Source organism: Coregonus clupeaformis, chromosome 25, assembly GCF_020615455.1.
Source record: "Coregonus clupeaformis isolate EN_2021a chromosome 25, ASM2061545v1, whole genome shotgun sequence".
Lineage (NCBI taxonomy): Eukaryota > Metazoa > Chordata > Actinopteri > Salmoniformes > Salmonidae > Coregonus > Coregonus clupeaformis.
Window position 1 is genome coordinate 28,778,508 of NC_059216.1, and position 72,089 is coordinate 28,850,596.

Here is a 72,089-nt window from a genome sequence, read left to right on the forward strand (position 1 = left end):
TGATATTGGCCCTTAAATGATGTGTCAGACCAGCCTGGGCTAACGGTCGCTAGATCGCAGCCAAAAGCATCAAATCGGATTACAATCTAAAGGGGACAAGACAACTTCCCTGTATAGGCCTACTTGCCTTTAGGCTCTTCTTCGGTTTTCCCTTTTTCTTACTACTTTTGACCTTCCTTGTTTGCTGCTGGGTGCCACTGAATACACTTGAACTCTTCAATTAACCCATTTCAATAATCACCAATAAAGTCTCAAGGTCTGTATGGTGATCTACATGTTTGACCATTAACTTTCCACTTCACAGTACAAATTAATTTATTCTCATTCAACCCACTACCCTTTCCAGAGCACCTTGTCTAAAGCACTCAGACCCTTCAATTTGCGTCAGTGAACCCTATCTGACTGTGTGTGTGCGCGTGCGTGTGTGTGTGTGTGTGTGTGTGTGCGCGTGTGTGTGCGTGTGTGTGTGTGCCTAGGGTCAGGCTTCAACCACCAGGTGCCCATGTTAAATATGACATGTTTATTAAACAATAATAAACATCAAAGGAACAGGAAGATCAAAAGGCTAATGTGACATGCCGTGTCTACATAGAAAACAACCCAATGTGATCCTACACTCCATGCCTTGTCACTAAATAAAGCAATAGAGGGGTATAGGGCACTGCAGGGGCTGTATTAACCACGACATTTGGTCAACAACCACTAAAGCCTCAGGGCAGAAAGCGGTTTTTTTCCCTCTGTTGTTGATTTGACCAAAACACTTCTGCCCTTTCTTCTCATATTAAAGACGTAAACCTGTGAGACAGGTGGCGAGACAAACAATAAACAACATGGCTTGGAAATAGTCTGTCTGGAAAAATATTATATTGTGTAGCTATGTCAAGCTACATAGAAACAGCACTTGGACTACTAGCACTTTGACATTATAATACTTTTTAACATCCTAGTCAAAATACACAGGCCGACAAGCCAGTAATATTGGCTAAACATGAATTGTATGTGTAGTGCTGGTTAAAATATGTTTAACTGGCTATCAAAGGGAGAGAACATTCAAAATGTGCAGTATGTTACATTTATGACATGCATACATACTGATCATGAGACTGAGAAACCAGAACTACTAATTCAGTCAAAACACACCTCTCTCTTTCTCCTCTTCCCCTCTCTCTATCCCCCCTCCTCCATTCCCTCTCTCGCTCCTCTTCCTCTCTTTCTTGCCCCCCCACTCTCTCTCTCTCTCTCTCTCTCTCTCTCTCTCCTCACCCTCCTTCCCTCTCGCTCTCTCTCTCTGTCTCTCTCTCCCTCGCCCTCCTTCCCTCATGCTCTCTCTCCCTCCCTCTCTGTCCCTCACTCCCTCTCGCTCTCTCCCTCTATCTCTCTGTTTCCCTCTCTCTCTCTCTCTCTCTCTCTCTCTCTCTCTCTCTCTCTCTCTCTCTCTCTCTCTCTCTCTCTCTCTCTCTCTCTCTCTGTCTCCCTCTCCCTCGCCCTTCTTCCCTCTCTTCCTCTCCCTCCCTCTCTCTCTCCCCCAATGCTTATCTAGTTATCCAGTCTAAACCTGACCTTGGTGGGGATGTGACCGAACTCCATGCATCATTCATAGGAAAGGTGAGATTCATGAGCCATCCATCAGCTGCATGAATGAATCATGAACATAACAGTGTCCAATTATGTTATGAATGACACGTCTCAATCCCCAAGGCTAGATTAAAAACAAGCCTATTTCCCCTTTTCATTGGCAAATTGCAACCCTACTATATATAGTATGTTGTCCATACTGAAACCATATTTGAGTCGGGAGGATGGAATGGGATGCTGGGATAGAATGCTGGCATATTGTCTGGCTCTCACCTTTAAAGGTGCAATATAAAGAAATTGCTCTTCCATTTCCTGGTTGCTAAAATTCTAATAGTTTGCCTAATTTCAGTTTATGTGACAAAACACAATGTACAGAATCCTTGTACCATCTAAACCGCTGTGAAATATATTTTCAATAACCGAAAATATTGTATTTGCAAATAGTCCGGGCAGCCATTTGATTAGCTGTTCAGGAGTCTTATGGCTTGGGGGTAAAAGCTGTTAAGAAGCCTTTTGGACCTAGACTTGGCGCTCCGGTACTGCTTGCCGTGCTGTAGCGAGAGAACAGTCTATGACTAGGGTAGCTGGAGTCTTTGACAATTTCTAGGGCCTTCCTCTGACACCGCCTGGTATAGAGGTTCTGGTCAGAGGCCGAGCAGTTGCCATATCAGGCAGCGATGCAACCAGTCAGGATGCTCTCGATGGTGCAGCTGTATAACGTTTTGAGAATCTGAGGACCCATGCCAAATCTTTTCAGTCTTCTGAGAGGGAACAGGCTTTGTCGTGCCCTCTTCACGACTGTCTTGGTGTGTTTGGACCATGATAGTTTGTTGGTACACCAAGGAACTTGACACTCTCAACCTGCTCCACTACAGCCCCGTCGATGAGAATGGGGGCGTGCTCGGTCCTTATTTCCTGTAGTCCACAATCATCTCCTTTGTCTTGATCACGTTGAGGGAGAGGCATCACACAGACAGGTCTCTGACCTCCTGTCTCATCGTTGTCGGTGATCAGGCCTACCACTGTTGTGTCGTCGGCAAACTTAATGATAGTGTTGGAGTCATGCCTGGCCATGCAGTCATGGGTGAACAGGGAGTACAGGAGGGGACTGAGCACACACCCCTGAGGGGCCCCCGTGTTGAGGATCTGCGTGGCAGATGTGTTGTTACCTACCCTTACCACCTTGGGGTGGCCCATCAGGAAGTCCAGGATCCAGTTGCAGAGGGAAGTGTTTAGTCCCAGGGTCCTTAGCTTAGTGTTGAGTGGTAAAGGGCAGTGTGGAGTGTAATAGAGATTGCATCATCTGTGGATCTGTTGGGGCGGTATGCAAATTCGAGTGTGTCTAGGGTTTCTGGGATAATGGGATAATGGTGTTGATGTGAGACATGACCAGCCTTTCAAAGCACTTCATGGCTACAGACGTGAGTTCTATGGGTCGGTAGTCATTTAGGCAAGTTACCTTAGTGTTCTTGGGCACAGGGACTATGGTGGTCTGCTTGAAACATGTTGGTATTACAGACTCAGTCAGGGACAGGTTGAAATGTCAGTGAAGACACTTGCCAGTTGGTCAGCGCATGCTCGGAGTACTCGTCCTGGTAATCCATCTGGCCCTGCAGCCTTGTGAATGTTGACCTGTTTAAAGGTCTTAATAACATCGGCTACGGAGAGCGTGATCACACAGTCGTCCGGAACAGCTGATGCTCTCATGCATGCTTCAGTGTTGCTTGCCTCAAAGCGAGCATAGAAGTGATTTAGCTCGTCTGGTAGGCTCGTGTCACTGGGCACCTCGCGGCTGTGCTTCCCTTTGTAGTCTGTAATAGTTTGCAAGCCCTGCCACATCCGACGAGCGTCGGAGCCGGTGTAGTACGATTAAATCTTAGTCCTGTGTTGATGCTTTGCCTGTTTGATGGTTCGTCAGAGGGCATAGCGGGATTTTTTATAAGCGTCCGGGCTAGAGTCCCACTCTTTAAAAGTGGCAGCTCTACCCTTTAGCTCAGTGCAGATGTTGCCTGTAATCCCTGGCTTCTGGATGGGGTATGTACGTACGGTCACTGTGGGGACGACGTCATCGATGCTCTTATTGATGAAGCCAGTGACTGATGTGGCGTACTCCTCAATGCCATCGGCAGAATCCTGAAACATATTCCAGTCTATGCTAGCAAAACAGTCCTGTAGCTTAGCATCTGCGTCATCTGACCACTTCTTTATTGACCGAGTCACTGGTTCTTCCTGATTTAGTTTTTGCTTGTAAGCAGGAATCATTCTAATGGAATGTGAAGAGTTTTTCACATTCCATTCATCATTAATGTTTAGAGATTCACATTATATTCAGTATTAGTGCATGCAGTGAGGCTACGCTCATCTATATATTCATATAAGCCATTTCTAAGTGCCAAACAGTATAGGGGGGGAAAAGGTGTTTGTGTCAATGTTGAAAGTATATTGGGATTTCTACTTTCCCCTTAGAGCAGGACAGGTGTCTTTAGAGGTGTGAAACAGGACAGGAGGTATGAGAGGAGAGGTTACCAAACGTTTGGGTAGGAAGATGGAGTGAGCGGGCGGAGGGGGGGAACGATGTGAATGATCTCTTTAATAGAGCTGGGAGAGAGATTTCTCAAAAGATGAAGAGATGGAATTCTCCACCAGACATTGATAACTGCAATATGTGTGTGAGAGTCTATGCTCCCAAGTGCCTAAGAGGGAAGAGGAAATCACATCCATACTTCCATTTCATCCATCTTTAGGCTTCTGTGTGATTTCATAATACGCCCCCCACCCCCCGTCCTGTCACCCGTCCCCTCCGTCCCGTCCCGTCCCGTCCTGTCCTCTAGGTAATATGGCCACCCTGGAGGCTGCTGAAACCACACCTTGTGTCTCTGAGGCCTTCGTAGTTAGAAAAAGGAGAACATCTCATTTTCAGGTGGAAGTCTGTATAGCGGGATTATCAACCAAGATAGTATTTTGTTCATTCTGGAACTAAAGGAATGGTTCTTGTTCATACTGGAATAAAATAATGGGTTCTTTATTCTCACTCTCTTTCCTTCTCTCATTATTTCTGGTGTCAAGGAGCCATGTGATGGAGACAAAGACCTTTTGTTTTTGACAAATTATCAATAGCTGTGCCAACAGTATGATCCAGCACTTGGATTAAAATGAGATTTAACCATTTGGCTATCAGATCATTTGTACAGTGAATACTCTACAAAACATTTACCACTATTATTTCCTTTTTCTCTACATAAAAAGTTAAAGGTAAGACTTTACTTTTGAAAAGTATTCTTTACTGTGATAGTCTGAATCAATATTCCAGTCGTAATGCCCTTCAGTTAGGCAGAATGCTTGAAAGGGTTTTTGGGGAGGGGGCTATCCATCATAGATAAGGAAAACTGAACGCTTGTGCTCAGCTTGGGCTGAAGAGGATTCATTGAGCAGCTCTGTCCAACTGTGACAGTTCATTGACTGGCAAAATGGAATGGGACAGGATGTGAATGCAGGATTAAAACCAAGCGCTTCCTGCTCGTGTTACCTCGGAAGAATCCAAGCATAGTGTGCCCGAAGCACCGCCGCAACGCATTATATTCTAGCAGAAGCGAACTCCTTTGTAGGCGACTCTTTTGTCCGTGCGCACGCCTGCGGTTGGCTGGGCCTCCGTGGGGAACTTGTGAAGGCTCTCATATCTCTTCCATGGGGAAACTCGTTTAAACCTGTCTGAAGGCTCTCATATATTGGTTCACTTATGGCCTAAAATAAATGTGTTCATATGGGCAGGATATTGTATACCATAAATAAATAAAAATGTGGTGCATTTGTTGCGTTCCTTTTAGACAGAATACATAAAACAGGGTTGGGCAAATAACTTGAAAAAACTACTAATACATTAAGTAATACATTAAAAACATGCACATATAAAGACATGTTATTTCAACCTTGTAATAATGGCTGTGCGGTTGCAGAAGTGTTGGGCGTAAAGGGAGCTCATACAGCTTTATAAAGTATTATCCATCTCCTCTCCATTGGAAAGCCATTTCCACACCACCACAGGGTTGACTACTAAGCCTTCAGCCCTAAAATTGCAGTGTCCCCTCTGGGATGAAAACTAATTCTGCAGGTCCCATGCACACACGCACGGTTGCACACACACACACACACACACACACACAAACACGCACAAACACACAGTGATCTAACTAAAACGTACATTACGAAGGCTGACATAGTTAATAGACCGTCAGGGACAAACAAGCTTCCATAGCTGTGAAAATTCGATCGGTTCTGTGTGTATACTATAGGTTCACGTGTTATTTTTGTCATCGATATCTGTATGAAGGAAATAGTACATTAAGGCCCCTAGGATGTAAAGGGATATGTGGGAGCTAGACACCACTGTAAATGCGCCCTTGCAAATGTGAAAATGATTACATTTTCCACTCAGATTTATTCAATTAATTTTTTTTACCTTCATTTAGCCAAGGAGTCATGCTGAGAACACGGTCTCTTTTGCAGATGAGCCCTGCATGAACACATCAATAAACAACAATTACACTATACATAAAAAGCAAACACAAAATATGAAAAGCAAAACACAATCATTTGAAACAAACACATTCTTCAGTAAAAAGGCCCTCTAACATCCACTCCATCAACTTCAATGAGTTTTTTTGAGATGAGGCGCAAAATAACTAAAAGCCGATTTACCTAACTCTGTGGAGAGTCAAGGTATCTCCAGGGTTAGCCATCCCTGAGTCCGGGTCTGGTAACTATGTCTGAAGGTTTGATTTCACATTGAATTTGCATTAGTTGACAACTCTACCAAATGTAAGTCAAAACTAGACGTTGAACTGACGTCTGTGCCCAGTTGGATATCTCATTACCATGAGAGAGAGAGAATGTAACATTGCGCTTCGGCAATTTGTATCAATACTTCATCCAATTAAAGCAAATTGAAATTGAAAAGGAAAAATTGAGAAAGAGAGAGAGAGAGAGAGAGAGAGAGAGAGAGAGAGAGAGAGAGAGAGAGAGAGAGAGAGAGAGAGAGAGAGAGAGAGAGAGAGAGAGAGAGAGAGAGAGAGAGAGAGAGAGAGAGCATCTAAAGAGTAATGAGAATAATCATTTTAACTGAATTTGTCCCGGCCTTAAAGGGGAAGTTCACTCAAAAACACTTATGGGCCCATTATAACACTTGCCTGGTCGTTTGTCAGTACCCCAGACAGTTTTCAGGTCCATTGCTTGAGTATTTAGATGAAGTTACTAAGCTGATTCTACCCCCTCCTTCCCCATAGAAACGCCATGCAACGTCAATGTCCATCAAAAATACCTCCCAAACCCACTGCTCTGGCCTCCCATGACCGCAATAGTCATTGTAATGACTTTCTCTGCACAATTTTTCAGCTGACTTATTTCAGTAGGCACATTTTTACCAATATATTTTGTTACCATGAGAGAAAGAGAATGTAAAGTTGTGCGTTGGAAATATGTATCAATACTTCATCCAATTAAAGCATATTGAAATTGAAAATTGAGAGAGAGAGAGAGAGAGAGAGAGAGAATGTAGCATTTACATTTTTAGTCATTTAGCAGACGCTCTTATCCAGAGCGACTTACAGTTAGTGAGTGCATACATTTTTCATACTGGCCCCCCGTGGGAATCGAATCCACAACCCTGGCGTTGCAAGCGCCATGCTCTACCAACTGAGCTACACGGGGCCTGAAGCATTGTGCTTTGGCAAATGTATCAATACGTCATGCTATTAAAGCAAATTGAAACCCCATGCAACGTCAATGTCATCATAAATACCTCCCAAACACACCGCTCTGGCCTCCCATGACCACAATAGTTATTGTAATGACATTCTCTGCACAATTTTTCAGCTGACTTATTTCAGTAGGCACATTTTTACCAATGTATTTTGTTATTTTCATATTGAAATCCAGGAAGTAGATTAATGCACCAGAGTCAGGACCTAGGTCGGTACATCCGATGTGGGCGTGGTTGAAGGATGTAAACAATACTTTTCTGTTCTTACTCCCTCACAGCATTTGCTGCCTTCGTCAAATTTAATTAGAGTAAAGAATGTCAGATCGAGAAGGAAGAGGAAATTGGAGACCTGCCTTATTTTCAGAATGGTACTGTTGTGCCATATCGGTTTGAGCCGGAGTATACTGAGGCTGAGTTGTTCCATTTGCGGGCTGACTGCCATTAAACCCCTACAACTTATCCAGAACGCTGCAGCCCGTCTGGTGTTCAACCTTCCCAAGTTCACTCATGTCACCCCGCTCCTCCGCACACTCCACTGGCTTCCAGTTGAAGCTCACATCTACTACAAAACCATGGTGCTTGCCTACAGAGCTGTGAGGGGACAGCACCCCTCCTTACCTTCAGGCTCTGATCAGACCCTATACCCAAACGAGGGCACAACGTTCATCCACCTCTGGCCTGCTAGCCCCCCTACCTCTACGGAAGCACAGTTCCCGCTCAGCCCAGTCAAAACTATTCGCTGCTCTGGCACCCCAATGGTGGAACAAGCTCCCCCATGATGCCAGGACAGCGTGGTCACTGACCACCTTCCGGAGACATTTGAAACCCTACCTCTTTAAGGAATACCTGGAATAGTATAAGAGTAATCCTTCTAAAAAATAACATTTACATTAGTATTCAGACCCTTTACTCAGTACTTTGTTGAAGCACCTTTGGCAGCGATTACAGCCTCGAGTCTTATTGGGTATGACGCTACATGCTTTGCACACCTGTAATTGGGGAGTTTCTCCCATTCTTCTCTGCAGATCCTCTCAAGCTCTGTCAGGTTGGATGGGGAGCGTCGCTGCACAGCTATCTTCAGGTCTCTCCAGAGATGTTCGATCAGGTTCAAGTCCGGTCTCTGGCTGTGCCACTCAAGAACATTCAGAGACTTCTCCCGAAGCCACTCATGCGTTGTCTTGGCTGTGTGCTTAGGGTCGTTGTCCTGTTGGAAGGTGAACCTTCGCCTCTGTCTGAGGTCCTGAGCGCTCTTTCATCAAGGATCTCTCTGTACTTTGCTCCTTTCATCTTTCCCTCATTCCTGACTAATCTCCCAGTCCCTGCCGCTGAAAAACATCCCCACCACATGTGTTGTGGAAAATGTTTTTGTTGCATCAAGATTACTTTATTAGAGTTTCAACAAAGCCGAGGCCAGTCTGCAGAATGGCCCACCCCCTTACGCACTCCCTCCATCTTCTATAGTCGCCTCTTCAGTTTTCCCGCTCTTTTATTGCTCCGCCCACTTCCTTTGTCTCGCACACACACTCATGTTTAGTTTAACCATGACAAGGCCCTAAATCCTTGAAACATACACAAACCCCACACACACAGTGAAATGACCCAATTCAATTCCTGGCCCAGTAACAAAGAAATCTAAATCTATACTCTTGATTAACCCAGTTATACCCCATAGTCCATTAAACTCTACAGTTCATTAATAATAATTCACCACACATGATGCTGCCACCACCATGCTTCACCATAGGGATGGTGCCAGATTTCCTCCAGACGTGACGCTTGGCATTCAAGCCAAAGACTTCAATCTTGGTTTCATCAGACCAGAGAATCTTGTTTCTCATGGTCTGAGAGTCCTTTAGGTGCCTTTTGTCAAACTCCAAGCAGGCTGTCATGTGCTTTTTACTGAGGAGTGGCTTCCGTCTCCACCATAAAGGCCTGATTGGTGGAGTGCTGCAGAGATAGATGGTTGTCCTTCTGGAAGGGTCTCCCATCTCCACAGAGAACTCTGGAGCTCTATCAAAGTGACCATCGGGTTCTAGGTCACCTCCCTGACTAAGGCCCTTCTCCTGCGATTGCTCAGTTTGGCAGGGCGGCCAGCTCTAAGAGGAGTCTTGGTGGTTCCAAACGTCTTCCATTTAAGAATGATGGAGGCCATTGTGTTCTTGGGGACCTTCAATGCTGCAGAAATGTTTTGGTACCCTTCCCTAGATCTGTGCCTCGACACAATCCTGTCTTGGAGCTCTACGGACAATTCCTTCGACCTCATGGTTTGGTTTTTGCTCTGACATGCACTGTCAGCTGTGGGACCTTATATACATAGGTGTGTGCCTTTCCAAATCATGTCCAATCAATTGAATTTACCACAGGTGGACTACAATTAAGTTGTAGAAACATCTGAAGGATGATCAATGGACATTTCGAGTCTCAAAGCAAAGGGTCTGAATACTTATGTAAATAAGGTATTTCTGTTTTTTATTTTTAATAAATTTGCAAACAATTCTAAAAATGTGTTTTCACTTTGTCAATATGAGGTATAATGTGTAGATTAATGAGGAAATGTTTTTATTTAATCCATTGTAGAATAATGCTGTAACAGATCAAAATGTGGAAAAGGGGAAGGGGTCTGAAAACTTTCAGAATGCACTGTATACAAGACCAAGAGAGCCATCAATAGTATTGTGGCAGGTATCCTTTTGGTTAGAGTTTTGGGCCAGAAACCAAAAGGTTGCTGGTTCAACTCCCCAAGCCGACAAGATGAAAAATCTGTCTATGTGCCCATGAGGCAAGGCACTTAATCCTAACTGCTCATGTTAGTTGCTCTGGATAAGCATGTCTGCTAAATTACCTAAATGTAAATGTATTGTGCCATTATCGATATGGCTTATAAATGAATATGCTTAATGACCCCTGAGCCTGTTATATTTTATGTTGTATAGGCCTAGGCCAATTTATTTTCTTGATTGTTGTGTATAACATTGTCATGTATTTATTTTCTGTCTCTCTAGACAGTACAGACTGGCCTCTTATCCGATCACCTTGGAGTGGAAGCTGATGGGAGAACTTCTAGGTCGAGACCAACGATGGGTACTCCCAGCCTCTGTGGTGGCAGCAATTACATCTAACTACCCTGACCCCAACAGCAGCTACATTGGATTCCAGGAAGTTGAGGAGGCTCATAGCGTCTTATACGGATAACATATTCAAGAAATAACATTGTAGTTCAAATTATTTTTTATCAACAATTGAATGTTATTATAAAACATATAAAACAACAATTTCACAGTTACTATGTCATTTACACTGTCACTCAGCATTAGTTAGACCAGTGATTTACAAAGATGTTCATGGAGAGCAACCATCATGTAGGTTTTCACTCCAACAGGTGAGCTTGATTAGGGTTGGGTTGAAAACCTATAGGACGGTAGCTCTCTTGGTACAAGGTTTGAGAACCGTGGGGTTATCTAAAACACAGAGAAGATCCCAATTGCATTAGGTCTGGACTTTGCATCCTCTCTCCTTCTCAAAACATATTGGATGAGAAAGCCAGCTCTGGCATTCTCATCCAATGTGTTTTGAGAAGGAGACGAGGAGAGAGGACACAAGGATTATGCAATTGAGATCTTCCCACATAATCCTACTCATTACTCGATGTGCTGGCTCACGCCTGGGAGGCAGCCCGGTTCCAAAACTTCACCCGGTGCAAAACACCGAACGGGTGTTCCCATTCAAGACAATGACGCCAAAATGGGTGGACTGCCAGACATTGCAAGTGTACCCATAGTAGCAAAGCAGTAAGTAAAAGCATAAAGTAAAAGCAGGAAGTGTACCCATCAATCTGTGCTGTGATTTGTTGAATCAACTCAACTGACATTACAAAAAATACATTCCATTGCATGAGCCACATCAGTTAGCATCATTTGAATGAATATTCTACATTACCATGGAAATTATTGCATCACGCATGGCAAGCGGTACCGATGCGCCAAGTCTGGAACCAACAGGACACTGAACAGCTTCTACCCCCAAGTCATAAGACTGCTAAATAGTTAACAAAATAGCTACCTGGACTATCTGCATTGACCCTTTTTGCACCAACTTTTTTGACTCATCACGTATGCTGCTGTTACTGTTTATTATCAGTCACTTTATTCCTAGTTATACGGTGCTATGAAAAAGTATTTGCCCCCTTTCTGATTTTCTATTTTTTGACATATTTTTTATACTGAATGTTATCAGATCTTCAACCAAAACCTAATATTAGATAAAGGGAACCTGAGTTTACAAAAAAAGGTTGTATTTAATTAACAAAGTTATTCAACACCCAATTCCACTGTGTGAAAAAGCAATTGCCCCCTTACACTCAATAACTGGTTGTGCCACCTTTAGCTGCAATGACTGCAACCAAATGCATCCTATAGTTGTTGATCGGTCTCTCACATCACTGTGGAGGAATTTTGGCCCACTACTGCATGCAGAACTGCTTTAACTCAGAGACATATGTTGGGTTTTTTCAAGCATGAACTGCTCGTTTCAAGTCCTGCCACAACATCTCAATTGGAATTAGGTCTGGACTTTGACTAGGTCATTCCAAAACTTCAAATTTGTTGCTTTTTAACCATTTTCATGTAGACTTGATTGTGTGTTTTGGATCATTGTCTTGCTGCATGACCCAGCTGCGCTTCAGCTCACAGACGGATGGCCTGACATTCTTCTGTAGAATTCTCTGATACAGAGCAGAATTTATGGTTCCTTCTATTAAGGCAAGCCGTCCAGGTCCTGAGGCAGTAAAGCATCCCCAAACCATCACACTACCACCACAATGCTTGACCGTTGGTATAAGGTTCTTACTGTGGAATGCAGTGTTTGGTTTTCGCCAGGCATAATGGGATCCATGTCATCCAAAAAGTTATACTTTTGACTCATCTGTCCATAGAACATTCTTCCAAGTCTTGATGATCATCCAGGTGCAAACTTGAGTCAACTTTTTGGACGAGATGCCTCCTTGGTTGGTTTTTCAACCGGCGATTTTGGGAGGTAGGTCTGGTGTGTCAACTTTGAAGTCTGGGTCTTTGTATATGATCCGTTTATCTTCCCGCCGCTTGACAGCCTGCTGGACCAATCAGGTTCTAAAGTTGAACGTCTTCTATTCAGACACTCTTCTCTACCCAGTCCTTGGCCTGTTTGGAATAGTCCACACAGCTTCTCGGATCTCCTGAAAGATGTGTAATAGAATAACAAAACAAAAAATTGAAATTATTCCTTGCATCCTCATAAAAATGTTTTGGAGGAGGCATGAGTGGGGGAACATTGGGTCCCCTCTTTGAAAAGGGTGTGAAAAGGATACAAAGATAGAAGATGTGAGAAATTGAAGAAAGATAAAATCTGAGACAGTATGGTTAATTGTCCTATCCTAATGTCTGTTCCACTACCCCTCTCCTTCTTCCAATCCCTCCCAGGCAGGTATAAACAGAAAGATTGATTGGTGATGTTGGCTGGTATAAAACAGAGAGTCAGTCATTACATGTCAATTCAGAGCATGAGCTGATATTATAAATGTTTTAATTTAAATAATGTAAAGGTTGGGCTAGTTTGTTGTCATAACAACTCATGCACCAGCTAGGGCCAGAGCCATATATTTATGTATATGGCTCTGGCTAGGGCTGTCTCCTACTCATGGACCTTAACTAGGGCAAGTCATTTTATGCAATCAATAGCACTACAGGAAACTGTGATGCCTAGTAGAAAATAATATACTATTTCTTATCAGTAATGTTATAATGAAAAAGAGAATTGCATCACAAAGCAAAATAAACAAAACAGTCAGTAGGATATGATAACGTTATCATTACAGCTAAGCTAAAAACACCACAAACTTGTTCAGGGAATGGCAAACAAATAACGTTATAAATTACTTTGTAGTGACTAGCTAGCAACGTACCTTGAATGGTTGGAGCTTCCCGTACATGGTGGAAAGACGGTGGGAACAGACCCAGTTTCAACCGGTCCCCATTGTAGTCAGTGGCATGGGAGACCTTTGCGCTAGCACGAAGTAGGTCTTTGTTTTTTATACTTTTTACATTAAATAACACATTTATTTGGCAATTCAATGCCGAGACACCAATCGTTGTTTATGTAACAATAAATACACATTGTTTTTAATGCATTTTAGGTCATTTCAGAAATTCAGCATTTTGATATAAAAATACAGACATCTAAATACACAAACAATGGACCTAAAAACTATCTGGGCTACTGACAAACAGCCAGGCAAGTGTTATAAAGTGCCCAGAAGTGTTTTGGGGTGAACTTCCCCTTTAACTATTCAAGCTGTAAAAGGCCGAGTGAAAATCTCAACCAATGTCTTCACTTTAGCCATCCCTTCCTTCCCTTTCTACACCATGGAAGGCATCAGGTGCATTTTCACCACTGATACAGTTTAATTCCAGTGGTTTGATTTGATTAGATTTTTTTGACCATTTACAACACAATAAGTTGTACTGTTTCCGTTGTGGTCCTCTGTGATGTGACTGACTCAACACAGGAGGACAGGTAGGCTCTGATACATCATTGCTCAGTGAGAAGAGAGAACCCTCCCTCCTTCCTAGCTTTTGTGTTGTCTGTCATTGGTATGCAGAGTTTGTGTGTGTCTGTTTTTCCATTTAGTTTCCTCTCAGTCTGAAACACCCTGTTCTTAATCACTATGTTTTGGTTTTGGGGAAAGCATGTCCGTGGCAATTTGAAACTTTTTGAACTTCAACTTCTATCTCTCAGATACTGTAAGATGATAAGGAAAATGAACATCCACACACTTTCTTTATTTTATGAAAGTCCTCCTGAGTCTGACTAGCAATTAGTGGGTTCTCCGGTGTTACTAATTAATGGTTGGCTTCATAATTTTGTACAAAAAGAAAATTATACAATTTTGGAGGTACGTTAACTGGTTCCATAACCATCCAACCAATTAGACTGATTGATACAAAATAGGAAGGTCCCATTGGGTCGTGCATCTTTTATTGTTCCTCATCTTCATCTCCCTCTTCCCCTACTCCCTTCTCCTCCCCTCCCGCTCCACACAGCAGAGCAATTTAAGTGATTGAAAGGGAGAAGAGGGGGGGGACAGAGTGCTGCACCTCTTCTTCTGGCAATGAGCACTTAATCAGGGAAATGTTAAAGGGGAGTGTTTGATGTGAGAACAAAAAGACCTGACTTTGTTCTTGATACTTTTATGTTTCCCAAAAATGTTCCTACGGTGAAGAAGGCAGGCAAAACCTTCCCTAATATAACAATACTGTTGAGGAATCTCTTCTCCACTTCCTCTCTCTTTCTTATTTATCAATCACTTTATTATGCTTCATTGTCTGACTTATTATATCTGGGATGGATGGGCTGTGCTCTCCACCCACTCCCTCTGTTTTTGCTGATTGAAGGACTAGGCCTAGTGTGAGCCCAGCTACTGCAATCGTCTGTTCAGAGTCAGACATAACATTGTGTACAGCCTGTCTGTCCTTCTCAACTGTTACAGCCTCTAGGGGGTTATAGCTAAAAGCAGCAGACAAATATCTGCAATGTGACACTAAGGACAAGTATTCCATGAGTCACTAAGGACGAAGCTAGTCTATTTGATGAGTTGTCCCTAAAGAAGGGAATGGGCAATGGCCGCTCTCAGGTATTTGCAGTTGGAAAAAGGAACGTTGATTATTTTCAGGACAAACATTTAGCTCTGCAGTCCATCTCACAAAAAAACACAGAGTGCAATTTAGACTATGCTGTCTATTTGAATAACAAATAATGAATATAAATGCCTCCTCCAATTAGAAACACCCCTGAATATGTAATTGATGATTTATTGACTAGCAGACCAACATCATTTATCCTTTGCCACAAAATAAATGAAATATTCTGCAGGAAGGGATGTTCGATAGGCGAGCGGTTCACAGAAGAAGAAAAACCATTTGTTATCCAGTCGTGGAAGATGCATGAGGCCAGACATTCCTACACATGGTAAACACTTGACTGTCATTATGACACTCATCATGATTTGTGTCCCCTTGAATAGGTTTTCATATAATTATCAATTAGATGTCTATCATGTACGTCCTGCCACCGTGAGATATTATTTCCAGCAAATAAATGGGACAGTGGGTTAACTGGCTGACACTCCTTTTGATACTCAGCTATGCTGCGAGTGCAGTGTGTCTGCGTGTATAAAGAGCCTTAAGATAAATCTGGCCATGCGTTTGGGAGTGAGTGTTCATTTATCAGTGCCTGGCAGTTCCCAGGTGCATGGAGTCGGGCGACGCTGCTTTGACTGGCGTGGGCCAGGTGCAGGCATGCAGCGACTCACTCACTCAATCCTCTTCACAAATCAGAAAACACATCTTACTCTTTGTCAAAAAGGCGGCGACCTGTCTGGCTGTCTCGCTGTCTGAATACAGAGCTACAGAGGGACGTGACAAGTTTCCAGTCTAATCTAGGGATATATCTTTAATACTGAGGAAGAAGCAGCCATCTGGACAGAAAGAGAATTTCCAATCATTTGATATTTCCCAGTATTATAATCCATGGAAATTGTTTTTAGTGTACGGTGTACATATTAGGACGCTCTTAGTAGGAGTTGGGTCAGCAGGAGTTGTGTCATTAGGAGTTGTGTCATCTGAACTTGTGTCAGTTATAGTTGAGTCAGCAGGAGTTTTTTTTTGTATTATTATTTTGTATAGTCATTTAAAATATGAGCATGATTCTAGAATATTAGAATAATAACATGTACATCAATCAATCAATCAATGAATCTATCTACAGTTGAAGTCGGAAGTTTACATACACTTAGGTTGGAGTCATTAAAATTCATTTTTCAACCAATCCACAAATGTCTTGATAACAAACTATAGTTTTGGCAAGTCGGTTAGGATATCTACTTTGTGCATGACACAAGTAATTTTTCCAACAATTGTTTACAGACAGATTATTTCACTTATAATTCATTGTATCACAATTCCAGTGGGTCAGAAGTTTACATACACTAAGTTGACTGTGCCTTTAAACAGCTTGCAAAATTCCAGAAAATGATGTCATGGCTTTAGAAGCTTCTGACATCATTTGAGTCAATTGGAGGTGTACCTGTGGATGTATTTCAAGGCCTACCTTCAAACTCAGTGCCTCTTTGCTTGACATCATGGGAAAATCAAAAGAAATCAGCCAAGAAAAATCATTGTAGACCTCCACAAGTCTGGTTCATCCTTGGGAGCAATTTCCAAACGCCTGAAGGTACCATGTTCATCTGTACAAACAATAGTACGCAAGTATAAACACCATGGGACCACGCAGCCATCATACCGCTCAGGAAGGAGACGCATTCTGTCTCCTAGAGATGAACGTACTTTGGTGCGAAAAGTGCAAATCAATCCCAGAACAACAGCAAAGGAACTTGTGAAGATGCAGGAGGAAACGGTTACAAAAGTATCTATATCCACAGTAAAACAAGTCCTATATCGGCATAACCTGAAAGGCCGCTCAGCATGGAAGAAGCCACTGCTCCAAAACCGCCATAAAAAAGCCAGACTACGGTTTGCAACTGCACATGGGGACAAAGATCATACTTTTTGAAGAAATGTACTCTGGTCTATTGAAAAAAAAATAGAACTGTTTGACCATATTGACAATCGTTATGTTTGGAGGAAAAAGGGGGTGGCTTGCAAGCCGAAGAACACCATCCCAACCGTGAAGCACGGCGGTGGCAGCATCATGGTGTGGGGGTGCTTTGCTGCAGGAGGGACTGGTGCACTTCACAAAATAGATGGCATCATGAGCAAGGAAAATTATGTGGATATATTGAAGCAACATCTCAAGACATCAGTCAGGAAGTTAAAGCTTGGTCGCAAATGGGTCTTCCAAATGGACAATGACCCCAAGCATACTTCCAAAGTTGTGGCAAAATGGCTTAAGGACAACAAAGTCAAGGTATTGGAGTGGCCATCACAAAGCCCTGACCTCAATCCTATAGAACATTTGTGGGCAGAACTGAAAAAGTGTGTGCGAGCAAGGAGGCCTACAAACCTGACTCAGTTACACCAGCTCTGTCAGGAGGAATGTGCCAAAATTCACCCAACTTATTGTGGGAAGCTTATGGAAGGCTACCCGAAACGTTTGACCCAAGTTAAACAATTTAAAGGTCATGTTACCAAATACTGTGTGTATGTAAACTTCTGACCCACTGGGAATGTGATGAAAGAAATAAAAGCTCAAATAAATCACTCTCTCTGCTATTATTCTGACATTTCACATTCTTAAAATAAAGTGGTGATCCTAACTGACCTAAGACAGGGAATTTTTATTAGGATTAAATGTCAGGAATTGTGAAAAACTGAGTTTAAATGTATTTGGCTAAGGTGTATGTAAACTTCTGACTTCAACTGTATCTTCAGCAGGGCCACGTTCTGTAGCCAAACGTTGTCGAACATTGCAGCTAGATCATACGAATAGAGCCAACATGATTCCATATTCTACATGTCACAAAGGGGTGTTTGTTCTTCATAGCATATTCGAGATCAGAGAACCACTGGTTCGAGCCCAGTATCGGGACAGGGACAGTACTGGTAGTAGCTCATTGACACAGAGGTTACATGTACAGTGAGGAAAAAAAGTATTTGATCCCCTGCTTATTTTGTACGTTTGCCCACTGACAAAGACATGATCAGTCTATAATTTTAATGGTAGTTTTATTTGAACAGTGAGAGACAGAATAATAACAAAAAAATCCAGAAAAACGCATGTCAAAAATGTTATAAATTGATTTGCATTTTAATGAGGGAAATACGTATTTGACACCTCTGCAAAACATGACTTAGTACTTGGTGGCAAAACCTTTGTTGGCAATCACAGAGGTCAGACGTTTCTTGTAGTTGGCCACCAGGTTTGCTTACATCTCAGGAGGGATTTTGTCCCACTCCACTTTGCAGATCTTCTCCAAGTCATTAAGGTTTCGAGCCTGACGTTTGGCAACTCGAACCTTCAGCTCCCTCCACAGATTTTCTATGGGATTAAGGTCTGGAGACTGGCTAGGCCACTCCAGGACCTTAATGTGCTTCTTCTTGAGCCATTTGACGGTACATGGCCCCATCCATTGTCCCTTTGATGCGGTGAAGTTGTCCTGTCCCCTTAGCAGAAAAACACCCCCAAGGCAGCATTCCTCATAGGCAGCATTCCTCCTCCTCCTCCAAACACGGCGAGTTGAGTTGATGCCAAATAGCTCGATTTTGGTATCATCTGACCACAACACTTTCACCCAGTTCTCCTCTGAATCATTCAGATGTTCATTGGCAAACTTCAGACGGGCCTGTATATGTGCTTTCTTGAGCAGGGGGACCTTGCGGGCGCTGCAGGATTTCAGTCCTTCACGGCGTAGTGTGCTACCAATTGTTTTCTTGGTGACTATGGTCCCAGCTGCCTTGAGATCATTGACAAGATCCTCCTGTGTAGTTCTGGGCTGATTCCTCACCGTTCTCATGATCATTGCAACTCCACGAGGTGAGATCTTGCATGGAGCCCCAGGCCGAGGGAGATTGACAGTTATTTTGTGTTTCTTCCATTTGCGAATAATCGCACCAACTGTTGTCACCTTCTCACCAAGCTGCTTGGCGATGGTCTTGTAGCCCATTCCAGCCTTGTGTAGGTTTACAATCTTGTCCCTGACATCCTTGGAGAGCTCTTTGGTCTTGGCCATGGTGGAGAGTTTGGAATCTGATTGATTGATTGATTGCTTCTGTGGACAGGTGTCTTTTATACAGGTAACAAACTGAGATTAGGAGCACTCCCTTTAAGAGTGTGCTCCTAATCTCAGCTTGTTACCTGTATAAAAGACACCTGGGAGCCAGAAATCTTTCTGATTGAGAGGGGGTCAAATACTTATTTCCCTCATTAAAATGCAAATCAATTTATAACATTTTTGACATGCGTTTTTCTGGATATTGTTAGTTGTTATTCTGTCTCTCACTGTTCAAATAAACCTGCCATTAAAATTATAGACTGATCATTTCTTTGTCAGTGGGCAAACGTACAAAATCAGCAGGGGATCAAATACTTTTTTCCCTCACTGTATATATATATACAGTACCAGTCAAAAGTTTGGACACACCTACTCATTCAAGGGTTTTTCTTTATTTTTACTATTTCCTACATTGTAGAATAATAATGAAGACATCAAAACTATGAAACAACACATACGGAATCATGTAGTAACAAAAAAGTGTTAAACAAATATGTTTTATATTTGAGATTCTTCAAATAGCCATCATTTGCCTTGAAGACAGCTTTGCACACTCTTGGCATTCTCTCAACCAGCTTGATGAGGTAGTCACCTGGAATGCATTTAAATTAACAGGTGTGCCTAGTTAAAGTTAATTTGTGGAATTTATTTAATGCGTTTGAACCAATCAGTTGTGTTGTGACAAGGTAGGTGGGGTATACAGAAGATAGCCCTATTTGGTAAAAGACCAAGTCCATATTATGGCAAGAACAGCTCAAATAAGCAAAGCGAAACCACAGTCCATCATTACTTTAAGACATGAAGGTCAGTCAATACGGAACATTTCAAGAACGTTGAACATTTCGTCAAGTGCAGTTGCAAAAACAATCAAGCGCTATGATGAAACCGGCTCTCATGAGGACCGCCTGTCACGACTTCCTCCGAAGCTGCCTCCCCTCCTTGTTCGGGCAGGCTTCGGCGTTCGTCGTCACCGGCCTTCTAGCCACTGCCGCTCCACATCTCATCATTCCATTTGTCTTGTCTTGTCAATTACACACACCTGGTTCATATTCCCCTCATTAGTACATGTATAAGTGTTCCCTCTGCCCCCTTGTCCTTCTGGGTGATTGTTTCATGTGAGATGAATGTAGCTCGGTGGAGCTACCTGTACTTTGTATTGCCGGGGTATATTTTCCCTGTGTGCCTGTATTTGTTCCAGTGCGCCTGTTTTGCGCACTGGACTGTTGACGCTATCCAGCGTAACTGTGTACTACGGAATAATTTACCCTCCTGCGCCTGACTCCTACAAATCACACTCTCACACCGCCACAGATAATGGAAGACCCAGAGTTACCTCTGCTGCAGATGATATGTTCATTAGAACCAGCCTCCAAAATTGCAACCCAAATAAATGCTTCACAGAGTTCAAGTCACAGACACATCTCAACATCAACTGTTCAGATGGGAATCAGGCCTTCATGGTCGAATTGCTGCAAAGAAACCACTACTAAAGGACACCAATAAGAAGAAGAGACCTGCTTGGGCCAAGAAACACGAGCAATGGACATTAGACCGGTGGAAATGTGTCCTTTGGTCTGGAGTCCAAATTGAGGATTTTTGGTTCCAACTGCCGTGTCTTTGTGAGACGCGGTGTGGGTGAACGGATGATCTCCGTATGTGTATTTCCCACCGTAAAGCATGGAGGAGGAGGTGTTATGGTGTGGGGGTGCTTTGCTGGCGTTGTGTGGGCGAGCGGTTTGCTGATGTCAACGTTGTGAACAGAGTGCCTCATGGTGGCGGTGGGGCTATGGTATGGGTAGGCATAAGCTACGGACAATGAACACAATTGCATTTTATCTATGGCAATTTGAATGTACAGAAAAACTGTGACGAGATTCTGAGGCCCATTGTTAGGCCCATTTTTTTAAAGGTATCTTTGACCAACAGATTGATATCTGTCATGTGAAATCCATAGATTAAGGCCTAATGAATTTATTTCAATTGACTGATTTCCTCATATGAACTGTAACAGTAAAATCTTTGAAATTGTTGCATATTTTTGTTCAGTATATGAATGACAACATTTGCATGAATTAATCATTACACAAATATGAATACACAAAAAAAACACATAGACACACACCTGCTCTTGTGTTTGTTCAACACTGCCTGGGTGGTGGTCAGGCAGCTGTGGACCTCAACCACTGTCACGGAGGTTCTCTGCAACGTCAAAGACGTTGCTGAGGTGCGTGAGGAAGTCGTGCATGAAGCAGCTGGTCCATACCACAGCCACATATTTTGCTGTACTGTGGAAGCTGTGAGCCTTACTCTGCTGCACCGGATTATCCCCCTCAGCATCTGGTGACTGAATCTTAAACAAACAAACAAATATACAAACAAATAATTACTATGACTGTACAAAAGGCTGTGAAGTATTTGTAGTTAATCATATCAGTAATGGTAGTTCATCATATCAGAGCTGTAGCTCCGCCCACCGGTGAAGTGGAGCAGAGCATGCTGGGAGATCTCCAGCTTAGAGAAGAAGATCAGCTCGAGAGAAGTCATGTGAGAGATGGTTTCAGCCATCCTTGTGTTTTCCCACCAGTTAGCGTTCATTGTGTTAGCCAAGGCCAGTGTGTGTCCTTGTTGATATGTAAGTACATATTTCATATCTTTCAGGTGTTTATGTCTGAAGATGCACTCTTACGATAATGTCATATTTATGGTTATGCTAATTAGTAGTTTCTACTGCGAGCTAGCTAGCTCTGGTTTGGTTGTTATATCATTTCGGACATTTAACCCTGTATTTGTAGAGGATAATGTCCCCCAGTGTGTTGTTTATATGCCCTGTAATTGTATAGGTGTATGGTACATCATTATATGGGTATTACATTGTATTTCACTGTTTAGAGGTATTCAAGTTCATTGTGCAGTTGTAGCCTTGTACTGAAGATGATGTCGCTATGCCTTGTAGTACACGTGTGGCGGCACCCCTTTGATCTCAATTAGTGCAGTCACAGTCACGTTGAATTGCACTGTATGGTCCTGTATAGCATTAAGTCATCATAGTCATGTTATAGTCATACATATTGCTTATAAGAGATGTGAATTGGAGATTGTATTCTGTCATTCACTATTGTATCTTTATTTCTCTCTTTACTTGCAGACCACACACACACACAAACACACACTTTGGTTGAAGCAAGTTGCCAGACCACTAAGTGCCTTAGCCCATCCATACTACATACAATGTGCTGTGCTGTTCCGTGCCTGTGCATATTCAGCGTTATTAAACCACCTCAACTGGAATCTTACCTGTCTGTCATCTGTGCCCTTACCAGCTCACGGGAGGGAACACATAAAGTAAAACCTAAAGAATATACAGTCCACCAAGTCCTCACTTATAATGACATTTTATATTTTCAGGTTAAATGACACATTTCAATAAACTGAATTTAACTCAAACAAACTAACCTACACTACCTATAACCTATTACCTGCTCTAGGTGAAGTCCCCTGTACCCTGTGCCTCATATTCTTGTTGGGATGAGCGGCCTCAGACCCAACACCCTGAAGCTGTTTTTGAGGTTGGCCCTGTTCAAAAGTCTCTTGTGATATACATAGAGGCCAGACCGGAAATCCTCTACCTGTTTGTATGTGCTGCTGCTCTTGATTGTATCTTTGTATGCTAGCTCAAAGCAATGGGCCATGCAGTGGATGCCTAGCATGTAGAATATGTTGCCACGCAGCCTGCTCACTAACCCTGTTTTGGACCCCATCGTCACGGATGCTCCGTCAGTTGCAACAGCATCAAGCTTCTCCTGCAAATCATCCTCCTGTGCTATGCTGTTGTTCTCTTCTTGACTGCCTGCTCCACATACTGCCCTCATCATGCTATGTATTGCCTCAGTGACGGTCTCTGCATCTGCCTTCTCAATTGCCTGAATTCCCATGAACTGGACATCAACTTTACCTTCCTGGCACAGTCTCACACACACCAGCTCTTCTTCCATCCCTGCACTCTCTGTAGACCCATCTGACATGATTGCCAGGTACTTTGCAATATAAATGTTATCTTTGAACTGTGTTCTAGCCACCTCAGCTACTGTATGTAGAACACTCTTGCCTGTTTGTGATTTCTGTAAGAATGTCCTACCTACAGACCCTTCTGTTCATACACCCTAAAACATACTGTAGTTAGAATGGCAATTGTACGTTTCCTCAATTGTACCTCCCTCACACACTTTGGAGACACTTTCATATATAGCTAGTTTTCATATTTTATTGATCTGTTTAGCTAGCTAGCTATCTAGCTATAACATTACTGAGCTACACTATAGCTAGGTAGCCTAGCTAGATAGCACTCACTGTTAACAAGTCCAGTCAAATCTAGCTACAAGCTAATATAATTTAGCCATGTTTTATTGGCCTTGAAAGAGTTACACAACTTGTAACTTCTTACTCGCACATCCAAACATAGTTGGTGAATGGTCTTCCCTTTTTCCCGATCGTGTGGACATTTCTGAATAGGATTTTCGTCCTTACAAACTGGGCTGATTGCATGGATGAGATGGCTTTCATTGCTACGCTCTCCTCTGGGTGACTAGTCTTGGCCCGTTCTGTTGCATGACATCGTAGGTGACACTTCGATAACTAGTGGTCTGAATGGCTTCAAGCTTCAGGTTTTTGGTACCCATCATAAATTAATTGGTCTGACATTTGTCCAATGAGTGCAGACGGCAGTGTGAACAGTACATTTGCTCGTCTTTGGCATCATACACAAGCCACCCGCACCATTCCCGTGCGCCACTTTTAATAGTTTATTTATTTATTTGCTTCTATTTCATTTTCTTTGTATTTGGTTGATGTTGTTGCTGCGGCTGGCCTTTAAACACCAGCAATGTGCCGCCACATTTCTGCAAACGTTATGAGGACTAACAAGCTAGCAAGCAAACTAAACACATTCACCTCAGCCAACACACATGCGCCTCAGCCAACACACACTACCCTTGGTTCGCGCTGACAGATTTTGAGTCAACCCTCTCGCCACGCCCCTCTGCCTCAGCTAACTAGTTTCAGAGAAGGAGGCCCATTCGGTTAGACCAACCAGAGACCAACCAGGCGATGCACTCATGACATGCGTTGTTGAATGTCCAATCAGAGAGAGAATCTGAAAACTCAACAGATTCATGGGAGTTGAAAAGTGTGAGTATTTCGGAAGTTTTGGTAAACAATACTATCATGTTTTGGGAGGTATTTACGGAATGATATTTTTAGCTAATGTTGGCTACCTGCCACCGTGGCTGGTAGGTTTGGCAAATCTATGCGCCAAAGCAAAACATTTCCTGCATTTGGCGGGTGATGGGTGTTAATTTCCAAACCTGATTGGATGATTACCAAGTCTTTAGGGTATCCATAACTAGAACAACAGAAGGCTCCGATTGGCAATCAATGGAAAAGGGGAGGAGTGACCTTACTAAACCTTTAGAGCTACAGTGGAAAACCTGGCAGAGAGCAGTGTTAGTGTGGATGGAAATGGTGTTAATTGTTTCCTTGAGACCCCATATTGAGTCAACAGATCATGGTAAACCCGATAATGGTGTACAAACACACACATAAACAGTATTTGAACTGTCGGCTACTTTACATAAAATCCACTGCATTAAACAAACGATTTGTGTGGAAAATAATGAATACACATTATTGTTGGAGAGTGTTCCGTCTCTCACTGAACAACAGAACAAAACAGACTGCCCTATTTTAGACTGCCCTCTCTCTCTCTCTCTCTCTCGCTCTGCCTCTCCCTCTCTCTCTGAATGCCAGACAGATTTTTTCTAAAGAGCAAGGTTTCCTTCTGTCTATTTTACCCCATATTATTTTCTAGGTTATTGACTCTGCTTCCTCTCTATCATTCTGTCTCTCTCTTAGTCTCCCAAAGGAACTTCTGCTTCTATCGTCTTGTATATGAAAAACATGCAATACATTTTTTTTGTGATGGATGTATAGAGAAAAACCCTGAAAAATCTCCAGAGACAAGATAAGAAAGGAAAATCGAAGGTAGAGCTAAAAATATCTCAAATGTATATTTTTTCAGTTTATGTTTTGGCCCTTGATCTTCTCCCACAAAGCGTCAGTTGAAGACTCAACCCAAAGACAAACATTCAACTCTCTCTTCCTGAATCAAGACTCTTTGCACTAGCAAAACGTATCACCTCTCCAGGCATGAGCTTTAAAGGTGTTTGAATTATCACCAAGTCATTTTGTCACGATCGTTATTAGATGAGACGTACCAAGGCGCAGCGTGATAAGCGTACATCTTTAATTAGAACTTAACACACGAACAAAACCAAAACAACAAACAAACGATACGTGAAGTCCTGAGGTTACACACACCAAACCTTTACGGATCAAGATCCCACAAACTAACTGGTGCCTACAGGCTGCCTAAGTATGGTCCCCAATCAGAGACAACGAGCTACAGCTGCCTCTGATTGGGAACCACCCTGGCCAACATAGATCTAAACGATCTAGAACAAAAAACATAGAAAACTAAACATAGAAAAATCCACACCCTGGCTCAACATTTAAGAGTCCCCAGAGCCAGGGCGTGACACATTTTGGGTAACAAAGCATTCTCAAGTCATTGGGGTAACAACAAATAAGCTGAAAATAAAAAAGATCTCTCTCCCTCTTTCTCTCTTATTAGTGTAGTACTGTGTAGTATTAGTGTAGTACTGTGTAGTATTAGTGTAGTACTTTGCTTTCCCTCTTTTGATCTTTAATCAATGTTTGCTTTTGCATCAGCATGAATAATGTATGATTTAGGACACTAGCTTAAAGCCGCTCTGTAAATATTCAGTGGTTCGTTCCGTTAGCTGGCCATAATCTCCACCCGGCACACCCAGAAGAGGACTGGCCACCTCTCAGAGCCTGGTTCCTCTCTAGGTTTCTTCCCAGGTTCCTGCCTTTCTAGGGAGTTTTTCCTAGCCACCGTGCTTCTGGGGCGGCAGGTAGCTTAGTGGTTAAGAGCGTTGTGCCAGTAACCGAAAGGTCGCTGGTTCTAATCCCCGAGCCAACTAGGTGAAAAATCTGTCGATGTGCCCTTGAGCAAGGCACTTAACCCTAATTGCTCCTGTAAGTCGCTCTGGATAAGAGTGTCTGCTTAATAATGTAAATGTACATCTGCATTGCTTTCTGTTTGGGGTTTTAGGCTGGGTTTCTGTATAGCACTTTGTGACATCTGCTGATGTAAAAAGGGCTTTATAAATACATTTTATTGATTGATTGATTGAGTCGGTCCCTCCCTTTGCGGCTATAACAGCCTACACTCTTCTGGGAAAGCTTTCCACTAGATGTTGGAACATTGCTGGGGGGACTTGCTTCCGTTCAGCCTCAAGAGCATTAGTGAGGTCAGGCACTGATGTTGGGCGATTAGGTCTGGCTCGCAGTTGGCGTTCCAATTCAGGCCAGTCAAGTTCTTCCACACTGATCTTGACAAATCATTTCTGTATGGACCTCGCTTTGTGCATGGGGGCATTGTCATGCTGAAACAGGAAAGGGCCATCCCCAAACTGTGCCACAAAGTTGGAAGCACAGAATCTTCTAGAATGTCATTGTATGCTTTACCGTTAAGATTTCCTTTCACTGGAACTAAGGGGTCTAGCCTGAACCATAAAAAACAGCCCCAGACCATTATGTCTGCTCCACCAAACTTTACAGTTGGCATTATGCATTCGGGCAGGTAGCATTCTCCTGGCATCCGCCAAACCCAGATTCGTCAGTCGGCCTGCCAGATGGTGAAGCGTGATTCATCGCTCCAGAGTCCAATGGTGGCGAGCTTTACACCACTCCAGCCGACGCTTCAGCTCTCGGTGGTCCCATTCTGTGAGCTTGTGTGGCCTACCACTTCGCGGCTGAGCCATTGTTGCTCCTAGACGTTTCCACTTCACAATAACAGCACTTACAGTTGACCAGGACAGAATAAATGTAACCACACCTTTGTTTTATCACAAACGATATAGCAACCTCTGTCCATTTAAGTCCACAAAGTATATTGCATGTACAGTAACAGACCGTCACATGACCTACAGCATGATCAAGAAAGTTAATGTTTCCGACATTTTCGGACCACTAAACAACTATTGATTTAGAACCACAGAGAGTTACCGCAAGTCGCAAAGAAAACAGGAGCTGCCTCCACTATTCCAGCACCATTTCAACTTCAACATTTCAACATTATCAAATCACCTTTACTTAGTCTAATACAGTGACAACTAAAAGATACCAAAAACTATTTAGTCCAATCAATGTAAGCTAAATATGATGTGGCTGTCCATGGTTCTGATTTCTGTGTGTGTGTATGTGTGTGTGTGCGTGCGGGTTCGTGCAAGTAGAAAACATGTTGACTCACCCTACTTGTAGAGAAACAGCAATGCCATCCTCCTCTCTTTCATGTTCACGAAACGGTCTATCACTCTGTCATACAGTACACGCCCTTATTTTTTGTTGTCCTAGGCTACCTGGCTAAAATGCTTGCTCGCTAGCCTAACTTAACATTAGCCTTCTACATCTAGCTACATATTGAACTTCCATCCTCTCAGGCCAGGGGTACAACAATGTATGAATTAATGGTTGGATCAAAATCGCCGTTATAATCATTGGCCAGTATGAAGAATTAAGTAAAACCACAAGTCCAAATCCCTATCTCCATCCATGGCTAATTTAGGAAAGGGCCAATTTTAGCTAGCTAGCTAGCTAGCCACCGAAGGACAACAACACAACGAAATGCAACAATTCAATGGGATTTGATAGGAGTGATGCCAAAATCCAAGCTGGCTTCCCTTGACACCTTTTTTTGGTGCGCCAGGACCATTCACAGTTGAGCAAATTTGTTATACTTTTTTATCAAAGGCCAAATGCTCGCTGGCTTCCCTTTCCTTCAATGTTACGGGGGGCAGCACTGTCATACTTGTTTGGACCAGACAGCATCAGATAGATGGCCTACACGTAGAGAGACAGAGGGGTGCTGTTTTACTCGCTCTGATCATTTTACTGTGAGATACATTCAGCCTCTCGTGAATTGAGGGGAAATTATGGCACACAGAGAGACAAAATATACATTATTTTATGTTTTATTAATTTAAATGTTTTTGGGAATCCTGGCTTCCCTTGGCATCTATGAATACACACCACTGCATTTTGGTAGTAGTGAAGGAGTAACTAGCTAGCTACCTACGACAGAGTCCATGGACTGCAGTGGCTAAGCTCAAACTTCATCTGACTGAGTTCTACTACGGAAAAGCCAGAGACAGCGAGACACCTTGATGAGACAGTGCTGCCTGCCTGCCTTCCTCCAGACTTTCTCTTCCCGCTTAACCACCTTCCTCAGATGACCACTCAAGCCATTAACTTTCTTTGACTCTCAATCTCATGATGTTGTGATGTTGTTTAAAAATAAAAAACGTATCTTTTGTGGTTTAAAGAACTTTGAGAGTCTTTGAAAAGCAATATATAAAATGAATAAATTGTTATTATTCATTGATATTTACCATTAGAAAACTTCCAGAACCAACTTAAATTTTTATTTCTACAATAGAAATTGGCCCACCTTATTATCAATATCAAACAATTTCTGGGTAACATTTAAGTACCTTATTGTAATAGATTTAAATTAAAATAGCTTTTTAGCAAAAAACTGTCTGGAAGTGGTCTGAGTGGGGAGGGGAAGACAAATGTCTTTGTTAATGGCAGTGAGATTTGGAAGTCTCTTTGTTATTGGTCTATTAACCAATTTACTGCATGGTGATGTCACCATGGAAAGTCGAAACTCCCGCCCATGCGATGATGTCACCATAGAAAGTCGAAACTCCCGCCCATGCAAACCTGCTGATTAGAAGTGTAGATTGTATTTTTATTCTTATACCATATTTTTGTGTAACAATAGTATTAGTTCATTCAATTGGGGGAGGTAAGAAGGGGGGCACTAGATGTTCCCCCATGATGAAAGGGGGGCATGACTGAAAATGTTTGGAAAGCACTGATCAAGCTAATGATTAGCACAAATACAGATTGGGCAATCCCATGCTTCAGCCTTTTTATTTATAGCCACTATGCTGCATCAGTTGGGCTACAGGTTATAAGTATTATTGCTAAAAAACCCAGCAGCCTGATAATTTGGACCAATATGTTGTTTGGATCATTTCTGGAGGGCAAAAATATGTTTTTGATGGTGTCAGCATCATTTTATTTTCATTGATTTTGGAGTAGTAAGGTCACCGGAACTGACTTTCTCACAGTCATTCTACAAAACAATTACATGCCAAGCGTGTTGAAGGGTACACAAATAAGCAGAATTGTTTATGACATTCAAATGTAGTTAAACCAGGGGTTTGGTGGTGACTGTCTGAACTGTTAGAGCAAGACAAACAGTTTAAAGTAACTGTCCAGTGTTCCCAGATTTCTAGGAAATATGACCTATAATATATTACAATATGAGTGAAACAGTTTTCCTTCCAAAAATTGTAATTAAGTATGTTAAAAAGCAGCTTTTCTGTGTTGGAATGGTGTGGGCGTATCCCAACAACAGAATGGTGTGGGTGTATACCGGTCATAAAATGTTTTGGTGCTAGTAGACCGCTGATTGGCCAGCTCATCCTATGAGGAAATAGCAATAATTGTTTTAATTGTCTGTTTGCGATACAAGTTTGAGGTGGGGTTTTTTAATAGTGATTTTCTCAAATGTATGCTTTGGCCACAAATATGAGTATAGGACAAGTCAACAACATTATTTGCGTATGAGTTAACAGAATATTAACTTTTAAAAGTTAGATTTTCACTGGACAGTTACTTTAAAGTATTTCAGTTGTGGTTGGGATATATTGACCAAATTATCAGGAAAGTTGTGGATGTATTTTCCCTTAAAAAATTCACCAGTAACACCATTTCACAGCTCCTTATTTAACTTTTTTTTACTCCCAGGAGGGGTGTTGACCCTAAAAACTATTGACCCCCCCAATATGCAACACAAAGTTACGCCCTTGGCTAGTTAGTTAGCTCAGCCTACCTTAAAACAAACCATGCTTCATTTCATCAATATCATGCAAATCATTACATGCTAAATGGCATATTATTATTATTATTATTATTATTATTATTATTATATTATTATAAAAAAAGCGAATGAAAAAGTTGTTAATTCACTGGGCAGTTGATGCTTGTGTTCCTGCTTGCATTGAAATAAATTACAGTGTTCTGAAATTCCCTTAAAGCTATGGCATCAATTTCAGAATAATTGTCTTTTACTGCAATTCCAAGTAAAAACTAAATAAAACAAGTCTTTAATATAAGGGAAATGCCAATACATTTCAGCTTTCAAAAACATTGCTCTGCTATTACTAGTTTTACTGTAGGAGTGTTGGACTAAATGAAACAATTCTGTTTACACTGCCCTGCTTGGTAGCGGTCGAAACACAAGTTTGCAAGTTTACATTACAGAAAAAGGTATATTCTCTGGATTTTTTCAGATAGCTCTTGAGAATCTCCTTCCAACTCTCTTCAGTGTAAAAAGGGCCTGAGTCCATGAGACCCCATATTGAGTCAACAGATCATGGTAAACCAGATAATGGTGTGTAAACACACATAAACAGTATTTGAACTGTCAGCTACTAAAATCCACTGCATTAAACAAACTATTTATGTGGTAGTGAGGAAAAGAATGGATACACATTACTGTTGGAGAGTGTTCCGTCTGTCACTGAACAGACTGCCCTGTTCTAGTTTTAGTTAGTCAAAGAGGACTCTCTCTCCTTCTCTCTCTCTATCTCTCTCTCTCTCTCTCTCTCTCTCTCTCTCTCTCTCTCTCTCTCTCTCTCTCTCTCTCTCTCTCTCTCTCTCTCTCTCTCTCTCTCTCTCTCTCTCCCCCACTGTATAAAGGACCAGACTCCTCTCGATACACACCATTTACTCCTCATGCACTGTTGCAGCTTTTATTTAAGATAATGTTTTATTGTCACAAACACCGGATAGGTACAGGGAAATGTGTTGTTTTACAGGGTCAGCCATAGTAGTACGGCGCTGCCCCTGCTCAAGGGCACATCACCAGATTTTTCACCTTGTCGGCTCAGGAATTCAAACCAGCGACCGTTCGGTTACTGGCCCAAAGCTCTAACCGCTACGCTACCTGCTGCCGTATTTGTCCCCCTACAAAGAGAAACACACCAGTCCTATAGCCTCCAACTGCTCTTAAACACTAGTAAAACTAAATGAACATTGATCACCATAGCAACACCCACCCGTAGTCTGCGCTCCAGCAGGTATATCTCACTGGTCATCCCCAAAGCCAACACCTCCTTTGGCCGCCATTCCTTCCAGTTCTCTGCTGCCAATGACTGGAACGAACTGCAAAAATCTCTGAAGCTGGAGACTCTTATCTCCCTCACTAACTTTAAGCATCAGTTGTCAGAGCAGCTTACCGATCACTGCACCTGTACACAGCCCATCTGAAATTAGCCCACCCAACTACCTCATCCCCATATTGTTATTTATTTTGCTCATTTGCACCCCAGTATCTCTATTTGCACATCATCTCTTGCACATCTATCATTCCAGTGTTAATACTAAATTGTCATTATTTTGCACTATGGCCTATTTATTGCCTTACCTCCATAACTTGCTACATTTGCACTCACTGTATATATATTTTCTGTTGTATTTTTGACTTTATGTTTTGTTTACCCCATATGTAACTCTGAGTTGTTGTTTTTTATCGCACTGCTTTTCTTTATCTTGGCCAGGTCGCAGTTGTAAATGAGAACTTGTTCTCAACTAGCTTACCTGGTTAAATAAAGGTGAAATAAATAAAAAATAAAATAGCACACACTCCATGCATGGCTGGGATCAATAGGCTAGCATTGTATGGAGACACAGACAAATCAATGTAGCCAGCCTCTCCAGACCAGACCCGTGTGTGGATCGAGGGATAAATCTGAGCCCTGGCCTCAATATTTCAGTTATTTTTAGGTTACATTCATAACTAGGCTGGTGTAATGTCAGCGGAGCGAGTACCATAGTTATCCTCCTGAGGTCTAGAGGTACCATCTGTGCAGGCAGGCTTCGACCCGGTCCGGGGCAGGGTTGAAGGGCTGGAGCTGGGCTAGACTTTTCTCATAGCTGTGCTGGATGGGTAGGTCTGCTCCACAGTCCACATCCTCCACTCCTCTCCACAACACCCTGGGGTGATAGAGAGAAAGAAAGAAAGAAAGAAAGAAAGAAAGAAAGAAAGAAAGAAAGAAAGAAAGAAAGAAAGAAAGAAAGAAAGAAAGAAAGAAAGAAAGAAAGAAAGAAAGAAAGAAAGAAAGAAAGAAAGAAAGAAAGAAATAATTAAATCTGTAAGATCTGCAGTACTGCAGTCTCTCTTTGCATGACCACAATTACCAGCCAGCGTGAATGTGAGGCAGGTTCTAAAACAGAGAGGGGAGCATGATGAAAAGGTGTGCCAAAAGCAAGCTGCTTCAGCCTCACAGCGAGACAGAAAAGGTATTGCTTTAATTATTCCTCTACCATATGTCGTAGAATTACAACATTATGTTAATCACATTACTTTTATATTAGAATGTATTCCTATATTAGTACATTCACACTGTCTGTTCATCTGAGAGGCAACATAATAGGGTTTTTAGAACTCTCATGTGTCTGTGTGAACTGAGATGAGCCTCTGAGATTGGACTCTGACAGTCGATGTACGATGGTTTGGTGATAAGACAACATTCCATTCCATGATTAGTGTCTGTGTGCCTGTCTGTCGGTGCCAGGGAGACCCAATCTCCAGTTTATTTATCCCATATGGCAGATGAATACTTAGTATCCTATGTTGCATTAGTATTTCTGTATAAACAAGCAGTAAATGAACTAGAGACAGATATTCGGCACCATGTAACTCAGGAAGACTATAAAGACTTGTAACCGAATCCTGTTTATTTGGGCTTTAACTCTACACCATTGGGTGACCGTTAACGCTCCATTACTGCAGAAATTAATAAAGTAAAATTGTTTTGAATCTAAATGTCTCTCCTTTGATTAGAATAATTACCACGACACATACCAGAAAGTTGATCTTTTGGGCTTTGCAAGAAAAGAGAGAATGCAAAGGTAATCAATAAGAATATCATATATTTTGCATCTATATTTGCAAAGTATTCTAACTCCAAGACCACCATGCAGGTCTGTTCTCAGCTTAGACTTTCATGCTCATGCTGTAGATATCCCTTTCACTCTGACCGATCTCACGTCACATTCAGCACAGTTATTTTCAGGCCTGTCCATTCTGGTCATTGTTTTACAGAGCAATGTACAGACAGCTTTTACAATAGCCTCACTCTTATCCATCTGTTCCCTAATGTGACCCGTTTCAGGAAACTAGGCGTATGTCGCAAGTCACGACTTCACAGGAGAGCCATTTGAATGTTGTTGTTTTTTTAAAAATCAAAATGCGTTTTCTGGCAGAAATGCCTTCTGGAACATTTGATCTTTCATGTGCCTTGATAACAAACTTGTATGCCATCTGTAAATACGAATAAAGTTGTTAAATTACGAGCCTAGTCAGTTTAGCCACAGAAATAGACAGGAACCTTCCCGCTAGCCATGATTGGCTGAGATAATGAGTGGGATGGACATGCCGAGAGATTTCAGATTGGTCTGCGGTGTAGCATCTTGTGTCTATAAAATTAGCTGCTCGTTATGCGTAGATACTCCTTTCTACTGCAGTTTTTTCGAAAGATATAACATTAGCCATGGAGAACTGCAAATATGTTGCCACTGCGCTCAATAACATTGCTGCCCTGAATTTATCAGGCATTATCGACAAAGGTCAGTGGGAAAAAGTTGTGATGGACTACTTTCTGGAGGACGATCGTGCCATGCTGACTCTCACTGACTCTGAAAATGAATCAGATGATGAGGAAATCCCTGATTTAGAGTTTTCTGATGACAGTGATGGGGAAGAAACGGCGATCAACAGTGTTGTTGTCACGGAAGAAGTTGACCGAGTTTTGAAATCAGTGGAATGTCTGGTAGAAGCAGAGTATGATAAGGAGATTAATAGAATCCTGGTGTTTGATTGCAAATGCAGAGGGAGTGGAAAAGAGAAGGCTGATGATCTGATGGTTCTTATGGCATTGCACACAGTCAGCGTGAACCAGAGTGACTTGACACAACGGGCCAAGCAAGCTGTACAAACAAAACGGAAACAACAGAGGACGTCTTATTTAATGAAAGGGGTTGCAGTCTGCCGTGAAGCATTCATCCATGTATACGGGTAAGAGTCTAGCTACAGTTTCAGATATTATGCCATTTCGCATTGCTAGTTATAGCCTAACGTTAGCTAGCTAACGTTGAACCTATTCGGTTAACTTTAGCTAGACAATCAGTTTGTATTGCAAGTACTCTATGGATTGGGATTAGGGTTAATTGTTTAGCTAGCTAGCTACATGTCTAAACAAAATACCCCAAGTTATAGCTTACTGTTAGCTAGCTAGCTGACGTTAGATGGCTGGCTTGCTAGCTTGCTAGCTAACATTATGTGTATGATCTGTGTGTAGTGATGTTATCTCAGAATGCCATTTTGCATTGCTAATTAAAGCCTAATGTTAGCTAGCTAACAAGCTAACATTGAACCTATTTGGTTAACTTTAGCTAGCTATGACAATCGGTTTGTATTGCTAGTACTCTATGGATTGGGATTATGGTTCATTGTTTAAACAAAATACCAAGTTAAAGCTTACTGTTAGCTAGCTAGCTGACCACCCATCAAGTTAGCCAGGTGTGTCTGACGGTGATTACGGCTATCTATTGTATAATAATGCTAAAATATTTGTATCTGGAATTTGTCTTTCAGAATCAGTAGAACACACCTGACTCTCTTCCACCAGTCATACAAAGAGAATGGTCTAATGCCTCCCATCAAAAAGAGAGCTGGCCCAAGCAAGCACAGGTTACACCTGAAGCATGAGAACTTGCAGTGAGTGGTTAACTTAATCAACAACTACGCAGAGGATAATGCAATAGTATTACCAGGACGCCACCCAGGACAAAAACACTTTGGTGGAAAGCTCAGATCAAGCAGTACCAGCACTTCAGGTGAATATCATTTTCATTGCATTGTATGAGGTTATTCTTCTTATCTAAACTTGGGAGGTGAATTGATGTTGTGCAAGGTTGTAATGTCTTCTCAATTTTATTTGTTATTTCCTGTTTTACAGCTTTGACACTCTGGAGCCTGGTGTTGTCGCCAAGGAGCGTTCGGACTCAGTCGGGACCAGGTTTCAGCTGCTGCGGAGCACACTAGGAGCACATCTAGCATTCCAGTGTTAATACTATTGTAATTATTTTGCACTATAGCCTATTTATTGCCTTACCTCCATAACCTGCTACATTTGCACACACTGTATATATATTTTCTGTTGTATTTTTGACTTTATGTTTTTTACCCCATATGTAACTCTGTGTTGTTTTTATCGCACTGCTTTGCTTTATCTTGGCCAGGTCGCAGTTGTAAATGAGAACTTGTTCTCAACTGGCTTACCTGGTTAAATAAAGGTGAAATAAAAAAATAAAATAAAAAATAAATAAAACACTCTTAAAGGGAGTGCTCCTAATCTCACCTTGTTACCTGTATAAAAGACACCTGTCCACAGAAGCAATCAATCAATCAGATTCCAAACTCTCCACCATGGCCAAGACCAAAGAGCTCTCCAAGGATGTCAGGGACAAGATTGTAGACCTACACAAGGCTGGAATGGGCTACAAGACCATCGCCAAGCAGCTTGGTGAGAAGGTGACAACAGTTGGTGCGATTATTCGCAAATGGAAGAACCAAAAAAAAGAACTGTCAATCTCCCTCGGCCTGGGGCTCCATGCAAGATCTCACCTCGTGGAGTTGCAATGATCATGAGAACGGTGAGGAATCAGCCCAGAACTACAAGGGAGGATCTTGTCAATGATCTCAAGGCAGCTGGGACCATAGTCACCAAGAAAACAATTGGTAACACACTACGCCGTGAAGAACTGAAATCCTGCAGCGCCCACAAGGTCCCCCTGCTCAAGAAAGCACATATACATGTCTGTCTGAAGTTTGCCAATGAACAACTGAATGATTCAGAGGAGAACTGGGTGAAAGTGTTGTGGTCAGATGAGACCAAAATGGAGCTCTTTGGCATCAACTCAACTCGCCGTGTTTGGAGGAGGAGGAATGCTGCTTATGACCCCAAGAACACCATCCCCACTGTCAAACATGGAGGTGGAAACATTATGCTTTGGGGGTGTTTTTCTGCTAAGGGGACAGGACAACTTCACCACATCAAAGGGACGATGGACGGGGCCATGTACCGTCAAATCTTGGGTGAGAACCTCCTTCCCTCAGCCAGGCATTGAAAATGGGTCGTGGATGGGTATTCCAGCATGACAATGACCCAAATCACACGGCCAAGGAAACAAAGGAGTGGCTCAAGAAGCAGCACATTAAGGTCCTGGAGTGGCCTAGCCAGTCTCAAGACCTTAATCCCATAGAAGATATGTGGAGGGAGTTGAAGGTTCGAGTTGCCAAACGTCAGTCTCGAAACCTTAATGACTTGGAGAAGATCTGCAAAGAGGAGTGGAACAAAATCCCTCCTGAGATGTGTGCAAACCTGGTGGCCAACTACAAGAAACGTCTGACCTCTGTGATTGCCAACAAGGGTTTTGCCACCAAGTACTAAGTCATGTTTTGCAGAGGGTTCAAATAGTTATTTCCCTCATTAAAATGCAAATCAATTTATAACATGTTTTACAAGCGTTTTTCTGGATTTCTTTGTTGTTATTCTATCTCTCACTGTTCAAATAAATCTACCATTAAAATTATAGACTGATCATTTCTTTGTCAGTGGGCAAACGTACATAATCAGCAGGGGATCAAATACTTTTTTCCCTCACTGTATTTGTGATCATTGTTAACTGGTCTCTGCAGTGTACCATCACAAATATGTGATTGGAACAGTAGCAACAGACCGTATGATGCTACAAACGCGTATAAACAGCATTGTTTTCTGGGAAATATAGGTCTTCACAACTTTATTCCTCAATTTCACCTTTTATTGTAAAAGATAAATGTGAACTTCATCATCCAAACATCACATGGAACTCATCCACAGCCAAACTCATTCCATAAACCAGTCTAAATAACAGGTTGCGCTGACAAAAAACAAAACATAAGTTAGCGACCTAACAGCTAGATATGTTTACAATGTACCACATCTCAAGTAAGCACAAGGGAGAAATGTTATATTGTTTAGAAAATAGATGCGTGTCAGCTAAGCTAACAGCAGCTGAATTCTTTATGATGGCAGCCATGTTTGTTTATGTAAGACAAGCGAAAACTCCCTATTAGGGCCTAATCCCAGAATGCCATCCACTAAGACGCAAATAAACAAAGTCAAAGATGGCTGTACCCATTGCCTGAATAATATTGACTTAGTTTGTCCACTTTTCAGCATATTACAAATCTTCGATGTACTTGTTACCTCAGAACAAGAACCGGAGCACATGACTTGACAAGTCGTTTACTGTTTTTGACAAATAAAATAAAAGTATTTTGCCTAGCCTAGCCGTAGCGCGAAAGCTAAACAGGGATGAAACCGTTTTAGTGGGGTTTGTGGGAGGGGGTCATTTCATTTGTGGGGGGTTTTCAAGTCCATGGGGGGTAGAAATGGGGGAAGGTATCGTGGGGGGATATGATCCAGGAAATATTGCTATGATGGGGGATTTATCAAGGAATGGGGGGCAAACACAGGAGAAGTTAAATAAAAATAAAACCCCTGGAAAGGGGGGTCTGAGCTAGCAACCCTGAAGTACCATAGTTACAATCTGATGCCGCATTCAAGACAACTGGGAACTCGGGAAAAAAACTAGCTCCGACTGGGAAAAGCCGTTTTGAACGGTCAATCAACTCGGAATTCCAACTCGGGAACTCGGGCCTCTTTCTAGAGCTCCGACCTGAAGATCACTGACGTCATGATTTGACCTCATATTTTTCAGAGTTCCCAGATGTCTTGAAATAACCATAAATCAGTCGAGGGAACTATCCCTTCTTATAACATCTTTGGTCTGACAGACGCTTACGTAACAACCAGATTGCATTGTATGATGTCAACAAACACATAGCTGACAAATAGCTTAGCATTAGCTCATCATAATCATCAACCTTCAAAAAAGTATTTTACACACCTCATCTGTGTCCATTACAATCTATTCAAGAATCGGAATGCATGATTTGTCACCAGTACATGAAAACGTGAATAAAACAGTAAATACATTATGATCCATACATACAGTACCAGTCAAAATTTGAACACACCTACTCATTCAAGGGTTTTTCTTTATTTTTACTACTTTTTACCTTGTAGAATAATAGTGAAGACATCAAAACTATGAAATAACACATATGGAATCATGTAGTAACCAAAAAAGTGTTAAACAAATGAAAATATATTTTAAATTTGAGATTCTTCAAATAGCCACCCTTTGCCTTGATGACAGCTTTGCACACTCTTGGCATTCTCTCAACCAGCTTCATGAGGTAGTCACCTGGAATGCATTTCAATGAACAGGTGTGCCTTGTTAAAAGTTAATTTGTATAATTTCTTTCCTTTCCTTTCCTTTCCTTAATGCGTTTGAGCCAATCAGTTGTGTTGTGACAAAGTAAGGGGGGTATACAGAAGATAGCCCTATTTGGTAAAACACCAAGTCCATATTATTACAAGAACAGCTCAAATAAGTAAAGAGAAACGACAGTCCATCGTTACTTTAAGACATGAAGGTCAGTCAATACGGAAAAAAAACATTTCAAGAACTTTTAAAGTTTCTTCAAGTGCAGTCGCAAAAACCATAAAGCGCTATGATGAAACTAGCTCTCATGAGGACCACCACAGGAAAGGAAGACCCAGAGTTACCTCTGCTGTAGAGAATAAGTTCATTAGAGTTACCAGCCTCAGAAATTGCAGCCCAAATAAATGCTTCACAGAGTTCAAGTCACAGACATATCTCAACATCAACTGTTCAGAGGGAACTGTGTGAATCAGGCCTACATGGTCAAATTGCTGCAAAGAAACCACTACTAAGGGACACCAATAATAAGAAGAGACCTGCTTGGGCCAAGAAACACGAGCAATGTACATTAGACAGGTGGAAATTTGTCCTTTGGTCTTTGTGAGACGCGGTGTGGTTGAACGGATGATCTCCACATGTGTAGTTCCCACCATAAAGCATGGAGGAGAAGGTGTTATGGTGTGGGGGTGCTTTGCTGGTGACACTGTCTGTGATTTATTTAGAGGGACTATCATTTGTTTTTCAACAGGACAATGACCCAACACACCTCCAGGCTGTGTAAGGGCTATTTTACCAAGAAGGAGAGTGATGGAGTGCTGCATCAAACGACCTGGCCTCCACAATTCCCTGACCTCAACCCAATTGGGATGGTTTGGGATGAGTCGGACGGCAGACTGAAGGAAAAGGAGCCAACAAGTGCTAAGCATACACTACCGTTCAAAGGTTTGGGGTCACTTAGACATTTTCCTTGTTTTCCATGAAAACATACATGAAATGAGTTTGAATAGGAAATATAGCAAAATGCATAGGAAATGTAGTCATTGACAAGGTTAGAAATAATTATTTTTAATATAAATAATAATTGTGTCCTTCAAACATTGCTTTCGTCAAAGAATCCTCAATTTGCAGCAATTACAGCTTTGCAGACCTTTGGCATTCTAGTTGTCAATTTGTTGAGGTAATCTGAAGAGATTTCACCCCATGCTTCCTGAAGCACCTCCCACAAGATGGATTAGCTTGATGGGTACTTCTTGGATTGGCTTGATGGGTACTTCTTACGTACCATACGGTCAAGCTGCTCCCACAACAGCTCAATAGGTTTGAGATCCGGTGACTGTGCTGGCCACTCCATTATAGACAGAATACCAGCTGACTGCTTCTTCCCTAAATAGTTATTGCATAGTTTGGATCTGTGCTTTGGGTCATTGTCCTGTTGTAGGAGGAAATTGTCTCCAATCAAGTGCCGTCCACAGGGTATGGCAGGGCGTTGCAAAATGGAGTGATAGCCTTCCTTCTTCAAGATCCCTTTACCCTGTACAAATCTCCCACTTTACCACCACCAAAGCACCCCCAGACCATCACATTGCCTCCGCCATGCTTGACAGATGGCATGAAGCACTCCTCCAGCATCTTTTCATTTGGTCTGCGTCTCACAAATGTTCTTCTTTGTGATCCGAACACCTCAAACTTCAATTCGTCTGTCCATAACACTTTTTTCCTCTGTCCAGTGTCTGTGTTCATTTGCCCATCTTAATATTTTCTTTTTATTGGCCAGTCTGAGATATGGCTTTTTCTTTGCAACTCTGCCTAGAAGGTCAGCATCCTGGAGTCGCCTCTTCACTGTTGACGTTGAGACCGGTGTTTTGCGGGTACTATTTAATGAAGCTGCCAGTTGAGGACCTGTAAAGGCATCTGTTTCTCAAACTAGACACTCTAATGTATGTCCTCTTGCTCAGTTGTGCACCGGGGCCTCCCACTCCTCTTTCAATTCTGGTTAGAGCCAGTTTGCGCTGTTCTGTGAAGGGAGTAGTACACAGCAGTGTACGAGATCTTCAGTTTCTTGGCAATTTCTCACATGGAATAGCCTTCATTTCTCAGAACAAGAATAGACTGACGACTTTCAGAAGAAAGTTATTTGTTCCTGGCCATTTTGAGCCTGTAATCGAACCCACAATTACTGATGCTCCAGATACTCAACTAGTCTCAAGAAGGCCAGTTTTATTGCTTCTTTAATCAGCACAACAGTTTTCAGCTGTGCTAACATAATTGTTAATTCGCTTTTTTAAATGATAAACTTGGATTAGCAAACACAACGTGCCATTGGAACACAGGACTGATGGTTGCTGATAATGGGCCTCTGTAAGCCCATGTAGATATTCCATTAAAAATCAGCCGTTTCCAGTTACAATAGCCATTTACAACATTAACAATGTCTACACTGTATTTCTGATCAATTTGATGTTATTTTAATGAACAAAAAAAGTGATTTTCTTTCGAAAACAAGGACATTTCTGAGTGACCCCAACCTTTTTAACGGTAGTGTATGTGGGAACTCCTTCAAGACTGTTGGAAAGGCATTCCAGGTGAAGCTGGATGAGAGAATGCCAAGAGTGTGCAAAGCTGTCATCAAGGCAAAGGGTGGCTATTTGAAGAATCTCAAATGTAAAATATATGAACACTTTTTTGGTTGCTACATGATTCAATATGTGTTATTTCATCTGTTGATGTCTTTACTATTATTCTACAATGTAGAAAAAAATATAAAGAAAAACCCTTGAATGAGTAGGTGTGTCCAAACTTTTGACTGGTACTGTTCATACTGTATGCTACAGTAGAAACGACAACACGATATACAGAAAATAAGGCACTTGCTTTGATAGGAACGCACACATGTCCAAAGTCCAATTGGTAAGGAAAACAACAATGAAGGCAATGCGTGCGTCAGCCAGAAAATGTGCCTGGGGAAAAAGTTTGTGCAAGGCCTGTTCTGACTAGAGATGCTCAATATATAATAATATAATAATAATAATATGCCATTTAGCAGACGCTTTTATCCAAAGCGATTTACAGTCATGTGTGCATACATTTTTACGTATGTAATATCTTCACACTTGATCTGGGGAAACACTGGGGAAGTGCTTGGGCTCTCGATGAAGAAAGTTTGTTCGGCTCAGTAAGGCCTCAAACATAAATTGTCCACAACAGTGAAATGGTCTACCTCTTATGTGAATTAATGAGGAGGTGGAACACACCTCAATTCAAACTGTTGTTAGAAAATAATTTGAAATTGACAAGTTGAAACATAGCCTATAGATAAATAGCAGGCAGCGTGCCTTGGTTTGAGGACTGTCCTGTTGCGTAACAATCACATTTTGGAACAGTGAGTGCATTCTGACATCACACGCATAATAAAACTCACGCTGGGGCAACCGTTAGAGATATTTGGAACTCACACGTGAAAAGGTTGCATCCCAAATGTCACCCGTGGCCTATCCCCTATATCAGGGTTTTTCAATTCCGGTCCTGGAGGGCCGAGACACCTCTGTTTTTCATCCTCTCCTTCTAATCAGGGGCTAATTCAGACCTGGGACACCAGGTGAGTGCAATTAACTACCAGGTAGAAATAAAAAACAGAAGTGTTTCGGCCCTCCAGGGCCGGAATTGAAGAACCCTGCCCTATATAGTGCACTACTTTTGACCAGGGCCCACGGGGCTCGGTTCAAAAGTAGTGCACTATGTAGGGAATAGGGTGGCATTCTGGACACAACCTTATTATATATTTCAGCACATTCTGCTTGGTTGTGTATTCTTCTGGTAAAGTGGGCCAGACAACCTTTATTCTTGAATGCTGTTTTTAGAAACAAAAGGCACTATATGGGCCATTTCCCTTTGTTCTTTGTTGTTCTTGTTTCTTTTTCCATGGAAATATGGATCCACTCTTCCTCTAATACAATAAAGATATACATTTTTAAAGCCCTTGAACCTCCATTTGAAATAGGGAAAATGCACCAAATGGATGAAAGAAAGAGGAACCGGCAGCTCTCTCCTATGCCTCCAGGTACTGAATTAATAAGCAGTTCAGAGAGAGGCCTAAAATAGCTGAGGAGAGACCAAATGGGCCAAGTCAGAAATCAGGGGACAACACGTTCCTCCTGAGTAGTGGAGAAACACCACTACAGCTCCAGCATCATAAGGGTCGGCCTTTCAGAATTGAAAACAATAGACCGGAAGAAAAACAAAAGACCATCATCCTCTACTGCCAGCCGTGGTTTGCAATCTCTACACCATACAAGTGTAGGATCTTAATTTAACCAGTTTCTCACAGAAGGAAAATAATTATTCAGCAACAGGAAATGTTAATTATTGTGTGGATAATAATGAATTGACATTTTTCTAGGGGTTGACAAATGTTTTGGTTAGGGCAAATGAAGTCCGACATTTTTTAATTGAAAATTACAAACTTTAGAAGCCTTTCCAAGTTTGCATTTCCTGCAGTGCAGGAAATTTCCTGCAACAACAGGGTGATCAAATTAAGATCCTACATACAGTTGAAGTCGGACGTTTACGTACACCTTAGCCAAATACATTTAAACTCAGTTTTTCACAATTCCTGACATTTAATCCTAGTAAAAATTCCCTGTTTTAGGTCAGTTAGGATCACCACTTTATTTTAAGAATGTGAAATGTCAGAATAATAGTAGAGAGAATTATTTATTTCAGCTTTTATTTCTTTCATCACATTCCCAGTGAGTCAGAAGTTTACATACACACAATTAGTATTTGGTAGCATTGCCTTTAAATTGTTTAACTTGGGTCACACATCTTGGGTAGCCTTCCACAAGCTTCCCACAATAAGTTGGGTGAATTTTGGCCCATTCTTCCTGAGAGAGCTGGTGTAACTGAGTCAGGTTTGTAGGCCTCCTTGCTCGCACACGCTTTTTTCAGTTCTGCCCACAAATGTTCTATAGGATTGAGGTCGCTTTGTGATGGCCACTCCAATACCTTGACTTTGTTGTCCTTAAGCCATTTTACCACAACTTTGGAAGTATGCTTGGGGTCATTGTCCATTTGGAAGACCCATTTGTGACCAAGCTTTAACTTGAATGTGAATGTGGTACCTTCAGGCGTTTAGAAATTGCTCCCAAGGATGAACCAGACTTGTGGAGGTCTACACATTTTTTTCTGAGATTTCTTTTGATTTTCCCATGATGTCAAGCAAAGAGACACTGAGTTTGAAGGTAGGCCTTGAAATACATCCACAGGTACACCTCCAATTGACTCAAATGATGTCAATTAGCCTATCTGAAGCTTCTAAAGCCATGACATCATTTTCTGGAATTTTCCAAGCTGTTTAAAGGCACAGACAACTTAGTGTATGTAAACTTCTGACCCACTGGAATTGTGATACAGTGAATTATAAGTGAAATACTCTGTCTGTAAACAATTGTAGGAAAAATTACATGAGTCATGCACAAGCCAAAACTATAGTTTGTTAACAAGAAATTTGTGGAGTGGTTGAAAAACGAGTTTTAATGATTCCAACCTAAGTGTATGTAAACTTCCGACTTCAACTGTATGTATTCACATCTCAAAGAGACACTATATGATACACAATCAGCTGAACTGTAACCAGTTAGAAGATAATAGAATAGTAACAAGCTAGTGCACTGAGAGTGTTGCTATACACATTTCTGCAGATTGGAAGGCTAAAAGCCTGCATACCTCCAGGCTTTCATACAAACAGCATCCCTGCAGTGAATAGATTTTGTGAATCTACAGCAATTAAGATTGGCTCCTTCACGTCTGCCATACCAAGAAATGTTCTGCTCCCACAATCTCTCACAAAGGAGGTTCCTCTTTTCAGATATGTTATCAGCTATTGAAGCTCTTCTTGCACTACAAATTGTTGCCACCTCTGCAAAGTTTGTACCGTTTTACTTTCCAAAGGTAATAAAATGAATAAAACAAAAACATGAAACTATCTTTATCTATGCTTCACTTTGAGATGTTCATTTTTATCGGAATCCTCCTACCTTTTGTTCTGCTGTTTTATGAACTAATGTGTAAATCGTTGAAATCGTAGGCCTTTTGTCTTTTAACTCCAGGTACGGATTGGTGATGCTGTGTATCATAAAGGAAGTTGAATACTAATAGTGACACATAATACTGGACAGTTTTACAGTTTGACTGACGTTTCTGATTCATATTTGACAAATTCATAGGGACAAACCATAGATTGTAACTAAACTCAATAAATCTGAGTAAGGAGTACAATAGAATAAGGAAACAACACATAAAATATCCTTGAGAGGTATTGAATGGCAACAAATTAGTATAAATATTCCAAACTAGAGAACAAACTGGGGAAGTGTATTGAGTGTAGTGTCTGTTGGTGCTGGTGACTGAAAATGTGCTATTTTGCCCTACGAATAGAATTAAAATCAGTAAAGATATGACCTATCTAATTACATGACCCAAGGCTCAATGGCCTTTGAGGTTCATGTTCTCTCTTACCAATATAAAGTAACATCAAATCATATGTAAAACATAAAGAGTGGCTGGTCGATGGCTACTTTTTGAGAGGGTAAAATGTTTTTACTCAGGTTGTTATTTTGGTAACATTGTCTGTTTTGTCCCTCAACAGATGGATGGTTTAATGATTCCTTCTGTGCTCTCTCCTCTCTTTGTCTCTTTCTTCTCTCTCTCTATCCATCTCTCCCACCTCCCTTTCTTTCAATGTTGGTGATGATCTCGCACAGCTCATGCTGTTTCCTTTCTCTACTGAGTTTACCTTGATCTATCTGCTCTGCTCAACCAGAGGTCTGGCAGGGAGATCAAAGTTCACAAGCCCATGATTAAAACTGCATTTATGCTGAAAACTGGGCCTCGTACTTCAATAGAACCCCCCTTATCCACCACCATCCCCACCATCCATCCATCCATTCCATCCCACTCTCACTTCCCCCGCTTACAACATGAAATGTATTTTCTGTTCCTGATCAGATCGAGAAAACCTTTAATCTTGTTAAACATCGACTCTAAGACATGCTGTTGCAATGTCCGCTACATTTCTCCTGAACAGTCTGATTCTACTGCAGTTAGTGTTATATTGTTATGTTAGAATGATCACTCTAAAGCTCTATCAGGTCCCCAAGCAGCATTTCACAACCCATCCTTTCCTGCAAGACAGCCTTCCAACCAGTAGTTAGAAAAATTAATTTAATTCACTCTCTATCTATACATACACTCACACACTCCTCCCAGGTTAAGCCTATAAGCTTCTATTATCTCTGACAAACAGCCACCAACTGCTGGATTGGGTTTCCTGACGGTCAAGTTGCTAGGGGCAACGTTTAAGATGAATGCCTTTTTGGCCCCAAGTAGCCACTGTGAAAACACATTACACTGCTTTTCTCATCTCAACAGTGCACAGCTTGACTTATCCAATTCCTTAAACTATTTATTTCCAGAAAGCAAGTCCTTCATGAGAACTGTTCATGTACTTAAAGAGTGTTAGGAGGCATATCTACACAGCCTTCGATGTATAGTCAGACAGTATAGTGGTTTAAATGTTACACCATGTTCTTCCATTCTGTTTAGAAGTCAGAGGTGGCAGCCGTTTGATGTTTGAATAGTCTCAGTCTTAGGTGTCTTCAGTCCGTAGGTGTACAGGATGTTCTAATAGTTTGTTGTAACCAAGTATTGGTGCTAAACTGTGTGTTATTGGATGCTAGCATGCTAGTTAGCTATGTCGTCATAGTTAGCTAGCTGAATAAAGTAAGTTGAGTCCATTCCTTGAAACATTGAACCGCTGTAGTTTACAACAATTCTAATTTCTAAAGTGGAAGTTGGGAGAGTTTTATTCGGGTGGTTCAGTGAAACAATTATAGTTTCTGAGGTGGAAGTTGGGAGAGTTATATTTTTTTGGTGAGGGAGGCCCTGCTCTCTCCTTTCCCAGATGTTTAGTTCATTTCATTCCGATCTCCTCTGCATTATTGTAGCCATCTGCTACAGCCTGTCAACTATGCCTCTGCCTATCCCTGTTCTCTCCTCTCCGCACAGGCTACACAAACGCCTCACACCGCGTGGCTGCTGCCTCTCTAACCTGGTGGTCCCTGCACGCACCACACACCTGGAGTTCCAGGTCTCAGGCAGCCTCTGGAACTGCCGTTCTGCTGCCAACAAGGCTGACTTCATCCCAGCCTATGCTACCCTCCAGTCCCTCGACTTCCTGGCGCTGACGGAAACATGGATTACCACTGAAAACACTGCTACTCCTACTGCTCAATCCTCGTCTGACCATGTGTTCTCGCATACCCCGAGAGCATCTGGTCAGAGGGGGGGTGGCACAGGAATCCTCATCTCTCCCAAGTGGTCATTCTCAATTTTTCCCCTAACCCATCTGTCTATCTCCTCATTTGAATTCCACGCTGTCACAGTCACTAGCCCATTTAAGCTTAATATCCTTGTCATCTATCGCCCTCCAGGTTCCCTTGGAGAGTTCATCAATGAGCTTGACGCCTTGATAAGTTCCTTTCCTGAGGATGGCTCACCCTTCACAGTTTTGGGGGATTTCAACCTCCCTACGTCTACATTTGACTCATTTCTCTCTGCCTCCTTCTTTCCACTCCTCTCCTCTTTTGACCTCACCCTCTCACCGTCCCCCCTTACTCACAAGGCAGGCAATACGCTTGACTTCATCTTTACTAGATGTTGCTCTTCTACTAATCTCACTGCAACTCCCCTCCATGTCTCCGACCACTACTTTGTATCCTTTTCTCTCTCGCTCTCCTCCAACACTACTCACTCTGCCCCTACACAGATGGTAACGCGCCGCCGCAACCTTCGCTCTCTCTCTCCCACTACTCTCTCCTCTTCCATCCTATCATCTCTTCCCTCTGCTCAATCCTTCTCCCTCCAATCTCCTGATTCTGCCTCCTCAACCCTCCTCTCCTCCCTTTCTGCATCCTTTGACTCCCTGTGTCCCCTATCCTCCCGGCCGGCTCGGTCCTCCCCTCCAGCTCCGTGGCTTGATGACTCATTGCGAGCTCACAGAACAGAGCTCCGGGCAGCTGAGCGGAAATGGAAGAAAACTAAACTCCCTGCCGACCTGGCATCTTTTCACTCCCTCCTCTCTACATTTTCTTCATCTGTTTCTGCTGCTAAGGCCACTTTCTACCACTCTAAATTCCAAGCATCTGCCTCTAACCCTAGGAAGCTCTTTGCCACATTCTCCTCACTGCTGAATCCTCCCCCCCACCCCCCTCCTCCCTCTCTGTGGATGACTTCGTCAACCACTTTGAAAAGAAGGTTGACGACATCCGATCCTCGTTTGTTAAGTCTAATGACACTGCTGGTCCTGCTCACACTGCCCTACCCTATGCTTTGACTTCTTTCTCCCCTCTCTCTCCAGATAAAATCTTGCGACTAGTGACCGCAGGCCGCCCAACAACCTGCCCGCTTGACCCCATCTCCTCCTCTCTTCTCCAGACCATCTCCGGTGACCTTCTCCCCTACCTCACCTCGCTGATCAACTCATCCTTGACCGCTGGCTATGTCCCTTCCGTCTTCAAGAGAGCGAGAGTTGCACCCCTTCTCAAAAGACCAACACTCGATCCCACTGATGTCAACAACTACAGACCAGTATCCCTTCTTTCTTTTCTTTCCAAAACTATTGAGCGTGCCGTCTTTAGCCAACTCTCTTGCTATCTCTCTCAGAAAGACCTTCTTGATCCAAACCAGTCAGGTTTCAGGACTGGTCATTCAACTGAGACTGCTCTTCTCTGTGTCACGGAGGCTCTCCGCACTGCTAAAGCTAACTCTCTCTCCTCTGCTCTTGTCCTTCTAGACCTGTCTGCTGCCTTTGATACTGTGAACCATCAGATCCTCCTCTCCACCCTCTCCGAGCTGGGCATCTCCGGCGCGGCTCACTCCTGGATTGCGTCCTACCTGACCGGTCGCTCCTACCAAGTGGCGTGGCGAGAAGCTGTCTCCGCACCACGTGCTCTCACCACTGGTGTCCCCCAGGGCTCAGTTCTAGGCCCTCTCCTTTTCTCCCTATACACCAAGTCACTTGGCTCTGTCATATCCTCACATGGCCTCTCCTATCATTGCTACGCTGACGATACACAACTAATCTTCTCCTTTCCCCCTTCTGATAACCAGGTGGCGAATCGCATCTCTGCATGTCTGGCAGACATATCAGTATGGATGACGGATCACCACCTCAAGCTGAACCCTGGCAAGACGGAGCTGCTCTTCCTCCCGGGGAAGGACTGCCCGTTCCATGATCTCTCCATCACGGTTGACAACTCCGTTGTGTCCTCCTCCCAGAGTGCGAAGAGCCTTGGCGTGACCCTGGACAACACCCTGTCGTTCTCCGCTAACATCAAGGCGGTGACCCGATCCTGCAGGTTCATGCTCTACAACATTCGGAGAGTACGACCCTGCCTTACACAGGAAGCAGCACAGGTCCTAATCCAGGCACTTGTCATCTCCCGTCTGGATTACTGCAACTCGCTGTTGGCTGGGCTCCCTGCCTGTGCCATTAAACCCCTACAACTCATCCAGAATGCCGCAGCCCGTCTGGTGTTCAACCTTCCCAAGTTCTCTCACGTCACCCCCCTCCTCCGCACACTCCACTGGCTTCCAGTTGAAGCTCGCATCCGTTACAAGACCATGGTGCTTGCCTATGGAGCAGTGAGGGGAACGGCACCTCCGTACCTTCAGGCTCTGATCAGTCCCTACACCCAAACGAGGGCATTGCGTTCATCCACCTCTGGCCTGCTGGCTCCCTTCCTCTGCGGAAGCATAGTTCCCGCTCAGCCCAGTCAAAACTGTTCGCTGCTCTGGCACCCCAATGGTGGAACAAGCTCCCTCACGACGCCAGGACAGCGGAGTCACTCACCACCTTCCGGAGACATTTGAAACCCCACCTCTTTAAGGAATACCTGGGATAGGATAAAGTAATCCTTCTACCCCCAAAAAAAAAAAAAAAAAAAAAAAGTAAAGTGGTTATCCCACTGGCTATAGGGTGAATGCACCAATTTGTAAGTCGCTCTGGATAAGAGCGTCTGCTAAATGACGTAAATGTGCCCTTGAGCAAGGCACTTAACCCTAATTGCTCCTGTAAGTCGCTCTGGATAAGAGCGTCTGCTAAATGACTAAAATGTAAAAATGTAAAATGTAATCAAAGCTATCGGTAAACTAAGGTTCTAAGGACACCTTGGTTACACAAGCAGTCTGGCCTGACGTTTCTTCAACTCTGCTTGGTAATTGATCTGTCTCAAGGACCCAGTTTTTATTTGGTCTGTCTGGCTCCCTCTGCCTCTGTCCAGACCTGTTTTATGCACTTCACAACTCCATATCCTCCCAGTGACCCACTATAAACATCTGTCTAGCCATAATGTCCGCCATGGATATGAGAGGCTTTATCAGGACACGCAGCCAATCATACAGTACACCACCAGTACACTACTCTCACACAAAAACTGCAAGGGGCAGTCTGAGTCCCAAAAGGCATCCTTTTCCCTATATAGTGCATTACTTTTGACAAGTGCCCATTTAGTATTTTATTAGGATCCCCATTAGCTGTTGCCAAGGCAGCAGCTACTCTTCCTGGGGTCCAAACAGAGATAAAACATTATACCAAACAAAACATTGTGCAATACAGGGGTGGATTGGCCATCTGGCAATTCTGTCAAATGCCAGATTGGCTGGACCATTTTTTGTTGGGTGGGCTGATCGAAATTAACACACAAAAACAAAAATATCTATAAAAATGAAGAAGGTGACACAGCCGATGGCCCGAGGGCCTGATATAATATATTGTTTAGGTTTTGGTGCAATTTCTCTGTTATACTAATCTACATGTAATTGCCAAAATAATGGAAACAGTTGAGTAAATGAGGGATACAAAGTATATTGAAAGTAGGTCCTTCCACACAGTTGTGGTTCCTGAGTTAATTAATCAACTAACATCCCATCATGCTTAGGGTCATGTATAAAAATGCTGGGCAGGCCATTATTTTGGCTACCATGGCTATGCCCCCATAAGATGACAATGCCCCCATCCACAGGGCATGAGTGGTCACTGAATGGTTTGATGAGCATGAAAACAATGTAAACCACATGCCATGGCCGTCTCAGTCACCACATCTCAACCCAATTGAACACTTCTGGAGCAGCGCCTGAGACAGCGTTTTCCACCACCATCAACAAAACACCAAATATTGAATTCCTTGTGAACGAATGGTGTCGCATCCCTCCAATAGAGTTCCCGACACTTATAGAATCAATGTCAAGGTGCATTGAAGCTGTTCTGGCTCGTGGTGGCCCAACACCCTATTAAGACACTTTATGTTGGTGTTTCCTTTATATTGGCAGTTACCCGTATAATGAGCCTTTGGCTTACCAGTGGGCCAGGATGGGCCGCCGGGTATTCTGATAGGCTGAGGTGCGGTCACGCAAACTCAGTAACTCAGATTTAAAGTCAAACCTGGCATCAGGAAATAGACCTGCTCTGACTCTGTCATCAGTTAGACAAGATCATGGATTGTAAAAAAGGGAATGGGTGCCTATAAAATAGAAAGGGCACATTCTAAATTTTCACCTCACTCAAAACGTCCTATTTTTTGGGCGGCTAAAACCATGATTTGGTCAAACAGTATAATGCATTATCCTCATGAGTCCCGTGTGTGCCCTGCGGGCACCTGTGCCTGTCTCACTGGGGCCTGCTACTGTAATGAGCGAGCCAATCTACTCTCCCCTTATATTCGCTTGAGAGAAAAATGTGTTCTGATTGTATAACATTTCAAAATGCAATTATGGGAAAAACACAGCTTTGGAAGCTTCGTCTCTTGTCCCTGTCAAAGCTCAATAGCTACTATTTTACAACCAAGCTATTTGATATGGCTTTGAGATATGGAGTGGTGCACCCGCCATTGCGAGGGCATAGGCCTATAGGTCTCATGGCTAGTAGCCTACAACTAAAAAGTGTTTTTAGGACATTCAACTGTCGGATGGCTACTAGCAGTGGGTATTATATTTAGAGTTAGCGATCTGGTTGATCCTTAAGAGTCTAAGCTATTTGATTTTGAATTTTAGGACCCCTTTAGCTATAAAAAAAAAATTATAAAAAAAGTATTTTATAAAACATTGAATTTGGCCTTACCGCTATTATCCCATAGAAACGCATTGAATAACAGATTCATACATGGAAAAACAGGGAGTCATAAAAATACTATTTGCATTCCACTTCAGTAACAAACAATTCCAAAAAATGTTTGCGTCTGTCCCATATCTGAGAGATATAAGAAAGATCAGGAAATTGGCAGTGCGCGCAGTGATGTGGGCTGGTGTGGATAAAATGTCAGGGCCGAATTCTTGTCCCAGTCCGCCCTTTACAAGTTGACATTGCTCCATTATTACATTACAATATTACAATACTACATTAAATTACTAATGTAAAGAGAGAGTGTGTGAGTGTGTGTGTCTGTGTGTCTGTGTGTGTGTGTGTGTGTGTGTGTGTGTGTGTGTGTGTGTGTGTGTGTGTGTGTGTGTGTGTGTGTGCGCGTGTGTGTGTGTGTGTGTGTGCGCGTGTGTGTGTCCCATAGGGCTCTGGTGAAAAGTACTGCACTATATAGGGAATATGCTGTGATTTGGGAGGCATCCTGTGAGATGTGGGGCTTTTGGAGCTATTACGGCCACGTCTTGTAAACAAAAATATTTTCTGGCCCCTCCATTCATCAGCTGAAAACATCCTTTATGGACGGAAGAAAATACATTACTTTAAATACTTCAACATTGCTGGGCTGTTCTTTTCTTTTGCATCTGTCTTTTCCCCTCCAGTCTACAAAGTACCCTCAGTGTTTTATCTAGCCAACTAGGTCGTAAAGTCGTAATGTGGTACTGAAGAGCAACAGTCTGAAGTGAGGAGGTGGAAAGGGGTCTGTCTTGCAGTAATAACCTGATACGCCTACTTCAACTAAATGACCTATGCCGCTAAACGCATTCTGAGCTGCTCTGAGAACTGCCCTTGTCTGGGCACATTTGCGCTGACGTTCTTTCTCCTCGCCAGGATAAATTGACAACCACTAAACTAAAGGTCACCCACAAAATCGTCTCCATCTCTCTCTGCAATACAGAGCTCTCTCTCTTTCTCTCTCTCTCTCTCTCTCTCTCTCTCTCTCTCTCTCTCTCTCTCTCTCTCTCTCTCTCTCTCTCTCTCTCTCTCTCTCTCTCTCTCTCTCTCTCTCTCTCTCTCTCTCTCTCTCTCTCTCTCTCTCTCTCTCTCTCTCTCTCTCTCTCTCTCTCTCTCTCTCTCTCTCTCTCTCTCTCTCTCTCTCTCTCTCTCTCTCTCTCTCTCTCTCTCCCTCTCTCTCTCTCGGTCTCTCCCTCTCTCTCTCTCTCTCTCTCTCCCTGTATCTCTCCGTCTATGTTCTCCCAGCCCGCAGTAAAAAAGCAAGCAGAGACAGGTTGTTTATGCCGACACAAATCCTAAATGATGGCTTTACGACATGCGATTTAAGCATTTACTTATTCATCACCTACATTATGCATCAGATGCTGCTTTCGCCTTCCCCTCCTTCTCTCTTTTCCTCCTCTCCTTCCCTCCCCTCCTCCACCACCCACATCAGTCCAATGGGTTCGGCCTCCAGGTAGAATTATAAATAATGTTTTCTCTTTCTGTTGCCTTGATTTGCAAATGAATGACGGGGGATCTGGCAGGCAGTAGCTAGGTAAAGTAGCAGACGATGGGCACTGTTAATGATAAAAAGCCTTGGTTGCATCCCAAATGGCACCCTATTTCCTAAATAGTGCCCATAGGGCTCTGTCAAAAAGTAGTTCACTATATAGGGAATAGGGTACCATTTGGGACACAACCTTGACTCGGTTTCTCTCTCTTATAGCTCCAATAATGGTGATGAGCAGCTTATTCAATCAATGGATAAAGGGTTATGGAGACGAGGATGGTGATAGAGGTTGCCCTAATAGGTAGGTGAGACGGCATACGAAACAGACATGGCTGCGTTTACACAGGCAGCCCATTCCCTATATAACCCTCCTCAGAGGTCAGAATGTCAACCTACACACTTCTACAATAACAGATTAACCATAAATATGCCAAGATCATTTGAGGATTGTATACATTGTTGTAACACAATTGGCAATTGGGAAAAGCTTGGCTGAAGGGTATTGCTATTTGTGTTGAAAGGTATTGTTGTTGTTTGTGAATGTATGCCGTTCTGCTCTGACAGAGAGAGGTTTCTGAAGGAGCCAAGTTATCATATTTCTCCCTGCCATTACCAGGGTTGGGGAATAACTGACTACAAAAAACTATAAATGTAATCCATTACGTTACCAGCAAAAATATTGTAATCAATTTACAGGTACTTTTGCAAAACTACATGATCAATTCCAGGAAGACTTTTAAATTCAGAAAGAATGTGTGCGAAAAAAATATTTGTCACCTTTTTGTTTTCTCAATGACATTCAAATCAGCATTGAAGAAAGGCGCAAGTTTAAGTTTGTTCCGCCTGAGCGAGTCTGATCACAAGTCAGAGACCAGTATGATGACACACCAAATGTGTTTGATGGATCGCGGGAAAGGAGTAGGTATAGGCTTTTGTAGGCTACAGTCCAAGCTATATCATCCAATGGTGGGACTGCTGTCGGCATCCATAGAATATCCAACTTTATTAAACGCTTGGAGGTAAGGATGGTAGCCTATGGGCAATTACATTTGGTATGGTTACATAAGACAGAATGTTACTTAAGGCAAAAACAAAAGGAGGGTGGTTGGTCGGGGTGGATGTGTAGGTGTATAATGCTAACGTCTAGCATCCCAAAGGTTGTGTGTTTGAATCTCATCACGGACAACTTTAGCATTTTAGGTAATTAGCAACTTTACTACACTGAACAAAAATATAAACGCAACATGTAAAGTGTTGGTCCCTTGTTTCATGAGCTGAAATAAAATATCCCAGAAATGTTCCATATGCACAAAAAGCTTATTTCTCTCCAATTTTGTGCACTAATTTGTTTACATCCCTGTTAGTGAGCATTTCTCCTTTGTCAAGATAATCCATCCACCTGACAGGTATGGCATATCAAGAAGCTGATTAAACAGGATGATCATTACACAGGTGCACCTTGTCCTGGGGACAATAAAAGGCCACTTTAAAATGTGCAGTTTTGTCACACAACACAATCCCACGGATGTCTCAAGTTTTGAGGGAGCGTGCAATTGGCATGCTGACTGCAGGAATGTCCACCAGAGCTGTTGCCAGGGAATTTGTTCATTTCTCTACCATAAGCCGCCGCCAAAGTTGTTTTAGAGAATTAGGCAGTACGTCCAACTGGCCTCACAACCGCAGACCACGTGTATGGCGTCGTGTGGGCGATCAGTTAGCTGATGTCAACGTTGTGAAAATAGTGCCCCATGGTGGTGGTGGGGTTATTGTATGGGCAGGCATAAGCCACGGACAATGAACACAATTGCATTTTATCGATGGCAATTTGAATGCACAACAATACCATAACGAGATCCTGAGGCCCAATATGAGGCACATTTTTCTAAAGGTATCTGTGACCAACAGATTGATATCTGTATTCCCAGTCATGTGAAATCCATAGATTAGGACCTAATTTATTTATTTCAATTGACTGATTTCCTCATATGAACTATAACACAGTAAAATCAATGAAATTGTTGCATGTTGCGTTTATATTTGTGTTCAGTATACTTACTACTTTTTAGGTACTTTGTAACTATTATCATGTTAGCTAACCCTTCTCCTAACTCTAACCTTAACCCTTTTAGCTAACCTTACCCCTAACCCCTAGAACTAGCTAACATTAGTGTTAGCCACCTAGCTAATGTTAGCAACAACAAATTGGTATTCGTAACATATCATACATTTTGCAAATTCGTAACATATTGTATGAATTGCAATCAGTAACATATCATATGAATTGTAATTCGTAACATATCATATGAAATTGATGATGGACATTCCCAAATTAATATATACCATACAAAATGTAACATATCATACTAAATGGAATGTATCGGATTTACATACAGAATAATACGAAATGCTCTGAGACCAGGTTGGATACGGATATCACCTGTTATTGATATTTACATAGCACATTGATGTGAAACACACTGCTGTTCTATCATTTAGCTATTTGTACCTAACGGATTGTGATTGTTGTGGATGGCTGTTCACAAATGTACAGGCTATGTGTATCTTAACCCAATAATGATTTATATTTAAGAAGTTTAAGCTGCCTATCAATCATTGTTTTGCGACCAGTGGACAGCCAGTGAAAAATGCGCTCTTGCAACAGACTGTGGAATAAAAGTTTGAGGGAGTTCCTCCCTTCTAAACTTCTTTGTGGTATTGTGCTCCATACTGTCAAAATGAATGGGGCTTTTATTGCTCAATCTAATTCGTGCTGATTCGTGCACTTTTGATAGACTTCAACAGCTGCAAATTATCGAGATATCAAAGTGCCACCAACAAAAATGTAAACAATAGGCCTGGGCCTGGATCCGTTATGGTGCTAAAGGGGACGTAGGCTCCTCAGTTCAAACTTCAGCCCCTTCAGTTTTAGTTTTATGTCCATATATAAAAATAGAAAAAAAGTTTAAATGATTGAGTGACAGGTTGGCTGCGCTGTGTCAGCATAATGGACAGGGTGCGCCGCGGTGTGTGTAGGGTGGCTATGGAAAGCCAATAGGTGGTTAGGTATGACTTCTTTGGGTTTCCATAAAAAGCGGGAAAAAACGCACGCGTTCCTACAACACAGAAATAAGACTCGAGGCTACATGGCTGCTGAATGCGGTGACGGACCCCGGCTTTAAGTTTACAGCCACCATGGTGCACAGAATCCCCAGTCTTCTCGATCTTCCAAACAAAAGCAATGGATCTTTACACTGGAGTAAAAGTGGTCCGCACTGCATTCGAGTGTGTCGAGAAGCTGAGGTGCGACAGAAAGTTCGAAGCCATTTGGGCACAGTGCAGTGCCAGTGGCAGAGACCCATCACTTTCTAGACTTTCTAAAAAGGAGAAACCACTGCTGGATCTAAGCAAAACAGACTTGGTGGAAGCTGAGTTTAGTGTCGCTCGCCAGTTTTTGCGGACTGAAATCACCCGCTCTGGCTCCAATGAGGACAAATAGCCCCCTTTTGATATCCTGCAATGATTCTCTAGGCCTCTCTCCACTATGCCGACCGTGCTGACTGCACTGAAACATGGACTGACTTTTGGGGCGTCCACAGCTACCTGCGATAACTAATTTTCCACTTTGACAAGTGTTCAGTCAGCACAGAAGAAGCATGCTACACCCGAGGAAAGCTAAACTAATCCAGCTGGCATTTGAGGGGGCTCTTACAAGAAGATTTCTGGGGGAATGGAACGATCGATTACTCAGGAGGTTCCAACACTTTTGAAAATGTAAGATTGAAACAATCTGTTTTAATTCTAAATCTTGCTTTAGTGTGTAGGACACTGTCCATGGTGCTGATAGTGCACAGCGATATTTCGTGCCATTGAACCTGTCACTTAATGGTCAAAAGCGTTTTTTTTACTTTTATGTTTATTGTGGTATAGCGTGATATACTGTAAGCAGAATTCAATATAATTCCAATGCAAGAACCCAAATGATGCCCCTGGGTATAGTTACATATCGGTATGTTTCATTCTAGAAATAGATAACCATAATAATAGCCTTTCTTGGTAGCCTATTGGTTTTCGTTGCTGTAAATGGAACTCTACATATTGGAAATGTGTTTATAAATAATATAATAATATGCCATTTAGCAGACGCTTTTATCCAAAGCGACTTATAGTCATGCGTGCATACATTCTTTTTTGTGTATGGGTGGTCCCGGGGATCGAACCCACTACCTTGGCGTTACAAGCGCCGTGCTCTACCAGCTGAGCTACAGAGGACCACCCATACCATGTTTATGGTAGGCTGGCATTGCTAAATTGTTTAGGTGGATCGAATTTATTCACAGAAGTGTATTGTGCCATATCAAAATGTGTTGCTGAACTCGTGGTCCTCTGTAGCTCAGCTGGTAGAGCACGGCGCTTGTAACGCCAAGGTAGTGGGTTCGATCCCCGGGAACACTCATACACAAAAAAAAAAAAAATATGTATGCACGCATGACTGTAAGTCGCTTTGGATAAAAGCGTCTGCTAAATGGCATATTATAACTCTTGAGCGAGTGGCATGATTTTCCATGTTTGAAGCCTACCTGTATTTGGCCTATTTACGGTGCATTTGGAAAGTGTTCAGACCCCTTGTCTTTTGCCACATTTTGTTACATTACAGCCTTATTCTAAAATACATTCAATGCCCCATAATGACAAAGCGAAAACAGATTTGTAGAAAGTATTGCACATTTATATACTTATTTACATAAGTATTCAGACCCTTTACTCAGTACTTTGATGATGCACATTTGGCAGCGATTACAGCCTCAAGTGTTCTTGGGTATAATGCTACAAGCTTGGCACACCTGTATTTGGGGAGTTTCTCCCATTCTTCTCTGCAGATCCTCTCAAGCTCTGTCAGGTTGAATGGGGAACATCGCTGCACAGCTATTTTCAGGTCTCTCCAGAGATGATCGATAGAGTTCAAGTCCGGGCTCTGGCTGGGCCACTCAAGGCCATTGTCCCGAAGCCACTCCTGTGTTGTCTTGGCTGTGTGCTTAAGGTTGTTGTCCTGTTGGAAGGTGAACCTTCGCCCCAGTCTGACGTCCTGAGCGCTCTGGAGCAGGTTTTCATCAAGGATCTCTCTGTACTTTGCTCCGTTCATCTTTCCCTCGATCCTGACTAGTCTCCCAGTCCCTGCCGCTGAAAAACAACCCTACAGCATGATGCTGCCACCACCATGCTTCACCATAGGGATGGTGCCAGGTTTCCTCCAGATGTGACGCTTGGCATTCAGGCCAAAGAGTTCAATCTTGGTTTCATCAGACCAGAGAATCTTGTTTCTCATGGTCTGAGAGTCCTTTAGGTGCCTTTTGGCAAACTCCAAGCGGGCTGTCATGTGCCTTTTACTGATGAGTGGCTTCCGTCTGGCCACTCTACGATAAAGGCCTGATTGATGAAAACCTGCTCCAAAGCACTCAGGACCTCAGACTGGGGCGAAGGTTCACCTTCCAACATGACAATGACCCTAAGCACACAGCCAAGACAACGCAAGAGTGGCTTCGGGACAAGTCTATGAATGGACTTGAACCCGATCAAACATCTCTGGAGAGACCTGAAAATAGCTGTGCAGCGACGCTCCCCATCCTACCTGACAGAGCTTGAGAGGATCTGCAGAGAAGAATGGGAGAAGCTCATCAAATATAGGTGTGCCATACCCAAGAAGACTCGAGGCTGTAATCACTGCCAAAGGAGCTTCAACAAAGTACTGAGTAAAGGGTCTGAATACTAATGTAAATGTATTATTTCCTTTTTTTTTATTTGTAATACATTTACAAAAATGTCTAAAAAACAGTTTTGTTCTATAAGAACTGTAAATTTAAAACTTCTTATTTTTAAAGGCCCAGTGCAGTAAAAAATGTGATTTTCCTGCGTTTTATATGTACTGTAGTTCAACACTATGAGGTTGGAATAATACTGTGAAATTGTGAAAATTATGATCATTTTAGTGTAAGAGCTGTTTGAAAAGAATGCCCGAAATTTCTGCCTGTTTGGCCTGCCTGGTGACATCAGAAATTATATGATATTGAGATAAAAACGGCTGGATTGTGTCAGGCGTGCTGTAGGTGTAATGGTGGAATCAAACGCAGGACTCAGAACGATATTCCCAAAGGCTTGTATTATAGGCCAAACTAAGGCAAATGGAAACTTTGCCCGGAGGCAACAATTACGCACGAAGGCGAAAAGAAACTGCGCACAAACAGGTGCGACAAAATAGTAACCGCGCACAAACAGGTGCGACAAAATAGTAACCACGCACAAACAGGTGCGAAAATACTCCAGAGTAATGGAGAGAAGCTCAACCGAGCAATACACACAACTGACGGAAAATCAATTACACACAACACTAGACAAACACAACGAGAAACTTATAGGACACTAATTACGCCAAAACAGAAACAGGTGTGAAAACAAACAGACCAAAGCAAACGAAAAGAAACAAACAGCGGTGGCAGCTAGAATTCCGGAGACGACGAACGCCGAAACCTGCCCGAACAAGGGAGAGAGGCAGCCTCGGCCGAAACCGTGACAGTACCCCCCCCCTTGACGCGCAGCTCCAGACGTGCGCCGACTCCGGCCTCGGGGACGACCAGGAGGACGCGGAGCAGGGCGCGTCGGATGCCCCCGATGGAATTCCGTCAGGAGCGACGGGTCCAAAACGTCTCTCCTCGGCACCCAGCACCGCTCCTCCGGGCCGTACCCCTCCCACTCCACTAGATACTGGAGACCCCCCATCCGACGTCTCGAATCCAAGATGGATCTCACGGAGTACGCCGGTGCCCCCTCGATGTCCAACGGGGGCGGAGGAGTCTCCAAGATCTCATCTTCTTGGAGTGGGCCCGCTACCACCGGCCTGAGAAGGGACACATGGAACGAGGGGTTAATACACTTATACTCCACAGGTAACATTAACCTATAACATACCTCGTTCAACCTTCTCAGGACTTTAAATGGCCCTACAAACCGCCGACCCAGTTTCCGACAGGGCAGGCGGAGGGGCAGGTTTCTGGTAGAGAGCCAGACTCGATCACCAGGTGCGTACACCGGTGCCTCACTGCGGTGGAGATCAGCGCTCGCCTTCTGACGTCGGAGGGCCCGCTGCAGGTGGACGTGTGCAGCGTTCCAAGTCTCCTCCGAGCGCCGCGCCCACTCATCCACCGCAGGAGCCTCGATCTGGCTCTGCTGCCAGGGTGCCAGAACCGGCTGGTAACCTAACACACATTGAAATGGAGTTAGGTTAGTGGAGGAATGGCGTAGGGAATTCTGGGCCATCTCGGCCCAGGGAACGTACCTCGACCACTCCTCCGGCCGGTCCCGGCAGTATGTTCTGAGAAACCTACCCACATCCTGGTTTACGCGTTCCACCTGCCCATTACTCTCCGGGTGGTAACCCGAGGTGAGGCTTACCGAGACCCCCAACCGCTCCATAAATGCTCTCCAGACTCTGGAGGTGAATTGGGGACCCCGATCAGCCACAATGTCCTCGGGTACCCCGTAGTGCCGGAACACATGGGTAAACAGTGCCTCGGCAGTTTGTAGGGCAGTAGGAAGACCCGGCATGGGGAGCAAACGACAGGCCTTAGAGAACCGGTCCACCACGACCAGGATGGTAGTATTCCCTTGGGAGAGGGGAAGGTCTGTTATAAAGTCCACTGAGAGGTGGGACCATGGTCGTTGTGGAACGGGCAGGGGTAGCAACTTACCCCTAGGTAGATGTCTAGGCGCCTTACACTGGGCGCACACCGAGCAGGAGGAAACATAAACCCTCACATCCCTTGCCAACGTGGGCCACCAGTACTTGGCACTAAGACAGTGCACTGTCCGGCCGATACCCGGATGTCCAGAGGAGGGTGACGTGTGAGCCCAATAGATCAATCGATCCCGAACCTCGAGCGGAACGTACTTCCGACCCTCCGGGCACTGTGGTGGACTAGGGTCGGTGCGTACCGCCCGCTCGAGTTCAGAATCGACCTCCCACACTACCGGTGCCACCAGACACGACTCAGGCAGTATGGGAGTGGGCTCCACGGACCTCTCCCTCCGTGTCATACCGCCGAGACAGCGCATCTGCCTTGCCATTCTGTGACCCAGGGATGTACGTGATCTTAAAAGTAAACCTGGTCAAGAACATACTCCATCTTGCCTGGCGAGGTTCAGCCTCCTCGCCGCCCGGATGTACTCCAGGTTACGGTGGTCCGTCAAAATGAGGAAAGGGTGTTGAGCCCCCTCAAGCCAGTGCCTCCACACCTTTAGAGCCTGTACCACGGCTAACAGCTCCCTGTCCCCTACGTCATAGTTCCGCTCCGCCGGACTGAGCTTCTTGGAATAAAAAGCACAGGGGCGGAGTTTAGGTGGCGCGCCAGACCGTTGTGAAAGCACGGCTCCTAAACCGGCCTCCGACGCGTCCACCTCTACCTGGAACGGCAAAGAGGGATCCGGATGCGCCAGCACCGGGGCCGAGGTAAACAGGTCCTTCAGCCTCCCAAACGCCCTGTCCGCCTCGGCCGACCACTGCAGACGCACCGGACCCCCCTTCAATAGAGACGTGATGGGAGCTGCCACCTGTCCAAAACCCCGGATAAACCTCCTGTAGTAATTTGCAAACCCCAAAAACTGCTGCACCTCCTTCACAGTAGTTGGTGTTTGCCAATTACGCACGGCCGACACCCGGTCTACCTCCATCTTCACCCCTGACGCAGACAACTGATAACCCAAAAAAGGAGACCGACTCCTGGAAAAACAGACACTTCTCTGCCTTCGCATACAGGTCGTGCTCCACCAGCCTCCGCAACACTCTTCGCACCAGGGCCACATGCTCGACACGGGTAGGCGAGTACACGAGAATGTCATCAATGTACACCACCACTCCCTGCCCCTGCATGTCCCTGAAGATCTCATCCACGAATGATTGGAAAACTGACGGAGCGTTCATCAACCCGTATGGCATGACCAGATACTCGTAATGGCCCGAGGTGGTACTAAAGGCTGTTTTCCATTCATCACCCTCCCTGATGCGCACCAAGTTGTACGCGCTCCTGAGATCTAATTTCGTGAAGAAACGCGCCCCATGCAACGACTCAGTCATGGTCGCAATCAGCGGGAGTGGATAACTATACTTCACCGTAATCTGATTGAGACCACGGTAATCGACTGCACGGACGCAAACCACCATCCTTTTTCTTCACGAAAAAGAAACTCGAGGACGCAGGGGAAGTGGAAGGCCGTATGTATCCTTGTCTCAGAGATTCGTCTATGTAAATCTCCATAGCTTTCTTCTCCTCCTGAGACAGAGGATACACATGGCTCCGTGGGAGCGCAGCTCCTGCCTGGAGGTCTATCGCACAATCCCCCTGCCTATGGAGTGGCAACCGCGTCGCCCTCGCCTTACTAAACGCAATAGCCAAATCCCCATATTCAGGTGGAACGGGCAATGCGGGCACCTGGTTTGGACTCTCCACCGAGGTAGCCCCTACGGAAACGCCCAAACATCTACCCACACACTGAGCAGACCACTCCATCAGAGCCCTCTCCTGCCACGAAATAGCTGGGTTATGGGTACTCAACCAGGGCATGCCCAGCACCACCGGATACGCAGGAGAATCAATCAGGAACAGCTGAATCATCTCCTGATGATCCCCCCTGCGCACACATCCTAAGTGGCGCCGTGACCTCCTGATCAAGCCCGTACCCAACGGACGACTATCTAGGGCATGAACGGGAAAGGAACATCAACAGGAGTAAGGGGAATCCCTAACGCTAAACAAAACTTTTATCAATAAAATTCCCAGCCGCGCCTGAATCTACCAGCGCCTTATGCTGGGAATGAGGTGCTACCTGTGGAAAACTGACAGGTATACAAAAATGGGCAACAGTGAGCTCTGGGTGAGTGGGGCGCCTACTCACCTGGAGGGAATCCCCCAGTGCGGGACCTGTCGTCATCTCCCCCTAGGGAGGCCATCCCCAGCACCTAGCCGCGGTGTGTCCTCCCCGACCACAGTTGGTGCAGTGGATGGACCCCCTAGCCTGCCGACTCCTCCTCTCTCTAGCGCCAGCGCCCCGAGCTCCATAGGACACGGCTCGGAGGCGCTGGAGGGTGAAATGGACGGACCCTCCGCAGGACGTCCGCGGGTAGCCAGCAGGTGATCCAGCCTGATGGACATGTCGACCAGCTGGTCGAAAGTGAGGCTGGTGTCCCTACAAGCAAGCTCCCGACGGACGTCCTCTCGTAGGCTACATCTGTATAAATCGATGAGGGCCCGATCATTCCACCCTGCATCTGCCGCTAGAGTACGGAATTCAAGAGCGAATTCCTGGGCACTCCTCCTCCCCTGCCGGAGGAAGACCAGACGCTCCCCGCCGCTTTTCCCCTCCGGGGATGGTCAAACACCGCCCTGAAGCGGCGGGAGAACTCGTCGTATGTAATCGTCGTGGCGTCGATCTTCCTCCACTCCGCGTTGGCCCACTCCAACGCTTTACCGGCCAGGCAGGAGATCAGGCGGACACGCTCTCATGCCCCGAAGGTGCCGGGTGCACTGTGGCCAGGTATAGCTCCACCTGGGAGTAGAAATCCCTGACACCCAGCCGCGGTCCCGACGCCGTAGGCCCTCGGGAGAGATAGTCGGACTCCTCGAGGTTCCGGCGCTGGAATGAGCGGGCTGGCCGATGGTGCTGGCAGGGAGGGAGGTGGTGGAGGCGTACCCCAGCCTCGGATGGTGGAAATCACCTCCTGCAGGGCGGTCCCCATCTGTTGGATCTGCTCTCGTTGGTCCCGAACCTGGGCCTCCAGTCTCGTCTGAGCTGCTTCGGCTCCTGCTGATTCCATTGAGGGTGTGTAATTCTGTCAGGCGTGCTGTAGGTGTAATGGTGGAATCAAACGCAGGACTCAGAACGATATTCCCAAAGGCTTGTATTATAGGCCAAACTAAGGCAAATGGAAACTTTGCCCGGAGGCAACAATTACGCACGAAGGCGAAAAGAAACTGCGCACAAACAGGTGCGACAAAATAGTAACCGCGCACAAACAGGTGCGACAAAATAGTAACCACGCACAAACAGGTGCGAAAATACTCCAGAGTAATGGAGAGAAGCTCAACCGAGCAATACACACAACTGACGGAAAATCAATTACACACAACACTAGACAAACACAACGAGAAACTTATAGGACACTAATTACGCCAAAACAGAAACAGGTGTGAAAACAAACAGACCAAAGCAAACGAAAAGAAACAAACAGCGGTGGCAGCTAGAATTCCGGAGACGACGAACGCCGAAACCTGCCCGAACAAGGGAGAGAGGCAGCCTCGGCCGAAACCGTGACAGATTGGACCTTTAACTTTTATAGCACATTTCATTACATAAATAATCTCAAAGTGCTTTAATATTAATGAGTGAAAAAAAAGAACAAATCACTATTGCGTAGATGATGGACGGGACGATCATGACAGGCAGGGTAGTTCATTCATGGCTTGAGCACTCAGCCCCAGGAGGAAGGGTTAGGTAAAGGCATTTCAGAGATGAAACAGAGGGGGTCACATCCAGGGGGTTTCAGACTGGTCCAGAGCTGTTCATCAGGGAACCACTGCCATTGCCATCTCTGTAGTAGTCTCTGAAGTCAGACTCAATGGGTAGAAGTCCTCCACTACCGATATGTAGCACTCACCCTGGGTGAAGTCACGACAGACACGAAGGCGCCAGAAAAGCACACTGAACATCAGTCCAGAATAGTCAGCCTTGGAGCTAACCACTCAAGAAAACTGCTCAAAACATTAACTTCAGCATCCTCATCTCAAAAACACAAACATCCCCTTACTTTGAATCAAAACATTACCTAGTTAGTTTGCTAGCTAGCTAGTTAGCTAGCTAAGGTCATTGATGACAGTGAAACATTAGATGCCAAAACCAACTGACTTGCCAGTCATACCATGCTCATAGATAACAAATTAGATAACAAACAAAAAAATGTAATAAAAAATACCTAGAAATGATTCAATATTTACAAATGTACAGGAGCTCATAAACTCATTCCTTGGAGGGTCTAGTGTCTGCAGGTTTTTGGTTTTTCCTTTTAATTAAGACCTAGACAACCAGTTGAGGAGAGTTCTTTACTAATTAGTGACCTTAATTCATCAGTACAAGGGAGGAGCGAAAACCCGCAGACACTCGGCCCTCCATGGAATGAGTTTGACACGTAGCCTAGGCTATTCCGGCACCATGGCAACGATGGAACTACCGATATGACATCTGTCTAATTCTTTAGACACCCTAGACCTAGGTTGAAGAAATACAGGTTAAGACATAACTCTTTGCGACACTATTATTCAATACAGACCAGCTTCTGCGTTCAGAATGAATGGAGGCGTATTGCCGAAGCACCAAAAAAACTGAAAGAAAGTGGATTTATGCATGTGTTTTTGTAATATTCTGATGTAATTCAACGTAAATAAAGACAGTTGTGTCACAGACTAGTCTGTGCATGCTTGTTTCTATTAATATTCTGTCCCCGATGTACAGTATTTTTTAGCCTGTGAAAATCATCCTTGCATATGTCTACCGCTATGGATATTGTACAGAAATTGCTAACAAAACAGTGGTTTTTGATAATATTGGGGATATAGGAGCAATTGTTATTAATCCCAATGTTAGCGTCAGACCAGAAGCCAATTGTATCCAACCATGATTGTGTACGAAAACACTCAACACAAGCATTACAAGTATGAGTGTTTCACGTTAATGTCTTATGTTATTTTTGTTTGAATTAGTCACAGATGGGTTTTGACAGTTAATTATCAAATGGCAATATTGAATATAGTTGTATCATTTGCTGAAAACATTGCTACAAAGTAACTAGCTAGCTAATCAAAACCATTCGTGGACATTTACTATTTGCCAAATATGGTTAAATGTGCTGCCCCAATTTGGATCAAATAGGGGTGATGGGGCAAACAAAATAAAGAAATGCAGTTTTCCAAAAGAAAAGAAAAGGCAGGAATTGTGGTTTAGGGCTATCAGAAGAGCAGGAGAGAAATACAGTTTTAATTTGTGGTTTCCCAAACCAGGATCAAGGATTTGTGAGGTAGCTATCTATAGGTTGACAATATCAACTTATTTTACACATAATGTCATATCAGTCAACAGGGCTTGACATTCAGGTAAATTTGCTAGTGGCAAACCGGGCCAGTGGCTTTTCAAAGGTACTGGCCCCAACATTGAAACCACTGGCTCATAACGAAGGCTATTGGTGAATGTTGATGTTGTGGATGTGCAGCATGACACACTATAACACCTATTCGAACTACACACCTCTTTCAAACCATGAAGAACACGTGATGCTGATGGTTCATTGACTTATGCAGGACATGCGGCCTACAAAGTTACAATTATAGGCTAGTGAATTTGTTTTTGATTTATAATAATAATAGGGCCTATTTTACATTTTTATAAATAGTAGGCTGAAGGAATTAATTTTCATAATATTTGCCCAAATGTTGTACATATTACCTCCTCTTTCACTAATGTTGCTTCATTCCTTCCTTGCTCTCAACAGTTAAATGAAATAAATGTCATTGTCCTTCTCTTCATTATTGTAATGACATCAGTGGCGATTTGAGCATGTAAATCTTGGTGGGGCAAACTCCAAAAACCTTTTTTAGATGCATGCCAGCAAAGCCACTACACAACACAACACAACACTAAACAATACATTAATTGCACTATAACGGTGACAAACGGTCCCCACTAACTGTTAGGGCCTACATAAAGCTGTCCCAACAGCAGAGCTTTCTTTTCAGCACTATGGAGTGAATCATTACCACTGCTGCACCTGGCTATCAGCGGAGCCTTGTCTGGCAGCGAAACAGTTCAGTCAGCCTCATTTACTGCCTTTTTAAAAAACATAGCTGATATGTGTGACTTGCTTAAACAAATGTGGTTTCTACTGACAATTGAGATGTACAAACTATGGCATAAAGGGACGATGAGCGGATAAGAGGCAATCCGTAATTTCGATTAAGACATTAATGAGCGAGCTAGGACAGACGTAGTCAATATAACTATTTGTTCAGCACTTTTGAAATGTACAGTGACAAAATTCAGAACATGGGCAGTATTCTCCCTGTACACCAAGTTAGAACCATATGATAAATAAAGGGGGCATATAAGCAGACAATGAAAGCTCTTACAATATTCGATGATTACATTTCTCTAAAACAGGCTATAGGCTACATGTGCACCACCAAGTCAAAAAAAAAAAAACAGTAGGTTAAGTTATGAGGGTGAAAGGGACCAAATTATTAGGGTGAGGCACATGGGCTACTAACAGCTTACTACACAACCTACACTTAGTATTACTTTCTTAGCTACAGTATACAAATCGCCCTGGCATATTACATCATTTATGCAGCAGCATACAATACATTTTTGACTGACCTTGTTGTGCTGTGCTCACTTGGACAGGAAGGTGGCGCGGCGGTCCTTGTGGGCAAATTTTGTCATCAAACTTTGTCATCAAAGTCTGGCATTCTCTGGATTTATGGCGCTTTCATTGCAATTGGGAACTCGGGATAAAAAACAAGGTCGAATCATGACTTCAGTGATCTTCAGGTCTGGGCTCTAGAAAGAGGCCCGGGTTCCTGACTTGGAATTCAGAGTTGGATGACCATTCAGAACGTATTTTCCCAGTCTGAGCTAGATTTTTTCAGAGTTCCCAGTTGTCTTGAACTCACTGAAATCAGAGATTTCCCAGTTCAGAGTTTCCAGTTATTTTGTACGCGGCAGAAGTAATGCTGGATTGACAGCATGGCCAATGTATTCAAACTTTTCTGGCCCATGGTGTTGAATGTTTATTATTTTAAGCTTGGAAAAGAGACCCTTAAACCCAGACTTGGACCACACACCCACTCCACTGTATAGCAGGCTAGTGATTGCTTTGCAACACTTGCAGTTAGCCACTGATTCCTTCCAAACCACTAAATGTTGAATTTGCGATTTCCAACTTGATGTGTAATGTTTATGTCCAATGGCCGATGAGCACCGATACGTTTTAGCTATAATTTATCTTCATATGACAAGAATAGAAAAGGATTTGCCAGTAGATTGTTGACATGATTCATGATGATGACTGCTTGTCTAGTTTGCTAAGATTTTGAAAGTATGATGTTGACATGATCAGTCCAATCAAGGCTACAGTAGATATAATGTGATTTGACGTCATTTATCTGTGGCCAATGACCTTGAGCCTTCTTGGATGGGCTCTTCTAATGTCACTCTATGGCAGCACCCAAGGGGCTTGAATTTTCAAGCTCTCCCCGTAGATTCTGCAGTGACCTAGTGTCCCATGAGTGACAGAACACAGCCAATCACGGCACAACTAGAGAACATTACCAAGCCCTAGGCGCCGTATTTTCCGCTGGCTGCCCCACCACCACAGAAAGCACTGAGCTAGGCTTAAACACCTGCATTTTGGAGCTGCCTTATTCAAGAAAGCAAAAAAGAGACCATGTTTGTATGCGGCTTTATTAACTCAATGATTTCTTTTTTTAGGGGCTGCCCCACCAGCCCTGAATGACATGCTTAAATAATAGGACTAGAATAAGATGCAGATGGCTTATGCTTTTCTTCACGAGGATTGAATGGTTATGTGGGTCTGAATAAATAATAGCCTATCTTCTTTCAAACTGCTGCAAGTTCTTTTGGCTGCTGTATGCCTACAGTGCCTTCAGAAAGTATTCACACCCCTCAACTTTTTCCAGATTTTGTTGTGTTACAGCCTGAATTTAAAATTGATTAAATTGAGATTGTTTTGTCACTGGCCTACACACAATACCCCATAATGTCAAAGTGAACTTTTTACAAATTAATTAAAAATGAAAAGCTGAAATGTCTTGAGTCAATAAGTATTCAAACCCTTTGTTATGGCCTGCCTAAATAAGTTCAGGAGTCACATAACATGATTTTGTAATGACTACACTGTAAAAAAATGATTCAGGTGGTTAGTAGATTATACTTGGAAATATAATTATTTTTACATTTAAAAAATGTAGTTGTCATCTTTACTTGAATTTAATTAGTACTTTACTCTACTTCACTTGTTCAACCAACCTGAAATAAATACAAAATAATTCAACATAAGATAAATGCATAATCTAAACAACTATTTCTGTGTAAAAACAACTACAAAGAACATTGTGTTTAACTTACTCAATTTTCATAATATTTCCTTTAAACTAAATAATTTTAAGTTCTTCCAACAACTTGCCATGTGGCTCTGTTTTCAGAGGATTGTAGGTAATTGATTTTTTTAAAACTTTACAATACTTTTACACAATGTTGTATGTATGTTTGAAGAACGAAAAGCACATTTCTATATTAGTATCAAACAGTTTGTTATGCTATGAGGTGTAATGGATCATGATGAAGGATATCAAAATCATGATGAAGGATGACGTTCAATGATGAGACCACCCATTCTCACCATTAGTAAGACCATGTGCGCCACTCATGACAGAGGCAAATATATTAAGCTACAATGCTTGCAGCTTTACCTCCAGTTAGGGCTAGTGGAACGAGCAGAGCGCTCAACAATTGCTGCTAAAGTGGATAAAAATGTCAAGATATGAAATATATAAAGTAGGGGTGTAACGATCCATCTACTACATCGATGTATCGATTTATATTCATATGATCCAACTACATCGATCTGTGCTCGGCGAGTTGGCCTTTTGGACAACATATATCGATCTAACATCGTTTTAAAATGTAATAAATCGATTGTATCGATACTAGGAAATAACCCATTGGATTTAAGCACGTCAGACTTTATATGCAGGGGTGCACATAACTGGTACGCAGATACGCAAGCGCAACAAAAATCAGGAATGCGTAATGCCACCTGTGTTACTACGCGCCTTTGCATTTGACCGATCTTCTCATCTAACCTTACACATGACATGTTGCTTGTCAACTACTGTCAGGGATGTCCAAAAAGCAACAGACATTAAGCAGCTTCTTTGGCGTTTCGCCACCTACAAAGAAACGCCAACTGGAGCCAGAGCCGAAGAAAATACTTTTTTCAGAAAAGTGGCTCCAAGATGTGCAGTGGCTTGAAGCTAACGATGAGCGCACTGAAATGTGGTGCAAGATTTGCCGCTCAAATCCACATCTAGCAGACAAAACAGGTGCATTTTATAAAGGCTCAAAGAATTTCAACCATCCTTTATTTGACAAACATGAAAAGAGCAAGGAGCACACGAATGTGGCGCAAGCCATTGCTAAAAGCTAGCCGAGAATAAATGTCCAGTCGCCCACTTGCCAGATGGCGAGACAAGCTGAATGAAGAACAGCGGCAAGCTCTGTTTAATATTTTTCTCTTTCCATAAAGCTAAACATCAGATCCATCAAAAAGCAGCCCCCCAAAATTCAGCAGACTGCAACTTGGCTCGTAACTCCCCGCTGATGGTGTGAGCGATGCTAGAGCAAAAAAACTGCTGCACTGAATAAAGCTATGTGAAGAAAATGGGATCTCCTTTGTGGAACTGGGTAAGTTTCATAATACCAGATGGTCTGCATGGAGGCATGAAACACTGTTAAAAATATAAAGACTATTGCCAGCCATTAAAATGCAACTGGTTACCAGGTATTTATTTCAGTCACACTGGTTGAATTTTTGCCTAAAAGGTTACTGAATCGATTTCAAGTCACTGAATCATTTCGGATCGTATCGTTCTAAATGAACCAATATCGTCCTTGAATCGTATCGACAACCACGAATCGTGATACAAATCGAATCGTTGTTAAAACGAATCGTTACACCCCTAATATAAAGCCATGTTTCACACTAAGACATGATCAATGAAAGTAACTAATCAGAAATATTAAGTAGATATAATGTATAATAACAGTTCTGGATTTGATAATTTTTTTATGCTGGTCTTAATATATTAGTGTTTGTGAAACACTAAAAGTTAAGAATATTATACGTAAAAATACATAATGTTGGAAATACTCAAAAAGCTGATGCAAATAGTTGGCAAACATTTTTTACGTGGAACTAGCACAGTATATTTTTACAGTGTACCTCATCTCTGTACCCCACACATACAATTATCTGTAAGGTCCCTCAGTCGAGCAGTGAATTTCAAACACAGATTCAACATCAAAGACCAGCAAGGTTTTCCAATGCCTCGCAAAGAAGTGCACCTATTGGTAGATGGGTAAAAAAAAAAAAATGACATTGAATATCCATTTGAGCATGTTGAAATTATTAATTACACTTTGGATGGTGTAGCAAAACACCCAGTCACTACAAAGATACAGGCATCCTTCCTAACTCAGTTGCCGCAGAGGAAGGAAACCGCTCAGGGATTTCACCATGAGGCCAATGGCGACTTTAAAACAGTTACAGAGTTTAATGGCTGTGATAAGAGAAAACTGAGGATGGATCAACAACATCATAGTTACTCCACATACTAACCTAATTGACAGAGTGAAAAGAAGGAAGCCTTTACAGAATACAAATCTGAAGAAAGATGCATCCTGTTTGCAACAAGGCACTAAAGTAATACTGCAAAGAATTTGGCAAAGCAATTTACTTTTTGTCCTGAATACAAAGTGTAATGTTTGGGGCAAATCCAATACAACACCTTACTGAGTACCACTCTCCATA